Source organism: Gossypium hirsutum, chromosome A12, assembly GCF_007990345.1.
Source record: "Gossypium hirsutum isolate 1008001.06 chromosome A12, Gossypium_hirsutum_v2.1, whole genome shotgun sequence".
Lineage (NCBI taxonomy): Eukaryota > Viridiplantae > Streptophyta > Magnoliopsida > Malvales > Malvaceae > Gossypium > Gossypium hirsutum.
This window is the reverse complement of record NC_053435.1, coordinates 3,560,124-3,624,745: the sequence shown is the minus strand read 5'-3', so window position 1 is coordinate 3,624,745 and position 64,622 is coordinate 3,560,124. Positions and strand designations below refer to the sequence as shown.

Here is a 64,622-nt window from a genome sequence, read left to right as displayed (position 1 = left end):
ATATCTAAAATCTAGCTTTAAAATTTAGAAGAGAAGAAAAAGACCATCAAACCAAAGACACAGAAAAGAGCAACACAAATTTGTCGAAAATGATTTTCAAATTTTGAATTAACATAAAAACCTAGAAAATATTAGCCAAAAGTTATGCAATCAATTTAAGATAAAGAAATCATTTTTTTCCTATTTTCTTTTTTCCCTCAACAGATACAAACCATTGATGATGAAGCATATATTCCTCCCATTCCATGTTGCCGATCAATTTAAGGGTTCATGGGGCAGGGAGGGACGGGGGATTTTTATTTAATATTAATATATTTATATTTCTTTAATATTAATTTTTATATATTTCTTTAAATTTTTTAGAATTAGGATTAAATTGAGACTATTTGTAAATTTTAAGAGTTAATTTTTCAAATTTATGACTAAATTGATAAAATATGTAAAAGTTAAGGGCTAAATTTGTTGTCATACTAAATTTTTTAACTGTCACGTTAGCTTGCCATTTGTGTTTTTAACAGGAGTGACCAAAACGACCAAACTATGTAATGTGGGTACTTAAATTACAATTTTTTTTTTTGATAACTAAAATAAAAGTTTTTGATAGTTAGATGACTATATGTGTAGTTAACCCAAAATATAATTGAGAAAATGGAAGGGCAATATTGGTAACGTAGGGAAAAAAAGGGACATAAATAGAATCTTTGGTTAGAATACAGCATCCGACAAAACCGATGGAGATGCGAGAGACCGGAGTTGGATCCAATCCAAACTGCACGTTTTCAGACATAATTCAAAAATAAATACATAATAATAATAATATGCTAAGGTTCAAAGTTTAAGAAATTTTATTCTGAATTTAATTTTTATTATATTCGAGGTTTTTTTTATTATTCAGATTAATTTTAATTTTAATTTTAATATATTTTATTATTAACATAAATTGATTTTGACAAATAAATAATATTATAAATAATTGATTTATGAGGCTGAAAGAAAGAAAAGAGGGTACAAATGTACCAGATAATGTTGAAATGAAAAGAGTGAAAGGATATTGAGATTCTGAATTCGATGGAAGAGAAATAGAATGTAATGGCTGTAAACGGTTGTCCTTTTAACCCAGCATCTTTCACTGTCTTTCCTTCTTAGAAGACAAGTTGCAACAAACAACTAAAATCCCAAGTTGGGTCCATTCAACACATCCTCTAAAGATTCCTCATCTCTATGTTTCTAACATTTACCCTCCCGTGGTTTTTAATAATTGAATTTAAGTGTAATTAAAATTTTTAATTAAAATATTTATACAACTAATTATAAATTACTATACTTATAGTCGTTTTATTACAATAATAATAGAATTTTAATTTTAAGATATATTATACATTATTTTTACCAAATTTAACTAGATTACTACACTTGGTTAATGATCAATCGATCATAATAATTAGTATATGCTTAATACTAGAGAGAGAATAATTCAACAAATATACAATGTTAAGAGTAATTAGATAAAATTACTTATGATATTTATTTTTATTGTTAATTTTATTGGTAATCATATTGTCGAATGCTTTTTTTTTAAATTATCGTATTATGTACAATGATTTGATTTTAAATTTTGTTACTTGTTTAGAGAATTTTTTTCTCAAGTATTATTGATAATTTTTTATTATAATTAATATCTTTTTTAGAATTTAAAATTATGTATGTGTAATTACATTTTATTAGTCAAATATATTTAGGAAATTACTCTGTAATGTTAAAATATAATATTTTTAATGAATATTTAAGATAAATTTATTATTATTTAAGGTTGTTATTTTTATTTTTATTTTAAAATTATTTATGATTTCAATCAATTTAAAATAATTAATTAAAATAAATTTAAAAAATTACACATTTATTTAAGATGGGATTTAAATTTAGATGATCAAAATTTCCAATAATTCAACCAAATTTTTGGTTTAAGTCGGAAAGAAAACGGATTTCATCTAAGGATAATGTTATAAGGATAGAGGTCAAGATCTAAGAAACTTAAATGTACGGATAAAATATTAAAAAAAACTTAGATCTATTTGATTCGAAAAAATAAAAAAAAATCGAGTTAATAGAATCGAGTTATTTGAATTATTCGAGTCAACTGGAATCTCAAGTTTAAATATAATTGAATTTTACAATTCAAATAATAGATTGGTATAAATATCCTTTTGGTCCCTATCGAGTCTGAAAATAAGCAAATTGGTCTCTCTCTAAATAGAAATTACAAAATAATTCAAAATAATTCTTAAAATTCAAAATATTTATAAATATTTCATATTTTATATTTTTGTAAAAAATTCTAAAAAAATATATAAACAAAGTTAATAAATTAAAAATTTTCTAGAATAATTTGGGACCTAAATAAGTTAATTAATGATTCAAGTTTATCATACTAGAGTATTTTTTATTATTATTTTGCTTGAGAAAAGTTTCCAGATATATATGGTTCCAATTTATGTGCCTTAACATGGTATTAGTTATTATGTAATAAGATTTTAATTTGACATGTTTAAATTTTTACTTCAACTCGAATAATTTCACTAATAAAATAGAACTTATCAACTCGATTAACTTAAAATTTTTCGCTCGATTCGATTGAACGCTTATCCCTAACTAGTGTGGATTATCCTATAGATTTAATTAGAATTTAAGTCTACCATGTGAGGGTTTTGTACAGATTGATTTCAAATGCCAGTCTAATTATGCTATGTATTGATTTCATTCTAGTTATAGTTGTTTGGAGGATTGTAGTTATGGTTTTGTAAAAATATTAGTTAAATATTTTATTAGTTATAATAGTAAACCCAATTATAGTTTAAAAAAAATAATATTTCAATATTCAACTAATTTGAATTGAAGTATAGAAATTTTTGAGATATGAGGTAGATTTAAATTTATTTTAAGAAAAAGTGTGGATATTTATAAAATTTATTTTATTAAAATTAATTAGTGAGGAAATTATTGAGTTATTAAAAACAAGAATCCAATTGATGACACAGTCATCTCCCTCCCATTAGTTATTCAATTGTGATTATTGATCTGAAAGGTAGGATAATCTATGTTGAACAACTCATGGATGCCCTTATTTACCATAACAAAAATTAGATTCTCATTAAAACATCACTTTTTGAAGGAATCATAATCCAACTTCAAATTTGATCTTATTTCTACAATTGTTGGAAAAATTAGATTCCATTAATTACTTTAATTTAATGATAAAGAAATAAAGGATGGGAATTGAGAAAGGAAAAAAAAATTGTGTTTTCATGTTTAGGGGCGAAGCTAGAACAATTTTTTAGGGGCGAATGAAATTTTAACTTTTTATAGTCTATATCTTTATATTTTTTTAAAGGATTAAATCGAATTTTTATTTAGGAGGGTTAAAGAGTAATTTTACCTGTACTAATTTAAAATTTTAAAATTTTTTAAAGGGCCTAAATAATAAATTTTCATTTTAGGGGGGGTCGTGGCCCCTGCAAGCCCCCTAGCTACGCCTCTGTTCATGTTTGTACCTTTTTATGATAAAATATTATAAATTTATTTAGCTTGGGTAATACAGTTTGAACCTATGCCAAACGAATAATAAAATTTTTTAATTATTTTCTCGTTTCAATCGATGTCCTTTTTGCCTCTAATTTTAACTCTAAATTGAGTTAGATAAAATAAATTATTATGTCTACTAGAAATTAAGTCTCTATACTGTTAAAAATTGAAGTTGAGTTAGAAATATTGTTAAATGACTTCTATTAAATTTGAATATGTGTTATCGATTGATATTTAATTTTTAAATCAGATATTTAAATATGAAAATTTTCAAAATTCATTAAATTATTGCTTTATAAATCAGATTAAATTCCTAAAAGACACAAATAAGCCCATACATTAATATAATTAATTTGATGTTCTGAAATATTCTGGTTGATTTGCTCTCACATTAAACCTTAGTTGGATGTAGAAACTATTCTGGACAGATATGATTTGCCAACACTATGGAGACCACTTCTTCAAGTACTCAAACACTGCTCAAAAATGGATTTCTGGTTGGGTTTAGTGGTTTAGGGTTAGGGATAAAATTCTTTCTTTTCTTCTTTTTTTTTTTTCGAATAAAACCCAAAATATACCTTTGGGTGGCTATGAGGACCTTTGAAGGAATAAGGTAGCCTGTTATGGCATCAACCAAAAAAAAATTCTAAATTTTGTAATCCACTAATTAATTTAGATGAGGTCTCAAAGTAAGGGATTCCTCTTTGATATCTGAATCATAAAATAATCCACCAAAGCATCTTACAGGTTTATGCTAAATCATCTTATGCAATTTCGGTCTTGTTTGATAATACATTAAATTAAATTAAATTAACTAAATAATTTTAGAGATTTAATTTTTAATTTTTATGCTAAATCATCTTATGCAAATATATTTAGTTAATCATCATAATTAGTAAGTCTCGCTTTGTATTGAACGTAAGTGGAGCATCCAATTATACTCTTCAATTGTTAGGAAAATTGTGAGAATTAGAATAATTACGCAGATAGTTTTAAACAATTATACTTAAATCTAATTACTTTATAACTTTCTAAACATACTCGTAAATGATTTAAGTTTAAAAAGTTGTTTTTAATTTTAGAACATATATTTTATTTTTAAAATATAATTATATGCTATTTTACAAATCTCATTTAAATAATATGAAAATTTTATTGACAAAAGATTACTTCTCAACTACTAAATAATGAACTAAATTATATAATATTTATTATAAATTATTTATACTAATTTTAACAAAAATACAAAGTATTCGTTAGTAATTATTTATAAGAGAATAACCCAACAAATATCTAAAGTGATCAGATAAAGTTGCATAAGATGTTTGTTTTTCTTATTAATTTATAAGTAACCGTATTGTCAAATACTTTTTTTGATTAACATATTATATATAATAATTTGATTTTAAGTTTTCTTATGCAAATTACATATGCGTGACATGTTTGGTTAATCATTATAATTAGTAAATCTCGCTGTATTGAACGTATATGGAACATCCAAATATATTCTTTAATTGTTAAGGAAATTGTGAGAATTAAAATAATTACGGAGATAATTACAAATAGTTTAAATAAAACTAAAAAATATGTAAATACTTTAGTACTCCATTTATTTAATAAAATCAGCAGCTCGACAATTTCAGAAGGTGACGTGTTGAACACATGAGTTCCAATGTCAAAGTACTTGTCAGACGTGCCAAAACTTCGGCAACCGGGTTACCCCCACAATCTGTTAACTGTCCCAACCGCCCAAGCTCTCGCCGCTCCATTTATAACTCAATTGATATTTTCTTTTATACATATAAATATTAATTTTAATATTAAATTTTTTTTTCTTAGAATACTATATTTTCGAGATTTATTGAATTAGTATTGCTTTTCAATCAAGTCTTAATTTAATTGGCGAAATTTTTTTTATAAAAAACATTTTATTACTTTTAACTAAAATTTTTATTGGTAAAGTTATAAGGTGAAGAAAAGATAATAGAGGTGTTGGAATCTGTGTGGACAAAGAGTAGGGCCTTGAAATTCCATAATGACTGGCCTTTGTTTCTCCCACTGACCAAATTGATTCTCTTGAGACTTCACCTATCCAAAGTTTGGAATTTATTTATAATTATTTTTACAACTTTTAAAACTACACTACTATTATTAGTTAATTTCATAGTTTCCATCTTTCTTGACTGTAATCACTTGTAATATTTCCATTTCCTAGTCGATATGTTAGTTTTACAAAAGCATTCAAGTAATCATATAATATAATAAGATACTAAACTGGGTGGTTCTGATATGCTATGCTGCGTGAATAACATTTTCTTGGTGGCATGTGTAATCTCATATATAGATTTAATTTATATTTCAAATTACAATTTAAAAACTCTTGGAGAATCTAAAACAACAGAAAAAAGCCAAATGTGTGTATATACATATAACTCATTAGAATTTTCACAGATTTGTAAAATAAAAAGTTATTGTAAAGTATAAAGTCATTATTGTTGGTAATGCAAATGGCTAGTGTTTGTAGATATAATCTACATTGGTTAAGTACAAACTATCAAGAGAATTTTTATATAGCTTTATTTTTTACTCTTATTGAGTAATTGGACCATAGGATTCTATTGCTCATGTTTTTTTTTTTTGATAAATGAAGACCCAAAAACATATGATGAAGTCATAAATTCAACATATGCTTGTTCTTGTAGAGATGCTATTAATAATGAGCTTGAATCTATTATGTCTAGTTACACTTGGGAATTTGTACACTTGCCTAAAGACAACCTTCTTGAATGGTGATTTGGATGAGGAGATCTATATGGAGCAACCTTCAGGATTTAAGCAACCTTCAGGATTTAAACAAACTCCAAAATAATGGTATGAGAAATTTCATAAAATTATTCTTAGTTTCAGTTTTACAGTTAATGGTGCAAATGCATGTGTGTATTAAAAAATATTTGGTTCTGATTGTGTCATCATAAATCTTTATGTAGATGACATGTCAATTTTCAGTTCCAATATAAAAGCCATTAATAAAATAAAAAATTTCTTATCTACCAGATTTGAAATGAATGGGTTTGGGAGAGGTAAATGTAATATTAGGAATTAAAGTTACAAAATCAGAAAAGTGATTTTCATTATATAAAGAAAGTGTTAAAAATGTTTAATAGTTTTGATGTAATCCCTATGAGAACTCCTTATGATTCTATCATACAACTGATAAAGAACAGAGGAAATAGTGTTTCTCAATTAGAGTATGCTAAGATTATTAGAAGTCTTATGTTCTTGATGAATTACACTTGGTTGGACATTGCTTATGCAATTAGTAGACTAAGTAGATATACATATCATCCAAGCAATGAGCATTGGAATGCTCTAAATTGTTTGCCTAAATACCTTAAAGGTACTATAAATTAGGAGTTAGAATTTGCCAAGTACCTTGTAGTCCTTGAAGGCTATTGTGATGCAAACTGGGTAACTGATAATGATGAGATAAGCTCTATAATTGGGTATGTCTTTATTTTGGGTGGATCAGCCATTTCGTGGAAGTCTTCTAAACAGACCTGTATTGCTTGCTCCATGATGGAGTCAAACTTAGCCGATAAAGGGGTCGAGTGGCTTAGGAATCTACTTGTAGAGATTCTTTTATGGGAAAAACCAGTACCTTCCATATCTTTATTATGTGATTCGCAAGTTGCAATTTGTGTTGCTAAGAGTCAAGCTTACAATGATAAGAAGAGACATATTCGAATAAGATATGAATTTATGAGACATTTAATACAGAATGGAGTACTTGCTCTGGAGTACATGAGGTTTGAAAGGAACCTAGCTGATCCACTAATCAAATGGTTAAGTTGGAAAATGGTTCTTAATTTGTCAAGGGGATGAGTCTTAAGCCCAGTGGTTGAAGAATTCATGGTGGATACCCAACTTAGTTTCTAAGTTCAGTGTGGTCAAACGAAACCATGGAAAGACTCAATGTGTACATTTTACCTATCCCTATTGCGAATGATGTACATACGTAAGGATGAATTTTTACTCTCAATGAATTCATAGCCCAGAATTTGGATGGTCCTATTGGGATGGGCTTGATGAATTCACCAACTTGAGAGGTTGAGTTTATTATTCTTAATGAGTTCATATCCCAAGAGTTTGGGTGGTCTTATTGAGATAAACTTGATAAATTCACCAAACTTAAATTTGAGAGGATGAGCTTAATGAAAGCTTTTAATGATTTCATAGCCCTAATTCAAGTAGTCTATATTGAGATAGACTTGATGAAATCACCTATATAAGTGTGAAAGACTAGCCACATTCTACGAAAAACCATTTTGGGCAGTTTTTCTAGAGCACTTACCAACATCCTAAGGTACATTGGCTAAAACTTGTTAAGTTATCATGGAATATCAATTAGATTCGAGATTAGTTGTGTGTCATGAGTTAACTCCTATCTTAACAAGTTCAAGATTCGTTCACTTGTTAAAGAGAAGAATCGCTTATTTCACTATTTACTAGTTCAAATCCACAAGATACTAGTGCTTAAGTAACTAATTTCACTATTGCTCTTCTCACGATTTAATTAGAAAAAAAAACTCTACTTTTCCTCGTGTTTTCAAAATCTCCAAATTACTTTGCATTAGTGGGGGATTGTTGGTAATGCAAAGGGTTGATGTTAGTAGGCATATCCCACATTGGTTAAGTACAATATTTCAAAAGAGTTTTTATATAGCTTTACTTCTTGTTTTCATTGTGTAATTGGGGCATAGACCTATAACAACGCTCGTTGCCACCCCCCGCCCATTCCGTCTTCATGTCTTTGACACGTATCGTGTGTTGATTTCCATTTTGCCCTTCCACTTTTAGTATAAATAGAAGGTTGATTTCCTCATGTTTTACACACAGAAAGAAAACACAACACTTTCTGAAAAACTCTTTCCTCCTCTTCCTTTCCAATTTTCTTAAACACTTTGTTGGTTTTTCCCTTAAATCATTTTAGAGAAATTTTTTTCTAAGAGTTCAGGTTTTAAGCGAGATCAGCTATGACCGCTTCAAACTTTATTGGGAATTGATCCTATTGTGATTTTCCTGAGAAGAGCAACAATAATCGAGTTCCATCTTCCTTATTCGGGTGTACGAATATTGAAGCATTGTGCTAACCTTGGAGAACGACATCCACTATAAGATTATACTGATTAGGGCGAATTCGATTCTAAAGTAGTAATTTAACATGGTACAGTAAATTTTTTATTTCTTAATTTGTTATTTATTTTCCAGTCAATCCTAACATATTTTGTTTCACGGTAGCTTATTTTCCAACAGTTGTGATTTATAGCCCATCAATTTGTGGCAACAAGTAAACTTTGATATATATTATAAAAGAATTCAGTAGGTGTAGTTTAGTATTTAAATTTAGACTTTGTAAAACTATAATAATGTGAGATAATATTAAAGTCGCATATAATTATATATATGTAAAATTATGTGTAATTTTAGATTTAGTCATTATTTTCTAATTTGATCATTTAATTTTAATACCTTTTTAATTTTAAAATTTTAGTTATGCCTCAAATGATAATTTTTAAATTCATTAATTAATATGGTGTGGCTTTTCGTGAGTATTATGTAAGAATAGCAGATTGATATTTGAAAATAACAGATTTTAACTTGCCGAGTTTAATGATTACAGTACGGATTAGAAATGAAATTAAAAGCTTTAAAAACGGAGATAAATACCAAAAATATACATGAACTACGGTTTAATGTGCAATTATATACATAAACTCTGATTTGATCCGATTCTTGTAAATTATTAACATAATTATTGATATAACATCATTTTATGTTTATATATTGCATATATAAAATAATCATATCTATGCAATATAAAAATAAATTGATGTATTTATTTCTTTAAATATGTATGATTAAATCAAAATTAAAGTTTCAAGTATACATTTGAACCACAATTAGAGTTTCACGTGTATAATTGCACCAAATTAAAGTTCATGTACGTAATTGCATATTAAATCAAAATTCATATATAGTTTTGAAATTTAGCCCATGTACCGTTATTTTTTAGAAATTTAGTTTTTCTACATTTTAGATTTCAAAATTCAAATCTAGTTGTAAAAGTTCTTAATTTTTTTTTGTTAAACTTATTGATGTTATATTTTGAAAAAAAAAAACTCACTTGGTAGTATGTAACTAAAAAGAGACATAGTAATGAACTTATAATTAACAAAATAATTTTAACAGTGTTAACAGTTGAACTTAATTTTTTACATCTAAAAAGTCAAAGGACTAAATCCCTAAAAATAAAAGTATATAGATTAGATTCCAAATTTTTAAAGAATACACGAACTTATAACATATTTTTAACCAAATTAAATATAGAAATTAAATTTTAGAATAATGAAAGAAATTGATATTTAAAATGGGACTTAAACCACGAAATTAAAGAGATTATGGTTAGTTTTAGACATGATTTTTATATCTATATAATTAATTTGAAGAAAATATAAGATAAATTGATTTTAAAATAAAATTAAATTTGGGATTTGGAATAAAGCTAGAATTAACCTCTTCAAGACTAGATATATAGATATATTGCAAAAAATGAAATAAAAGGCTTAAAAGAGAGAATTAGGAAAAAGGAAAGGTGAGTGAACTCGGAGAAAAGAGTGAGTGAGAGATAGGATATGCGACGACGCGAAAGTGACTTTATAACTCAAAAACCGCAAACAGAATCTTCGCCTTCTTAATTTCCATTTCCCTTTTCTCACCCGACTCCCTCTCCAAGCAACCCAAATTTTGTTTTCCTTCAGTTTCTCTCTCCCCAAACAACAATCACTTCTCTCTCACTCTTCACGTACATCTCATTATTTCGAAATATATAAATAAAGCAATTTAATTAAGAAATAGCTCCCTTTACCCTCTCTCTATATATTCATTCATAGATCTCGCCACTTCCTTTCTCATTTCACCTCCTTTTCTCTCAGCTTCAACAGATACCATAAAGGAATCAGAAGGAAAAATAAACCATAGGAAGCAAAAGGGTAGGCTTGTGAGAGGAAAACCCAGAAGGATAAGAAATGGGTTCGGTTCCCCCAGAACTGAGCTTGGATTTTAGACCCACTTTTGTACCCAAAACGATCAGTACTTTTCTCAAGGAGGTTTCACTAATCGGCAACGTTCCTGATAAGGTTTCAAAACTCGATGCTTTTGTTAAAAGATTGGAAGAAGAAATGAGAAAGATCGATGCTTTTAAACGTGAACTTCCTCTTTGCATGCTCCTTCTCAACGATGGTTCGTTTCTTCAATCCATATAAATCACACCCCTTTTTTCCCCCTTGTTAATGGGTTCTCTTTTGATTTCCCTTTTTTTTTAAAGAAAAAAACCCAGCTCTCGGTTGCGAGTTTCAATTGAAAAACGTTTGTCTTTAGCTTTGTTTTTGGTTTTCTGATCGGTTCTATAACTTGGGTTTTTGTTGTTTTGGGACTCTAATTAATCTATCAAATGTAAATTTGATTTTCTGTTTGATTGCAGCCATTGTAGCTTTAAAAGAGGAGTCAGTGCAATGTATGTCAAGAAATGTTGAACCAGTTTTAGAAGAGTTCATTCCATTGAAGAACAAGAAGGAGAATAATCAAAGTGAAGAAGATGGTGCCTTAATCACCAACAAAAAAGAAAAAGATTCTAACAACAACAACTGCAATAATAATAAGGACAAGAAAAATTGGATGAGTTCTGTTCAGCTTTGGAACACTGATGATGATTATAGTTCCATTAGTCACAAACTAGATTCTAAGGTACCTCAAAGTAAAGAGAAGATTGAACCACATTTAAGCTAAAGAATTGTAGTCTATAATGAAATAACAGTGCTAAAAATTGAATATTATTTGTTTGTTTTGCAACAGAGAAAGGACGGAGATTCATCTCAAGGATGTAAAAACAGGGGAACAGCAACAGCCTTTACGCCATTCAAGATGAATTTGGGTTTTGCAGTGAGGAAAGAAGAGAAAGAGGAGATACCGGTTCATGGATTAACGCTTTTGACTCCTGGAATCAAGAATCTGAAAGAGGAATCATGTTCTACGGGGTCTAGGACAAGTTGTAGCAGAGCAGTTTCTTCTTCTGCCCCCAATGCTCAGTCCACTTTTCGCTCTGTACCACAGCCGCTGTCCCATCACCAGCAGCAGCAGCAACAACAACAACAACAGACTGCTAGGAAGCAAAGGAGGTGCTGGTCACCTGAGTTGCATCGCCGGTTTGTCAATGCCTTGCAGCAATTAGGAGGCTCTCAAGGTGAGCAAATGAGGTTCCATTGGTAATGTACTTAGATTGTGACAATTTGGATTTTGTTGTTCTTAGATCTTCTTTTCCCTGTCTTGAGTTGGATTATATATTGTTCTAGTCATCTTAGATGAGAATTTAGAAGTTTGGTCAATGGGAAGATTATATTTGCTAGAAACAGCACTTGTTTGTAGCGATTTTTGGTTCATTTATCTCTCAGTCTGGTTATATTTTTAGAGGTGGAAAGTATAGATTCAAATCTGGCTAAGTAATATCTGTATGATTCTGTTGGGATCATTGGATTGAAGTGTTCTTTTTCCATGGCAATTCACTCTTTGATAATTTTACTTCAAAGTTTCTGAATCAAAATTCTTAAACTTTTTGCAGTGGCCACTCCAAAGCAGATTAGAGAACTTATGCAAGTAGATGGCTTGACCAATGATGAAGTTAAGAGTCATTTGCAGGTTGGTTCTTAGATTTATATATTTTTTTCTTGGTGGTTTGATCTCATGAAAGGAAAAAAGAGAATGTTTGGTGTCTTAATATTTTCCAGGATTAATGGTTATATGAAGGTTTTTTATGGATGAATATTTGACGGGAGAATTTTCCTGTGACTTTTCCAGAAATACCGACTTCACACGAGAAGACTTCCAGCTTCCACAACCAGTCCCGCGAATCAATCAGTTGTTGTTTTGGGGAGTGGTTTGTGGATGTCCCAGGATCAGTACGGAGAATCCTCGAAGGGGAGCAGTTCCCAGTCTGGCTCTCCTCAAGGACCTCTCCAGCTAGCCACAAACACCGGGGGGACCTCCAATCCGGGAGGTGACAGCATGGAAGATGATGAAGATGCAAAATCTGAAAGCTATAGCTGGAAAAGCCATATTCACAAACCTGGGAAAGATGATGTATAGAGTGTTTATCCACCATGAATTTTGCAGATATAAAGTATACATGGGAGGAGTTGGCGATCATAAAAATTACAATACACTATTACTATATTATACATAAAAGGAGAAGGATGTTGAGAAATGAGAGGCTGTGAAAATTTTGCAGGATTAGCTTTCCTTCAATATCGAATCAAGTTTATTTTTTTTGGTTTTCTTCCGAAACCAGTACAAGAATTCCAATTATATATCATCCATGTTTTCACCATTGGAAGAAATATGAGCACTGCAGTATTCCGATATCATAAAGCTTAGCTTCTCCTTTACTTGCTCTATTACATTGAACCTCTGTTGTGCTAGTGCTTTTGATACTGTTTTGAGGTTTTAGAAGTTTGTTGTCAAAAGTCGCTTTTGTTTTGCAGTATTCTTTTTGTCTGAGAAGGCTTTCCTAATCCTAACTTAAGCCATAGACAATTGATTCATGTGTCTGGTCCTTTTGAAGTTTGTCCTTTTTTTACTCGAGACTTGTTTGAGAGAGTGTTTTCTTAAGGAGAAAGATGAAGGCTTGGTAAATGCCACCACAGGTGGCTTTTCATATTTGATACGAGAGATTGCATCACCAGTCTGGGGTTTTGTTAGGTTGTTTCATATGATCAACCTTTAAAAAAATACATATATATATATAGTAAATCATACTTCTTTTAAATGTATCTATATATTCATATTCATAATATAAATTACTATAAGGATAGACAACATTTGTTAACCTTTATTAATTTGTGTGATTTGGTGAATACAATGAGAAAATGGAAGATCCCAACTTATATTGGGAATAAGATTTTAGGGTTAATATTCCCTTACTTGTGTCTTATGGTTACGTACAAAATATGTTTCAAAATTATTCTAAAATGCACTTTTTTTCTTCTTCTGAAAAGATAAGACAAGTGGTTGGCATATTCTTCCAGATTTTTTGCAAAGTGACCAAAATTCTCAAATTGCAAGACTGTTTGGCAAACACAAGTTTCATGCCGATAAAAACTTGTAGCTATTACTCAATTTCTGCCATAAATATATATATTTACTTGTTGATTAACCTAGCTTTTAATCAATAATTGGGTGCTGACTGCCATAAATTAAAATAACAATTTCTTTTACCCTGTATGGTAATTTATTTTATATAGTTACCAACACGGTAATTTTAACTTATGTTTTGAGAAATTACGTGAAAAACATGTATGATTTGTAAAGGCGTTAAATTATTAATGCATAGTTTGAAGCAGCTGATCATGTAATTATATGGGTGTGGCCCCAAAACATGGTCTTAATTAGTCAAACTGTTCAAAAACACCCAAGGGCCAAGGTGTTTTGTTTATTTACCTAAGCCACTCATATCCCACTATAAAACACAATCACTTGGAATGTTTATCTAAAGGATCAAGACAAAAGAGTCCCTCTCACCCCCAAAATAATAGAGAGAATCTTGTCGACAATGTATAATTAAATGGACCCTACAAAGAGAGCTCCACTATCATATATATAACTTCATATTCAATATTAGAAATGAAAAACCAAAAGAATCTGAGACATTTATCAGGTAATTTATATATGGTATTAATAGGTTTGGTAGGAGAGAATGGAAATGATGGAAGTTAGTCATTAAATTTCCTTTCTAAACAGGGTTAACTAAGGCATTTATATTCATATATTGTTAGGGGATGGATTAATTGATAACATTTAGAAATACAAAATAAGTACTACAATATATTACTTAATTTTTTTTTAGAGAAGAAGACAACGGATTGAATATATGCACATTAAGCTACCTTCAGTCTCACATGGCAAAGCTTAACAAAATTACATGCATGCATTTGTTTTAGGTCCCACAAAGGGAAACTATTCATATCAAAGATTCCTTGAAAGGCCAGCTATAGGTTATGATCCTTGAGAAAGCATAATGATGCAAGTTTTAACTGGAAAGGGAAGTATTTGGTGACAAAAAGCAAACCCCAAGAACACCAGCTTAACAGAATATTACTTTGAATTCTAACCAGCTAGGAAATCGATAGTGTTTTTTTTTTACTGAGTTGTAATCATCATTAACATTATTTACCTTGTCCAGGCTTGAGGAAACAACATTGAGTTCAATTATAATGTAATCTAAAGTGAAATGTTTTATTTTATAAACAAATCTTCGGTGTCCAAGATTTTTTTTTACTTAAAAAAAAGGTATTTCAACACAAAGATTTAAGTGATCAATGATGGTGGTTTACACTACGAGAGGTGTAGAGAGTTGTTATTGAGATGGCAGTTCACATCGTGTTAGATGCGAAGAGCAACATCACCTTAGTTAGGTATCTTGCTTCAAGCCGTTATGCTAATCTAATGTGATAGCTTTGAGAGATTTGTCGCTTGCCATGACTGCTTTGTTGGGGGTGTAAGTGCCATGTGGAGGGGGAAGGGGGGGGGAGGGAAGTGTTGTGGCGCAGGGGTATAACTTGCCTCTCCACCTAGTTGTCGAATAAAGCTTTATAAAGTGGATGGGGATGTGATTAATAGAGGATTTAGGGTTTCCCGAGAGGGATTATTTGGTATGAATTACGTGTGATTAAATTGCTAGGTTGACAACCTTAGGAAGTTACCATAGGCTAGACGAGGACAGGAGATAAGCCGAACAGAGTAAATCGTAATTTATCCTGGTTGAGAAAGTGAGATCGGGAGATAAGTGTCAACCAATCAACCAGTTAATTAGAGGCTGGGAGGTAATAAGTGGTTAATCGATAGCTAATCCACCCTAAAATCTTAATCTGAAGTTAGTTACAAACCCTAAAACGAGTTAATCTTCTTGATTAGTTTATTGATTTAATTTGTTTGTTTATTTTTCTTAATTATTTATTTTTATTTCAATTATCTCTTTTATGGTTTATTATAATTTAGGATTAATTACTACCGCTTAGACTTATTATTGTAAAAAAGTTTTCATAATTTATTCCATATTTCCTTGGGTACAATTCTCGAAATACTTCTAGGTATTTTGTTGTACAAGCTATATTACAATTTGACTCGTGCATTTTTGGGCACCGTCGTTCTCAATTATTATATTTTTGGTGTTATATTTTTACTATAAACAATAACTCGTTTATAGGTGGTTAGGAGTCTAAGGCTTAAAGCCTCACATTCATAAGCAAGTCCATGACCATGAAATATGAAAGTTATGAAAGTCTGCCGGACTTGTTCTTTAAGTTTTCTATCAAAGTGAAATTGTGCCTTGAGACCTGCATCAGTTATATGTGGGACTTCACCATACGAAGTCCGTGACATAGTCCGCATGTATGATTTCGCCATATCTATGAATTAGCATGTATGAGTTTACTATATCTATGAATCCGCTTGTATGAGTTTGCCATATCTATGAATTTGTATGTATAAGTTCACTATATCTATGAATCCACATGTATGAGTCTGCCATATCTATGAATTTTCTACTATGAATTCACATGTATGAATTCTCTACATCTATGAATTTTCTTTTACGAGTTCGCATATAAAAATCTGCATCTAGAAATCCGCACTTAAAAGTCTACAGGATTGTCCACCAAGTTAATCCAAATGAATCTCTCCACTTGATGGGTTTTTTGCTAAGATTATATGCAACAATTCTGTACGAAAAGAATATATACTTCATGATCTTTCACAGGATGAATTCTCATACATTATGTATTGTGCCTCTGTGTTGTTCAAGCCCAAGCATAAGCTGCAAAATATGAATGCACAAGTTTTGTCTAAGCGAAATTTGTGGCGAAATCTTAATTTTGAAACAAAAAGGGAAGTATTCTTCTTATAGAACTCACTAAGTTCTTTATGAACTTACCATGTTTCTCTCCTCTATTTTATGTATTCTAAATTGTTGTTCATAGGAGAAAGGGAACTAAGCCAGAGTCTTCAAAGTCTAGCATGAGCATGTCATCTTTCGTTTTGTAACATGTGTAGATATCGGGGCAACTTGTAGGCTTAAACTCATGTTTTTGTATATAGATAAGAACTCTTTAAACTTAGTTCGAATTGTAATTAGACACAAGGCTAAATTGATAGGTTTTTATAAAAGATTAATATTATCAAAAGTTTGTTTTTTGATTTCACGGCAACACATTATGGAACTGTTGAAGGATTATTAAGTTATTTTGCAAACGCTAATAGTTGAAATCTTGAAGGGCTAGTCGTCTGACCTATCGGTTGGGTGTTACACTTTGGAAGGCCGTATTTGAGGCTTTAAAATGCCTCATTTGATGGGGGTATTATAGCCTTAAGAGGCTATGCTAAGCATGGTATTATGGCCCTTAGAAGGTCATTGAAACTTTGAAAAACTGTTTTGTCGATAATCGTTTAATAATGATTTTGGCCCTTAAGAGACCTTATTTGATGGGGGCATTAAAGCCTTAAGATATTTTTCCAAGTATGGCATTAAGGCTTTCAAAAGGCCTATGTTATAGTCGACATTGAAGCCTTGCCCATTAAGGCATTGGATTATTAAGAGGCTTTATTGAGCCCCAATTACTAATAGTCATTTATTAGTGAGTTGAGGCTTTAAAAGGCCTTATCTAATGGTGCATTAAAGCCTTAAGAAGCTTCTTCGAGTGTGACATTCAGACCCTCAGAAGGCGTACACCAAAAAAGGCATTGGGGCCTTAAGAGGCCTCGTTTGATTGGGGCATTGGAGCCTTAAAAAGTTTTTCCAAACATTAGGGCTCTTGAAAAGCTTATCCTGTAGGCTTTTTAGGGCTTTATAAGGGTTCTTTAAGTGAAAATTGAGGCCCACAAAAGGCCATTAGAATTGAGATTGTCCAGTTTGGTGACTTTTTTAGAAACATTTTAGATTTTTACAAAAAAGACAATATCATTCATATTCTTACTTGCCTAGTTGGTTGTTGAGATTATATGTAATACTTGTTCATATGTTTGACATTCCATGTCTTAGGGATAGGTTAGGTATCCAAAATGCACTATACCTTATTTATCTATTAACCTCGTAGGGCTCTTCCCAATTATAGCAACCATTTTTCCTTATTGTCTTACGAGGATACCAGCTTTTGGATTGTGCATTATTAGATCGACCACTTGGAATTGTTAGTTGTTTACTCTGGCATCGTCGTATTGGGCCATTTGTTGCGACTTAGTAGTAATATTGGAGAAATGATGCCATTGAAATTGGCGAGCCAATTCATCAAAGTTACTAATTGACTGGCTTATATAATATACTGACCTATTTATAATATATTGACCTATATATAAATCTACTGAATCTAATTTGATTAGGATCGATTAAAGATTTTTTAAAATTTTGATTTTTGATTAATTCAATTCAAAATTGAATAATTAATTGATTAACAGAAATTAATAATAATATATTATAAATAGATGAATGCATTAGATGGGCCCAATATATATTATGAGAACATTCTTTTGATTTTTCAACTCAACAACTTTATTTCTTTTTTCATCTTTATTTTGGGATATCACAAATCTCTCAATCTCTTTTTTGAACTTCAGCTTCAACAGTTATCATAAACTAATTCCTTTTCCAACAAATATATCAATTTCTTGATAATGATATACATATATATTAATTAATATTTTAAAAAACTCTAAATTTGAACTATATATTTTTTGTATAAGTAAATAGGTACTTTCCCCCCTTTTTGTTGTCTCTAAAAAAAATGTCAACTTCAAATTAAAATTGTTATTTTACCATTGTAATTTTGAATTTTGAATGCTATGTTGATTAATTTGTTATATCAAATTTATGTTTGTAGCTATCTAGTGAACTAATATTTGTTGAGGATAGTGTTACACCTACTTCAACATATTTTGAAAATTTGACAAGTGAAGCTTCAAGCCAAACAAATGAGAATGGTGAAAAAAGAAAAATCATCTCATTTCACTAAGATTGTCACCGATGGGGGTTTAAGAAAGGCTAAATGTAATTATTATGAAAAAAAATTGTTGTGATGAGGGATGTTCATCAATCGTATTTAGATGAAAGGGGTAAATTTAAACAATTTCTGAGGAGTTATTGTTTGAGAGTTTGCTTAATTACTCATGCATGGACTTCATTGCAAAGAGTCAATTATTTGTGTCTCACTTTTCACTTTATTGATAGTAACTGAAAATTGAATAAAAAGATTTTGAACTTTTTTTTCTCAATTTCTAGTAATAAGGTTGAGGCCATTAGAATGATGATTTAGAAATGCTTGTTGCAAAGTGTCATGTGTCAAGTCAAAATTATCGTGGTGAAAGTGATGACATCATATCTATGTCATAATTACTTTTTAATTAATTTAAATTAATTAAAAGATATATATTAAAAATTTTGTATTATTACTAATTAAAATAAACTAATTAATTGATAATATCAAATGATTATTTTATCTTTAATTAATTAAATTAATAAGAGACAAATAATAAATAAAAAAGTTAAGTTCTTGTAGAATAATCAAATGAAACATTTAAATTCTATTAGAACTCTGTCTTATTCATGTGATTGGCTCCATAAAAAGGGGTCATCCCAAGCTATTCAATGAGAATGGATTGTATGAAACTAGATTCCACATCATCCTTATCGGAAAAGCTGAAAATCAAGAGAAAAAATCTGATTTGTCATTCTTCTATTGGAAAGGCATAGGGATGATTTGGGATCACAGTTTCATACAATCTTTTCTTACTATTCAATATATTCACAAGTTCAAGAAGCCTTTCTCGCCATTCAAAATATTCACAAGTTCAAGAAGCTCAGAAGATCTCTTTAGAATTCTTTAAAGAAGTTGAAGAATTTTAAAAAAATTCTGATGAACACCATAGTCATTTTGAAGAAAAGTTGTCTTTCGATCCAATTCAACCATAGAGAAGATGCCAAAAGTTGTTTATGAAGAAAACAACCTTTCGATCCAAATTAATTAAAGAAAGGATGTCCAAACCCATTTCAAGAACAAGTTAACACAACACTTGAAGCAATCCACATCAATCCAAGATAAAGTCAGACAACCCTTGGATTAAAGTCAAATCGAATAGAAGAATCAAATGATATTTTCTTTATATTCAAGAAGTTTCTAGAGGTTATAACTTTTTTATTCACAATTATCAATAAATTTGATTTTGAATTTTTAAATCAACTTTCTACTTGAAATTTGTGTGTATAGTTACATTTTTAGCACAAGAAACTATTTGGTATACTATCAGTTAAAGTTTTTAAACTTTATAAATAATGTGACAAACTTTTAACCCTATTCATAAAATTTTAAAAAATTATACCATCAAGTATACCCTTTTAAATATATATGTTTTTACTTTTTTCTCCTCCCCATTTCATAATCTAGTATTTAACCTCTTTAACTAATATGGAGGGTCTAAATCTACTTCAACCCCTAATATTATAATATTGGTATGGATTAAAGCCATCTTTGCAGGCTTAAGTTGGGCTGCCCTTTGTTAAGCCCATTTTGCCTTCTCCCTGCCAAATTCGGATTTCTTCTTTTAGGGTTAGCAAAACCTTCATTTTATCACATAACAAAAGTTCTATTTTGCTATTTTTGTACATTAAAGTTTTAATATGCATATTTTATTACTTCCATCTATTGTATATATTATTTATATTTACTATTTATAAAGTTTTTTACTGAATTAATGTCATCATTAATTGAGTTCCCTTCACATTTAAAATAAATTATATTATTTAAGGGTACTTTAACTTTTTTAATTTTATTTTAAAAAATAATAAAAATATACGTATAATAAGATTTGAACCCATGCTAATTAGGTTAGCAACCTTCAATTTATCACTTAAGAATATACATTTAAATTTTATTATCACATTTTACTACTTTCATCAATTGTATATCTATATTATTTATACAGCCTTTACCCATCAGCTTAGTCCCAACTCAGTTAGGAAAATTACTTTAATATCACTTCGCATTTAATTTAAATTATTTGATTTGAGGATACTTTATTACCTCCATTAATTGTATATATTAATAATATTGTTAATTGAGATGGTGTTACAAATTAACTCGACTCCAATTTAGGATTGATGACAACACTGTGATAAATAATTGTATTCGTTTGGCAATCTTCATTCGATGTATTCATGTGTTTTAAATTTTATTTTACTTACAATTTAATCTAATTTTTTATTTTTAATATAGTACATGTTTCATGTATTATTATTAATTAGTTTCAAATCATACATTTGATTATTTATTGTATATCATTTTTAAACACAAATATGTGTTCTAAATGCATATGTGCGTGGTAGAGTTTCTAGTATTATATTAATAATGTTGTTGATTGAGATGGTATCACAAATTAACTCGATACTAATTTCGAATTGATGACAAGACCGTGATAAATTTAGATTAGATTAAAATAATAAATTATGCTTGAAGTTGATCATTTTATCTAATTAAGTCCTATATTTATTAGACATAAAAAAGAAATTAAAATTCTAACTTAAGTAAATCCGTAATCCCTCATTCAGGATTTAATTAAAAAAGTAAAAGAGTTGAAGGAGTAGTTAATAATTTAGGCATATGGCAAATTAAGAAAGGAAAAGAAAAAAGTGGGAGAGAAAAGAAAGAGGGGATGGGGGTGGTGGTGGCAAACTCTAAACCTTGAAAAAACGGTCAAACAACTAAAAGAACGGTAATTTGTAAGAAATCCTCTCTCTATCCGTAAGTGGGCGCCAAACGTGGTGGATTTCATTCCCATATCAAACTTACAGTTACTAAACTTCAGGAGACAATGAGAGACAACACATCAAATCCATGTTTCACACACATTAACCCAAACCAAATAGAAAAGCCTGAGATCAAAAAGTAACAAATAGCAATGGCACAAGCACAAGCTGAAGCCGAGGAAAAACCTGAAGAACCCCAAGAAAAGTTTGAAGCCAAAGGTGCCATGGTAACATCTGTAACAACAAATACCAGCTGTAGCAGTAGTAGTAGTGGTGGTGGTAGCAACAACGGTGTTTCTTTCAAATTCAATGCGCATGCACAGGAGTTCGTGCCCAGATCGCATACCCAAATCCCCATTTCGGGTTATTATTACCCTTGTTTCCACTACCTTGGTGGTGCTGCTGCTGCGGCTGGCTCCTCTGATTGGTTCTTAGTTGGTGATCAAGAACGTGCTGCTTGTTTGATCTCTAATCCTAATATCTCCATACCCCATTGTTCTTCCAAGAATGTGCTCACAGATGATCTCCGCGTCAAGATCATCAAACAGGTCCCATTTCTGATTTCCTTGTCTAATCTTTTGATTCATTAAGTTCAAGCATGATGGGATTTGTGTGTATAAAACAGGTGGAGTACCAGTTAAGTGACATGAGCCTTCTAGCAAATGAATCATTGTCAAAGCAAATAAGTAAAGATCCTGAGGGATATGGTAAACAAATTTCTGGTGCTTGCCAACAGTTTGTTCTTGTTTTCAATGTAAAACAAATTTCCACTAAAATGTAATGGCTATTTTTCTAGTGCCCATATCTTTTATTGCTTCCACAAAGAAAATCAAGTCCCTCGTCAATGCCAACCAGTTGCTGGCTCAAGCACTTCGGTCCTCTACAAAGCTTGTAATTTGTTCAGTCTCATTGTTCTTTTCAGACAGAAAAGCTTGAGTTTCATTGATGTAATAGTCTTTTTCTTTTTATGTGCCTGAAAGGTTGTGAGTGCAGATGGTAAGAAGGTTAGACGTAAACACCCTTTCACTGAAAAGGACAGAGAGGAAGTGCAGGTAAAATATATGGGGGACTTTAGATTTTCTTAAATTACTCAAGTGGATTAACTTATTTTTGCTTGCAGGCTCGTACTGTTATTGTAGAGAATTTGCCTGAAGATCATTCTCATCAGAACCTGGACAAAATTTTTAATGTAGTAGGGAGGTTGTTTCTAATCACATTTCTATTTCAGTTTTGTAGTATGTTGTGTTGCAGCAGATACTAATGGTATGATGATACAGTGTGAAGAATATCCGAATATGTCATCCCCAGGAATCCAATTCTTCCAAATCTAAAACCGATTTTTTTAACCGTAACAAGGTATGAAGTATGAAGATGGGGTTTAAAAGATGGGTTACACAATATTTATCCCTTGTTCATTCCTTTTCTCTTTCCCTTGTCTTTAAGCTACATGCACTTGTGGAGTATGATTCACCTCACATCGCTGAGAAAGCGGTAAGTTATTGCACTGCTAAAATCAACACCTTCTTAGTCCAATGCTATCACCATAATTTATTCTCCTTCTCCAATTTTCAAAAAATATATACTTTATCAAAATCTATTTTTACATTTTGAAAATTAAAAAGAAAAAATACTAGTTGATGTAACAATAAAAATAACATTAAAAAAATTAATTAGAATTTTTTTTCTTAAAAATACCCACTTTAACTCACTATGATTCATAAATTTTTTTATGTTCTTAAGAAAAATTGTCGTTAGCATTTTGATTGAAATAATTAAAAATATTAACTATTTAGATTTACTGATAATATTATAAAAGTAAAGAGACTAAATTATATCTAGAACAAAGTATATAGGTTAAATCTCAAGTTTCAACATAATCTAGGGACCAACATTGAAATTTAACCATTGTCTTGTATAAAAAACAACATAAACCTAAAAAATATACAAAGCCATCTGTAGACTCTTATGTAGCATTTGGTGTTAATTAAATATTTAATAATAAATTTTAAATTTTAAATTATATTGTTAATTGAAAATAAAATTATTTCAAATTTATCTTACATGCATATATAAAATTGTGTATATATAAAACTTATTTGGGAATAAATTAAAAAAACTTGTATATATAATACTTGCGAAGAATTCGTTGAAGTAATAAAGAGAATTAAGTAGGAGGACAAAGGAAGAACGCAATAACTTTTTTTTAAATGTTTTTTAATAGATTAATATCTTAAACCAATATAAAATAAGGTTAATTTTGTCTTAATAATTTTTCTAACTTTCCCATCTACATGAGAAAATAACATTTCTACCTTTTATCATGAAAATCATGTTGTCATGTTTATGGGAAAGTAATTCTTAAGGGAAAGTTAGACTCTAAGGAAAGTAAATAAAATTTGATATACCAAATGTTGGAATCACTTTCCAACTAATTAAATTCTCAAGAAAAGCAACTATTTTCCATCGTACTAAATGTTGCGTTAAGGTATTTAAATGATATAGAATCAAGTAATATTTTGATTAAAAAAGTTAATGGTATTAATAATATTATAAAAATATATGATTAAATTATGTTAAAAAATAAAGTATATAAATTAAGTATCAAATTTAGACATAATAGATGGATCAAAACTAAAATTTAACCATTTTTCGAAAATGTAAAAGAAAAGAAAAGCATGTCACCAAAAGCACCTTACTAGGTATATAGATTTGGAGGATTAGGTTAAGAGCAATTTTAGATAAAGGCTGTCCTTTCCCGAGAAATTGACTAGTTGTCCTGTCCCGTTGCAAATCCTAGTAGTTACTTGTTCATATACTTGAAATAAGATTGTAGTTAGTGTTGCTTATATATATATATATATATTGGTTCAGGTTGAGAAGTTAAATGATGAAGGGAATTGGAGAAAGGGTCTGAGAGTAAGGTTGCTGCTTGGACTCACGGTATACTAAACTACGTTTTCTCAATATTTGTGCTTTTTTACTTTATGATCTTTAAGCATTTATATTGAAACAAAAAAAATGCAGCCCAAATCTGTTTTGAAAACTAGAAAATCAGAATTCGATGGGATACTGGACGAGGATGATTCATTACTTAATGAAACCTCTGACGATTCTTCTCAGCCAAACAATACTACTGAATCAACTGAGAACAATGTAAGCACATTAAAGAATGTTTATTCAACCGTTTAGCATTAGAGAATTGATATTTGGCTGCTATTGGTAGTCTGAGGATACTGCAACGGGATCCAAAAAAGGAAGGGCCAAAGGGCGAGGAAAAGGGCGTGGGCGTGTTCAAAACAACAAGCATGCATTATCTCCTCAATCTAGCAACGCATCCCAGTGTGAAGCATCTGCAAAACAGATTTCTAAGGGCCCCAGAATGCCAGATGGAACCAAGGGTTTCACCATGGGGCGAGGCAAGCCATTGACTTCCTCTGTGAAGTAATGGATGACACATTCTTTCTTCTCTTCTCCAACTATAGTATTTTGAATGGCTCCGTATCTCCTGAAAACAGGACATGATTTAAGTAGCAACGATTTATAGTCTGGTCTATAATATGTTACCAATAGTTCAAGTTGTATGGTTTGGTTTAGTTCTATGTTACTCTGACTCCACGTCATTAGTATTTGGTTCGTGTATGTATCCAACATGTATATGTTTATATTTGGAGGACCATTTATGGGTATATACCATACACGGATACAGAAAATATAGGGTGAGGGTAATGTAGGTTTAGTATTACTTTTTTTAAGCAATCTAGTAGCAGTTTCCTCCAGGCAGTGGAACACCATTTTTCAGTTTTCTGTTTCTAATTTGTTGAATAATTGAAAGATTATATATAATCTGTTTCTCTCTTTTTCTAAGCCTATGTAATGTTAATTACGGCAGTATGATATAATTGCTTGAAATCGAATTTAAATTCTTATGCTTATAACATAATACTCTTGTCAGCAAATCAAAATTAAAATCAAATTTTCATATGATAAATTCAAAGATAGATTCGAGTTTTAATCCTTCACTTCAAATAGTTAAACTTCTCTTTTTAACTCTTCAAAAAAAAAATTCAATTTAAAATTTTTCAATACAAAAGTTTTTTGGCCCTGAGTATCTCTGCACTTTACGTATTCCATCAAACTTCAAGTGTAATTTTAACATTCGTTTCCTATAAAATATATTAGAAATACAAAGGGTTATAGATTTTACCTTTCAAATATAAAGTTATTAAATGTTATTTTTAAAAAAATATGTTATTTTCAAATATAAAGTTGCCAATTAGGGGTAATGTTAGCAAAAGCTAAGGCTCCAGGATATTGATTTATCAATTTCGACTCTCACCTTTTGTAAATTATGTATGTTGTTTTTAGATTATTTTAGATTAATAATTAGATTATTAATCTGATTGCAGTCTTTAGAACTATTCTAGTTTGGTTTTGCATATATTACGATATTAATCTAATTATACTCAGCAAGATTCTAATTATAATTAATTCAAATATGTATTATTTGTAATTATAATTTTACTTGTAAATTTTAAAAAACAAAAATTGTACTCTTTGATCAGTTATTTGAATAATATTTAGGGATAAGATTGTTTTAGTTTTTCAGTTTTTTAACCGAACCAGTGTATTTGGTTGTTCAATTTTGCAAACAAAAATTGAACCGATGGATATAAGAAACCGATTATTATCGTTTCATACTAAATCAATTCGGTTCAAGTTCTAGGTTTCCATATTCTTTTTGGGCTTTAAGCTTTTGGATTTTATTTAGACAAAATGGTCTTTGAATTTGAACTTTTCAACTTTAATTAGATAAAATTATCTTTATTTTACGGTTTTTTAGACACTATTTGACAATTTTAAAATTTTTTAATTATACTTCAAATCTTCATTAATATATTGATCTAAAAAATAATTTGTAAAATCTACAAATTATAAATGTTTATTAAAAATCTAATTAAACCTTGAATTAATCACTCTCAATTTTCATTGAACATAATCATATGTTAAATTATTTGTATTTTACAACCCTTAATGTGCAATTACAGCAAAAAAAAAAAACCCAACTAGGAAAGGTTGATAACTAAAATTTTAGAAGTTTTAACAACAACAACAACAAACAACAAACAACAACAACAGCAACAACAATAATAATAATAAAAGAACACATTGGCTTCTATTATTTAAAAAAACAAATACCCAAAATTTTCTTTTGGGCTCAGAATCGTATAACTAAAAAAAACAATAAACTATAATGGGCATACTTATTGTTTTTTATGCTAAGCCCGTTCGTGAAAACAAACAAGAAATTGATTATTAAACAAAAGAGAAATTAAACAAAAAAGGAAACCTAAAAGATAATTCCCAGTCAAATCAAACAGGCCGACCATTTATTACTTCCATCGTCTTTTCATGTCCATCAGTTGCACCTGTTTAGAGATAACCTTTCCCAAAGATTTCAATGTACTTGTTATCTTTAACTACTCACTTCTCCATCCCAAGACGATTTCAATCCTAATTTTCCCTCCATCTTCCTTCCAGATCTATTGCTCTATGGATCATCATTTTCCCCACCAGGTATGATTCTTCTCTTTTTTCTAAAGCTTTTTTTGCTAGGTTATGGGCTTGAACATTCTCCAATCTACGGATGAACTCGAAAGTAACCTTTTGAACATTGGTTCTTTTAGTCTGTCGATTGGCATTTTTTTAATGACTGTTTTCGAGTCCTCCTTTATTCTTGTTGTTTTTAACCCTATTTCTATTACTAACTTGATAGCATCTAATCTTGCATGGGCTTCTGCTGTAAACAGGGAGGGAATATTTTCATGAAGAACTGTCTTTGAGGCTTTTAAAGCACCCATCTGGTCCCGAACTACTAAACCTGAGGCCGATCTGGAATTTCTCTTGTCGAAGGCTGCATCAAACTGTACTGTAATACCCTCCATCACCCCTGTTTGACCATGAGCTCTTTCGATAATAGAGGTGAGTTTTTTCTCTTGGACCCCTTTCAATTCTGCTATGTATCTACTGATTTTCTGTGCCATATCCCTAACTGAAATGTTTTTCCTTTCATGGACATATTGGTTCCGGGAGTTTCCATATAAACCATGGAGCGCAGCAAAAGATCTGACACTGTTCTTTTGTACTCATTTCGAAAACCCAGGTTAACCATTCCCAGAAAATTTGATTCATATGAATTATAGCCCAAGAGAGGTTGATGCTTTGCCATATTTCACTGATTGCAGGGCATTGTCTAAAGATATGGTTGCTATCTTCTTCTCTGAGACTGCACCGAGAACATCTATCGTTGGCGGTCACTTTCTTATAACTTAGGTTAGCTAATGAAAGGAAATAGTTCCAAGAGATTCGCCATATTGTTATTGTAATTTTTGATGGTAGCTGTAAATCCCATAATTTTCGATGGAAATTTTTAGTTTTGGGTTGTAATAAATAGCTATTAGTATACAAGCTGTTATATTGTAATAGTTTATAGGCACTTCTTACTGAGAAATCCCCTTAAGGTTTTTCTTTCCACACTTGGAAGTCTGCATGGTCTGCTTCTGCCAAAGGGATCTGCAAGATCTTTTGGACTATGTCCAGTTGAAAGGTATTACTGATCAATTTTCGTTTCCAAGTTCTATTTGTACTATTAATTAAATCTGAAACTAATTGTACTTCACCATTTACCTCTCTGTGTTGCCAACCAATTGCTGCACTCCTTGGAATCCAACAATCTGTCCATATGGATATCTCAGTCCTTCGTTCAACTCTCCAGCAAAGACCATCATGAATGAGCCCCTTTGCTGCCCAGATGCTCTTCTAGGTAAATGAAGGTAAAGATCCCAACTGTGCATTTAGAAAGTTTGATTACGGAAAATATTTTACTTTGAGAACTCTGGCTAATAAGGAATTCAGATTTTTAATAAGACGCCATCCCTGCTTGGCTAATAACGCAACATTAAATTGGCAAAAATTCTGAAAACCCAAACCTCTATTTTCTTTTAAAAAACATATGTTTTTCCAAGAACACCAATGAATTCCCTTCTTCCCATGCCCCTTTTGCCACCAAAATTTAGCAATAATACCTTCCATTTCTTCACATAATGATTTTGGTAATAAAAAACAGGCCATTGAGTACGTTAGTATAGCTTGTAAAACAGCTTTAATGAATACCTCTTTTCCACCTTGAGACAGTAATCTGATACTCCAATTGCCGATACGTTGTTTAAGTTTGTCTTTCAAAATTTGAAAAGATTATTTTTTCCTTCTACCAACTAGACTCGGTAGCCCTAAGTACCGTTCCAAGTCATTTGAACTTCGAACTCCTAGCTGATTAACCACTAACTGTCTATCTTCCTCTGGGGTGTTTCTACTAAAAAAAAACAGCTGATTTATCAAAGTTTACACACTGACTTGAACCGTTTCTGTACTCCCGTAAAATCTGCTTGATTGTACAGACTCCCCTTCCTGTTGCCTCTCCAAACAATATGCAATCATCAGCAAATAATAAATGAGACACCTTCGGGCCACTTCTACTAACCTTGACACTTTTTTAGGAATTCTTCTCTAATTTCCAATCTCATTAGGAATGATAGACCTTCTCCACATATCAGGAATAAAAACTGGCTTAATGGATCACCTTGCCTAAGTCGCTTTGTTGGATGAAAAATTTCTCCAATATTACATTAACCATAGCCGAATAAGAAACAGTAAACATGTACTTCATAATAGAATCAATCTATTTTTGAGTGAATCCCATTCGACCCATAATTTCCCTAACAAAAATCTATTCTACTCTATCCTAAGCCTTACTCATATCTAACTTGACTGCCATGTATCTCTTTTTCCCCACTTTCTTTTGCTTTAGCCAGTGCAAAATTTCATAGGCCACCAGTACATTATCAGTTATAAGTTTTCCTTGCACAAAAGCACTTTGTGCCTCATCAATACATTTATCAATAACTCCTCTAAATCTGTTTGCTATAGCCTTTGCTAGTAGTTCATAAAGAACATTGCATAAACTAATCGGTGAAAATGAGTCATATTAGAAGGGTTGGTGATTTTTGGGATAAGCACAATATGTGTTGAGTTTATTAACCTCCATATCTCCATTCAAAAGATGTAGGAAAAAAGAAATGACATCATTCCCAATGATATCCCAACATCTTTGATAAAATAGGGCTGCAAATCCGTCTTCCCCTGATGCCTTTGTAGAACTCATTTTGAACAGAGCCCCTCGAATTTCCTCCATTATATGGCGCTACAAGCTTTCTATTATCTTCATCGAAAATACAATGATTAATGCCTGAAAATAAATGCTCGTTAAATGTAGTCCTCCTTGTTATGAATAAATTCTTAAAATAAGCCCGTGCAATACCCTTCATTTCTTGAACATCTTTTGTTTCCCTTCCACTTTCATTTTGTAACTTGTTAATTTGATTTCTCCTCCGTCTTTGTGTTGCATGGCTATGAAAAAAAGCTTGCATGGCTATGAAAAAAAGCTGTGTTCCTATCGCCATATTTCAACCAGTTCAATCGAGCCCTCTGTTTCCAGTAGTATTCATCCTTTTTGTTCTCAAAGTTAAGCTGAATTTTTGTGTCAATCATCTCAGCCAAATTCATATCATCCCTTTCAACTTCTACTAATTTTGATAGTTTTGTTGTTAATACCCATTTCTCCATTTTCCATGCTTTCGTATTGCCCAACCCATCTTTTCAATCATTTTCTCAAGAAATCTAACTTTTGCAATAAATCTCCTGTTGTCGGTCCTCATAAATATTTGACGTCTTTATGAAAATAGTCTTCTAATGTCCACCAAGCTTTGAATTTAAAATTATCTCCTTTTCGCCTATTCTTTTCTTTATTCGTGACAACCAAGAGATGACAATGATCAAAAAAAGAATGAACCAGGTGTTGAACTTTTATGTTAGGAAACATTAGCATCCATTTCACATTGGCCACCCCTTATCAAGTCGTTCTTGTATATTTGTTTCAGGTAAATTTCCTCTCTCTCATGTAAACCACCTGCCAGGAAACCTTACATCATTTAATTGACATTCCTCTAATGCTTTTCGAAACAATTCCATTCTTCTTTCATCTTTAGGCAGACCACCCTTTTTTTCGAACCCATATATAATTTCATTAAAGTCTTCGCATACAGACCAGGGAATATCTTCAACTTGATAAAGATTATTCAGAACAGCCCAAGAGTTTTCTCTATCTTGAGCATATAGGGTTCCATAGAAACCCGTAAATCGTCACTTGTCCTTAATTTATGTATCTTCCACAATCACATTAATATGACTTTTGGAAAAACTTTGAAGGTTTACATCAATATCGTTTCTCCATCCCAAACACAATCCTCCTCTAGTACCTTCTGAACTAACTTTAATACCATTTACAAAACCATAGCTCTTTCCAACTCTGTCCATCTATTTTTTGCAAAGTTTAGTCTCCATAAAGAAGACTTTTAGGGATTAAATATCTTCAGTGAGTGCTGAAGTCTCCGTATTGTCCGTGGTCTACCCAGACATTCCAACTTAAGATTTTCATTGCACTCGGTCGGCTTGCCTTCTGGCAACTACCGATGATAGGTAATTTTGTTCCCACATTCTCTTATTTCTGGACAGTATCTTACTAATTTCATCATCTTTTGAAAAATCATTGATTTCTCCTCTAGATCTTTTCTTCCCCTCTTCACTTATTAATGTTGTGTCCTCCAAATCATGGTCCATAAAATTATGAATCTGATTTGTCAGTATAGTTTTCAGCCATTGACTAGAACTTGATGATCCCCCTTTTAAGTTGAAGCTAAGAATTGGATCCACTATCTTCATGCATCTCTTTTTATTTTCCATTGTCCATTTCTCACTCTTGCTTTCTCTATTATTTTCACCAATTCCACCCATTATTCCATCCTCATCCTCCTGTAACCATATGCTAGTCATAACTAAAGCTCTTCGAGACTGAGCTCGTAAGGATGAATCTCATCCCATTTCAGCTTCTTCTACTCTGAGTGTCATCTTTGCTTCACAAAAGCAGTTGCCATGGCCCAATCTTTTACAGAAAAAATAAAATAATGATAACCATTCATATTTAAAATTAACATACGACTGTCTCTCATAGAACGAAATCTGTTTCTTTCTTTTTAAAGGGTACCTTACATCAATTTAAACTCTAATCCTCATGAAATTCCTATTTTCCTTACCCAAGTTTGACCCATCATATTCCAAAAAAAGCCCCTAAAAAATTCCCCCTTTGCACCACTAAACTTTCAGAAAATAAACCAATAGGTACATAATATATCAGTACCCAAAACGGAGTCATAAATAAAGGTACTTGTAGTGGATCCTCTCCCCAATTCAATTTATAAAGAAGCAGCAAAAGATTATTAATGGTCCAAGGAGAACCCTTGATAACTCTTTCTAGATCCATTTTATGAAAAAAATTGGAACAAATACCTTTTCTTTCCCAGATCTCGGATCTGAACGCCCCGAACCGGATGCCACAGATTCACCATAGTACTCTTCATTGCTGGAAAGTGAATAATACTAACAGTCAAAAAATAGTCCACAAGTTGAAAAATCTCCCCCGTTCTTTCTCTGTTAAGATCTGGTTGTATTTGAATAACTTTATCTTCTTCTTCATTAATTGAAAGTTGAGCCAGTTCGTTTTTCGTCATTGCAGAAGTAAATCTCACACTATGCTTTCTTACTTTAGAATGCAGAAGACTGATATACAAGATGCGCTGACTATATAAATCACAAAAAGCCAAGCGAAACAACAGAAAACCGGAAACTTCTTGCCAGAGGCGGCAGACAGAAATGTGCCAGAGGCGGCAAACTAAAGCACAATTTCACCTTAAACTCTCATGATTTTTTGTGGTTTTCTATTCTTAGAAGTTTTAGCAACAATAATAAATAAGTAATGAATTCGTGACTGACACTGAAAATTAGATTTAGGGTTTTTTTATATATAATTATAGAATATGTAAAAGTATAATAAAAATTATATGAGAAATTATTTGGTACATTGTCGGTAGAGATTGTTGGAAAAAATCCAGTTTAAAAATGGTTTTCTATTACAACAGAAATTTAAAATTTTGAAAAATGAGTCGGTTTGTAATATTTATAGCAATAAACTTTTCCTGAAAAGTACTTGTGTTTCGAGCGAGATGGATCCTAGACATTCTTGGCTTTCAATCGAACGACCTTCTTCACTATTCTCGTATCACGAATCGTTACGAGTATGGGCTCAAGCGATCATGGATCAAACATAGAACCAAAAACAATTTCTTAGTTTCAGTAGGAAAGTAATTCTTTGTCAATAGAAATTGGTAGAACTATTATTCACAGAAAATATAATTTATACTTAAAAAATAAATTTTACTATTTTCAGGAAAAAATAACAATATCTCAAAAGTTGTGTGTTTTTAACTCTACCGGTGTCATCTATTTATAAGGAGAGATAGGAGAATTCTAGTTAAATTAGTAGAGCACAAATAATACTTATTTGATTGAAAAACTAGTCTCCTAGTTTAACTAAGAGAAGGGGGCAACACACCTTAGTTAAATATACTATGGTTACTACCCTTTGTATGTATTATGAGGGAATTTTGGACATCTCCTGTATTGAGGTTAATTATATGTGCTTCTTAGATTTTTAACCTAACATTTTATTGTTTAATCTAATTCAATACATGTTTTTCTGTTTTCCAAAATAAATAGTATTTATTAAATTATTTTTTTAATTAAATAATGTTCTCAATCCAATTCTAATTCTGTTAAAGTTATGACAACTTTACCATAAGAGAATTTATGAAAAATATATTTAATTTCCATATCCAGCGGATTCAGAATGACCAATTAGTTTAATTCTATTTTCGAACTTCAATTATTTGATTTAAATAATAATTCAAAAAACTTAAATTAATTCTCAAGTCATTTTCATACTTATGAGAAAACACATTCATTTCCGAATGTGATTCATTTCTCCAAATTTATCATTTCCATTCATTATTGTTAATTTGATTATATATGCAATTCATTTATAGTTTCAGCGAGCTAGTACAGGGATCGACTGGAAATATATAATTAAGGCTCAAATGGTTTATAATTAAGTTTCAACTTTTTGTATATTAATTATAAACTCATTTAGTTATAAACTCATTTAGTCATGAACTCATTTCACTATAATATTGTGACTAAGGTCTCTCTAATTACATACCATTACGAAAGCTACTCGAACAATGCTCATCCAATTACCTTGTCATAAGTGTGTTACCCTTACTAGGATATTTAATGTCCACGATACCAACTAAAAATCTGACTAAGTCAAGTGCACCTATCAATTAATAGTATAGCTACGGTGAGTAAATATATCGTTCTCATGAAGACTAAAATTACTAGTAATTACTGTCTTTATATTATTTAACCTATAAATTTGAATGATCGATTGAAAACTAAAATTAACTAAATTAATTAACTACGAACGCGATAAAGAAAAAATCAGGAAAATAATTTATTAACAACCAAGAAGCAAAACAATACCTAGGAAAGAATTCACCTAGATTTCATGTATCTTTATTAATCTAAATAATCCAATTTCTTCACTTAGTATCTTGATCTATAAAAATCCCTAAATTATGCTAATATCTTTATTTAAGACTAAGAGCAACTGGCTCTAGGTTGATTAATTGAAATTTCTTTCTAATTAAAACCTCTATTATCGCATTAGCTCGATCTATGGATTTCCCTATTATATTTGACTCTAATCCGATAGATTTATGTAGTCCCAGTTCTAGGATTGCATGCAACTCCAGTAAATTACGCTAGATTTATTCTTAAACAGAGCATATTCGTCCTCTGATTTAAGCACATCAAACATTGATCAATAGTCTAGAAATATTAAACCAAGAATTAAACACACACAATTGAGAACAAGATCTAAGTCTTTATTGTGTAAAATAAAAATCAAAAGACATAATTCATTATAGGGTTTATCTCCCTAGGTATTTAGAAAATTAGTTCATACTTGCAAATAAAAACATCTCAAAGATAGTATAGCCACAAGAAACAAAAAAACTCATAATAATCTCCAAAGAAATCAAAAGGGAATCTTCAATCTTTATGGAAATCTGCTTCAAAATCCGCTTCAATGGTGTTTTTTAAGTTGTTTTTTTGAATATTCTATGACGGCTCCCTCTTATCTTCTTATTTTTGTCATATATAGGTCCCAGAATGCCCAAAAAACCCTAAGAATCGCATTTTTTTCACTATTCGGAGTGCAATTTGCGAAATCGACATGGCTTGCCACATGGCCATGTGGCAGTTTGTGTGGCTTACACAGCCCTGTGTCTAGGCCGTGTAAAATGGTCTAACTCGTGTGGCTCTTGTAACTTGCTTCGATTTTTTGGTTTTCGCTTGTTTTTCACTCATTTTGCTCCCAAAAGCTCTCCTAAGTATAAAAACATGAATTTAAAGGATTAAGAGCATAAAATTCACCATTAACATAGAATAATCACCCAAAAACACTTTAAGAATAAGACTAAAACATGTTATTTTTAGCACCTATCAGTATCCTTAATCTCTTTGGGATAAATTCATTCTCCCAATATGATCTTATTTTATCTCATGGTAATTATTACATCTTCATGAAAAGTCAACTACTATCAAATAGTAATTAAGTCATTTATCACAAAGTCAAATAATTCGTGACCACGTTTAATTTTCATGTATCATGTAATGCTAATGAGGGGATATTATTTATCCATTTCTTGGGCTATGAATTTCACTATTGTGAGTAATTCTACATATTGCAAAAGTCGTACTAGTTTTCGGTTCCTTATCTATTTGAACTCAAGCTTTTACTTGCATCAAAGTATACGAAGCACACATACATAGTCCATCATCCACTCAGGATGAAGGAATAACACACTATGAATGTCACAAGTGAATAAATCCATTAATGGATCCATGATCCATTCTACTTGATTCTTATCCAATGTATTGTTAATCCGGTCAGTCGCATCTATATCTCTATCTTTTGGAGCCATCTGCTCCGATACTCAAAACAAAGCATCTCCCCAATTGGATTTAATAAACGACATATTAACCTTTCAATCGACTTGCTCATTTTCGGTTAGACTAAGTATATGTTTAAGTTCATCTATTAATATAAGTTGTCTTTCAATTAATAATGTGATTGATTGATATTATCTAATTGAAACCAAACTAAATTATAAAAAAACACAAATCTAATGGAATTGTCGGTTCCACTCTTGTCAGTTTCATGAGGTTTTTTCTTATCCCTAATAATGTTCATATATAGTACCATACCAGTAATAATGAAATAGTATTAAATTTCCTCAAAATCGTAACAGCAAACCCTTCCAAAAAGGGAAATCAACTTTGAGTTGCCAAGATGATGCTAATTCATAATGGGAACCCTTCGCCATACTTTCTCTTCTTCACAAATCCAATAACTAACGTCGGCCAAATTTAAATTAATTCTAATATATAAAATTGCCAACCACATGGCATTTATGATTGACTTGCATACCATTAACTTAAAATGAGCAGACATATAAGGATGACTTGGATGGACAATGGCCAAAATTTGTTTTTCTAATTTAATCTAAAACAAAGAAAAAGATATTACATGAAGCTAGTTGTGTCAAGGTAGTTGCCGACTAAGTTATCGTCATGCTCATCAAACAAACGGTGGATTGAAGGATTCATTGGATGAGGACCAAATGGGATGAACATTAAGGGAAGGATGGGACCAATTTCGCCATTAAGAATTAAGGGGAAAATAAGCCCACCATTTGATTTGAAGTCTCTTAAATTGCAGGAATGGGCTACAATTTCTGACTGTAACCTATTCCTAGGTTAAGGGGGAAGTGATACAGAATTAAGGTGGGAACGGGGCCATTGGCGGCCGAGATGGTGTATAGATTTAGGAATGATTAGATTCGAAGTTAAAATTACTATTTGTTACACATTTGGAGTAGATATAGATAATTTTTTTCGGATATCTATAACTACGCAATATCTAATCTAAAATCTATTGTTTACAAAAAATGTTTTCAATAAAATTTGAGCTTAAAATTTCTTACATATAAAATCATGCTTTAATTATCAATACTTACCTTAAACATTAATTATATTTTACACAAATTAATTAGCGCGGTGTAAAATTAAAATAAAATATTTTTTAAAAGTAAATCTAATAATCAATAAAAAAATTAAATATAATACTTTTATAAGAAAAAGATATATTCTTTAACATATTATTCTCTTATATTTCAATTAGTTTATCTTAAATCATATTTTTTTGCATCCATAAACCTAATCAAATAATAAGATTGGGATCATCAGAATCTTTATATTTGTGTTTATCCCCTTTATTTTTGATCAACTAAATTAATTAAATTAATTAAAAAATTTAATTAATATTTATATAATTAAAATAAATATTATAATTAAAATTAATTTATTTTATAATGTGAGATATAATTATATTTAGTACATATTATATTACAAAATATAGTATATATACGTGTTTAACTACATATAGTATATCAATTGTTTCACATAAGTAAATTACAAATGTATGATAATTATACGATTATGATATTATAGTGTACTTTCTGTCAAGTGAACAATCATCGTCATCAGAAACACAAATCCGGGATGGTCAATTTTTTATGTGAGATGGTGTGTTAAGCAATGCTCAAGGGCGGTTAAGATGGACGGGAGGGGAAATTTGCATTTGCATTATGTAGACACTCAATTTTGCCTGGGCCCAGAAATAAGTCCAAAAACAAAAATAATAAACCAAAAAAAAAAACGAAGTCTAAGTTCAGTCCAGAATTACAAATATAATTTGGCCCGATCGGAATGGCCCATTACTTGAAAAGATTTAAGGTCCATCTACAAGCTTGACTCATATGGAAATATAATCTTCAATGATATGCAATCTTAGATATGATACAACCTTAGATATGATTGCAATCTTAGAACATATGATTTTGTAATCTTAGAGATTTAATTTGTAGATACCTTTTAATCTTAACCGTTGATGTAATTGATCTGTACCATTGGATTTGAGGAGGTTCAACTATAAATAGAGGTCTCTCCCTTCATTGTAAACACACTGGAGTTTTGGGAAATAATAAAAATTTTTGAAAGCTTTTGCTCAAATTTCTCTCCCTCTTACGTTCTTATTTTCTACGGTTTGTTCTTATTTTATTCTTTGTTCATCTTCGTTTTTCAACCCTTTTTATTTTGATTTAATCCATGTTTCTCGAATTTTTTTTATATATTTTAATTTTTTTTAATTTTAGTATCATATCAAACTCTTTCATTTTTTAATAATTTTTTTAGTATTACTCTTAGTAAATTAATTTTTAAATTTTACTCAAATCATTATTTTTAAAAAAATATATTTCATTTCATTGTCATATTTTATCCAAAAGCTTTTCTAAAATGAGGCAATGTTTTTTGTATTTGGGAATTCGGGAAATAGTGCCCTAACATGCTGGGTTGCGATTTCTCGTTTGTCTAAATGTCTAAAGTATCCTTCTAAATAGATTTGTAAATCACGAGATGATTTCAGTTACGAGAGTTTAAGAATATCGTGTCCTATCATGCTGGATGTGATGTTTGTATTCTTCGGAGCTAAGGAATCTAAATTTTTTCAACTTAAATAATTCCGGTTTTAAAAAAGGGATCTTATTTTTAAATCTTTTCAAATTTTTGACATTAAGACAGAAAACTATTCAATTTGGTACCAATTTTGGGCATTGCGAGGGTGCTAATCCTTCCTCGTACGTAACCGACTCCCGAACCTGTTTTCTTAATTTTCGTAGACCAAAACGTTTTATAAGGTGATCCAATCACACCTAAAAAGGTTGGTGGCGACTCCCGTTTTTGTTTTTCAAAAGTCAATCCCCAGTTTTCAAACATCCCTTTAAAAAATGGTTTCGACAGCTTGGCGACTCCGCTGGAGACTTAAGAGAGTCACGCCAAGAAATTGAGTATTTTCTGTCTTAATATCGGAAGTTTGGAAAATTTAAAATTGGATCCTTTTTACATGTGTTTGCTGCATTTGTTTGTTACCTTATTGTTGTACATTGCATTTGCATGACCCTTGTGGTCACACCCTTAAGTGGGAGTGAGAAGCTACGCTTTCGTAAGGTTTTCACCTTCGCATGAGCTAGTAGATTGCTTCCGGGATACTGTACCTATGTCTTCGTGAGATTTTCATCTCCGTATGGCCATAGGGAAATGTGTCCCCCTGAACTGAACTTGGTCTATATGAGCTTATAATGGGTGAAGACCAAAGAATCTGCTGGTTCAGGTACCCTGGCTTTAGAGCTAAAACTCATATAGTGAACTTTAAAGAGTTTAGGAAAGATATTGATAGCCTTTAGTAAGCTACCCTTGTAAGTACTTGTTTATCATTTTTTTTTATGATATTGACCTATTTTTATTTTGCTGTCATTACATGTCATTTGGCATTTAAAGGTGTCGATTCACGGCTCGATTTCTAGATTAGAAAGTTTTGTAATGAAGAATGAATACCTTGATAGAGTGGAGGACAATGCTTCTGTCTATACCTGGTCAGAGAAAACCCAGTTAGAGAAAGGAGATAGTGTCACTGAGGGATATACGTCAGAGTTATGGGACTTCACCCGTATTAATTCGACGCATAATGAGTTTCAGGAGCTGAGAAACATTTGGGCCCAATGGGATGGTGAGGCTAAACATCTTTTCTATCAGAATTATGGAGACCTTCCCTATTTGCTAGACGTCAAAGTAGATAGGCATTTGTTTCGAGCTATGGTACAGCTCTGGAACCCTGCTTATAGTTGCTTTACATTTGGTGATGTTGATCTTACACCTACTTTGGAGGAGTATACGACTTTACAGCGTTGCCCGAGGATTCAGGGTCACAAGGCTTATGTTAAGCCTGCTAGTCTTCCAACTTTTGCAAAGAAGTTGGTGATGATTACTGGGATGAGTGAGTAGTGGGCTGTAGCTCGTAGACAGCAAAAGAGTGATAGTAAGTGCGTTCCATGGGCCGTTTTGAGGGATTTGATATCGATACGTCCAGACGTAAAGAAAAGGGTTGACGTCCTGACTTTGAGTATTTACGGCATGGTGATTTTCCCAAAGGCGTTGGGGCACATAGATGAGGCAGTTGCGAATTTTTTCGATCGCGTTGGTAAGCAGAATACACTAGTACCAGCAATCCTAGCTGAGACATTTAAATCTTTGAGTGCATGTCGGAGAGCCGACGAAGGTAGATTCATTGGATGTGTACAGTTGCTGTTGGTTTAGTTCCACAGTCATTTTTGGAAGCTTGATAAAGTTCCTTGCTGAGTGTTCTTTAAGGGTTATTCTTCCTTAAAAGAAACAGTAGACATGCAGAGGAGAGATGACATTTCAGAGGAGAGGTGGATAGACATTCTTCAGAATCTTCGAGAGGAAGATGTTATGTGGAAGGCTCCTTGGTTGGTTCCTAGTGAAGTCCTTTATCGCTGTGGCAGTTTTGATTGAGTCTCTTTGCCAGGGATTTGGGGAGTTGTTGGATATGCACCATTGCTTGTTCTAAGGCAATATAGAGCGAGGCAGTTCATACCGGTTACACAGGGTCTAGCTCAAAGTGATTTCTCTTATAAAGGAGATCACTATAAAAAAAGATGCGAGAGATTTTTGAGGCTTGGAAGAAGCCTTTCTGTATGAAGATCTTGACTGAAGGCTCAACGTCAATCCTTGAGTATAAAGGGTGGTTTAGTAGGAGAGTCAACGATAATATCCCTAGGCCAATTTTGGGAGTGGCTCGATCATTAGAGGAGAGCTTACGAGTAATTCTATCAGAGTTAGAGGTTATGAAGCAAGAGTTTGAGAGAAAGAATTCAGAGATTGAAAAGAGGATTGAGAAGCTCGAAGAGGAAAAAATATGCTTAAGTCTCGACGTCGATATTCAAAAGATGAAAGTTGAGAAGGTGAAAAAGGAAAAGAGAAAGATCGAGGAAGATCGAGATGATTTAAAGACGCACTACAAAAAGGCCCAGGTAACGTTGAAAAGGGTCGGATTAGGGAGATCTCCAGAGCGGTGGCAGCAAGAGATTTAGGAAGAAAGAGCCAAAGCTGAGTATTGGGTGAAGAATTTCCAAGAGATGCAGTCGCATAATCAGGCCCTAGAGAAGGAAAATCAAGGATTAAAAACTAAGGTGGCTGAACTTGGACGATCTCTTCATCATCACCGAAGTCGTAACCTTGCAATCGAGTTAAAGGTAAGCTTGAATAAGATCGAGGAAATGAAGCACGATATTGGAAGGTTGGAAGCAGCACTACAGGGCTGTGAGCTACGGATTGGGCAGCTCGAGGCAAAAGAAAAACAGTGGAAGGGAAAACTTCACCATCTTCAGGATCAAGTTGGAAATAAGGATTATCTCATGGGAGAAGCCTTAGTTCAGATTCGAGAGGTTGCTGAACACTTGTAGGATTTGGCAGTACAAGCTAGAACGCTAAGTATAATGTCTGAGTTATCGTCATACAGAGGACGAGAGTTAACATTGTTATTAGATAGGGTTAAGACTCTAGGCCTACGGGCGAAAGCGTATTTGTAATCTATTTTATGAAAAGATTTTTGTTCCTTAAATAACGTTTTTTAAAATGAAATTGAATCAGAATCGACATCTTTTTGCATTCATGCATTTGCATTTCATAGCGTCTCATTATATCATATGCATTCAAGTTTATAGAAAGACCTTAATTAGTTAAAATTAATAGGGAGAAAGAGAGCAATACACGACAAAGGATCGGAGCAAGGAAACCTTGAGGGCTTTTTCCCTTACGAACCGGGAAGCTCTCTGAACAATTGGACCGTGGAGAAACTTCCTGTAGTCTTTAGGAATTTTTCAGAGTAATTCTCGAAACATTCTTGTTACTCTAGAGCCTAGGAGTAATAGGATTTCATTTGTGAAATGGGCTTACAATCATCTATTATTTTTTAATAAAGCATAACTTTTATCAATTTGAACGAGTATTGTTTCATTTTTATCAAGCAATATTCCGTTAAATTTTGGCAATTCTTATTCTTTCATTCATAGCACATAAATAATCATTCTTAAATTCATTCATTCTTTGTATATTCTTTGTACTTCACAGATCCCTAGATATCAATGACATGAGCATTGATATTACAAATCCTAATTTCTCTCGTAAGCAAGACATGTGTTTAGAGGAATCACAGAATTATGAAGATGTCCAGGATTGTGATGTGTCTCTAGATCTTTTGAGGATAGTGAAACAGGAAGAGAAACAAATCATGCCACATAAGAAAGAGGCAGTAGAGAATATAGCCCTAGAGGAAGGGAAAGAGGTGAAAATTGGCACGCATATTGCTGATGATATAAGACAAGGACTGATTGAGTTGTTACGTGAGTTCAATGATATCTTCGCATGGTCCTATCAAGATATGCCAGGGTTAAATACTGATATTGTGATGCATCGTCTTCCAATAAGACAAGATTGTAAACCAGTTCAACAGAAGTTGCGAAGAATGAGACCATATATCGTATTAAAAATAAAGGATAAAGTCAAGAAACAGTTCGATGCAGGATTCTTACAAGAGGTGAAGTATTCTGAATGGGTAGCTAACTTTGTACCAGTTTCTAAGAAGGATGGGAAGGTACGAATGTGTGTTGATTACAGGGATCTGAACAAAGCTAGCTCAAAAGATAATTTCCCTCTGCCTCATATAGACACTTTGGTAGACAACACAGCGGGATATTCGTTGTTCTCCTTCATGGATGGTTTTTCAGGGTACAATCAGATAAAGATGCATCCTGAAGACATGGACAAAACCACCTTCATAACCTTGTGGGGGACTTTCTGTTACAAGGTAATGCCCTTTGGGCTAAAGAATGCAGGGGCAACATACCAAAGGGCTGTGGTGACCTTATTTCACGATATGATGCACAAGGAAATTAAGGTGTATGTTGATGATATGATTGCCAAATCTCGAACAAAGGAGGAACATATTGAGGTTTTAAAGAAACTATTCTTAATATTAAGGAAGTTTCAGTTAAAACTTAATCCGGTAAAATACACTTTCGGAGCTAGGCCGGGGAAGTTACTAGGTTTTGTGGTCAGTGAAAAAGGAATAGAAATTGATTCAGACAAAGTTAGAGCCATACAAGATTTGCCTTCACCGCGTACTCAGAAAGAAGTATGGGGTTTTCTTGGAAGGTTGAATTATATTGCTCGGTTTATTTCACAATTAACTGAGAAATGTGACCCTATATTTCGCCTCCTTAGAAAACACAACCAAGGTACTTGGGATGAGGAATGCCAGAGTGCTTTCGATAAGGTTAAACAATACTTGTTAAATGCTCCTGTGTTATCTCCGCTTAATCCAGGTAGACCATTAATTCTATACTTATCAGCGTTTAGCAATTCTATGGGACGTGTGCTTGGTCAACATGACGAGTCAGGAAGAAAGTAGAAGGCGATATACTACCTCAGTAAGAAATTCACAGAGTGAGAGATGAACTATTCGCCAATTGAGAAATTGTGCGGTGCTTTAATCTGGACGACTCGAAGGTTGAGGCAGTATATGTTGTATCATACTACTTGGCTTATTTCAAAACTTGATCCTCTGAAGTATATGATGGAGTCAATAGCTTTGAATGGAAGAATGGCGAGGTGGCAAATTCTGCTTTCAAAATTTGACATAGTTTATGTGAGCCAGAAGGCTATAAAAGGAAGTGCGATAGCGGAATTTTTGGCTAGTAGAGTTCTAGAAAACTATGAGTTGTTGAATTTTGATTTCCCAAATGAGGAGTTGATGTGTGTAGCAGCTACAGAGGATTATCCTTGGAAGTTGAGCTTTGATGGGGCATCCAATGCAGTGGGAAATGGAATTGGGGCAGTCTTGGTATCCCCAAATAGTGATTATTATCCATTCACGTGCAAGTTAGATTTTGATTGCACAAATAATATAGTCGAGTATGAAGCGTGCATTATGGGACTCCGAGCGACTATAGAGCGAAGAATAAGAACCTTGGAAGTTTATAGAGACTCTGCGTTGGTAATTTACCAGCTTAAAGGTGAATGAGAGATAAGGGATCCTAAATTGATCAATTATCGAAAGGTAGTTTTAGGGTTACTTGAGGAGTTTGATGACATCACTTTCAATTATATCCAACGAGACGAAAACCAGATGGCAGATGCTCTAGCAACCTTGGCTTCAATGATTAAAGTGAATAAAGAGGAGGAGATGAAACCCATTCAGATGAGTATCTTCGAGGCTCCAGCTCACTGTTGTAACATTGAGGAAGAAGAAAAGGATGATAACCCTTGGTATCAGGATATATTGCGATATGTGAGAGATTGTAAATACCCAGAACAGGCAACTGAAAATGATAAGCGAACTTTAAGGAGATTAGCTTACGACTACGTCTTGGATGGGGACATCTTGTACAAAAGAAGAAAGGACCAAGTACTGTTGAGATGTGTTGACGCCGTGGAAGCTAAGTTAATCTTGGAAGAAGTTCATGAGGGTGTTTGTAAGACGCACGCTAATGGTTTCACGATGGCTAGACAAATCATGAGGTTTGGATATTATTAGTCTACTTTGAAAGGGGATTGTATCAACTACGCCAAAAAATGCCATAAATGTCAGATTTATAGAGATAAGATTCATGTACCACCTTCACCTCTACACGTTATGACTTTTCCATGGCCTTTTTCTATGTGGGGCATGGATGTTATTGGGCCAATATCACCAAAAGCTTCAAATGGATATAGCTTTATTTTTGTGGTCATTGATTACTTCATGAAGTGGGTAGAGGCTGCTTCTTATGCGAATGTTACTAAGTCGGCTGTAAGTTATTTCTTGAAGAAAGAGATTATTTGTCAGTATGGGATGCCTAAAAGGATTATATCAGACAATGCACTGAACTTGAACAACAAAATGATAGCAGAAGTTTGCAGTCAGTTCAGGATTAAGCATCATAACTCTTCGCCGTATTGCCCAAAGATGAATGGGGCAGTAGAAGCTGCTAACAAAAACATCAAGAAGATAGTGGAGAAAATGACTGAAACCTACAGGGACTGGCATGAAAAGTTACCATTTGCACTCTTAGCTTACCGAACGTCTGTCAGAACCTCTACTGGGGCAATTCCTTTCTCGTTGGTTTATGGGATGGAAACAGTGTTACCCATTGAAGTGGAAATATCGTCTCTTCGAGTCTTGTCAGAGATAAAGTTGAATGAAGCTGAGTAGATACAATCGCAATATGATCAGTTGAACTTGATTGAGGAAAAGAGGCTAAAGGCCATTCGTCATGGTCAGATGTATCAGAAGCGAATGATGCGAGCTTACAACAAGAAAGTGCGACCAAGAGAATTCTACGAGGGGGATCTTGTGCTGAAAAAGATCCTCCCTATTCAGAAGGACTTTAGAGGAAAATGGATGCCAAATTGGGAAGGGCCGTATGTCGTGAAGAATGCCTTCTCTGGGGGTGCATTGATCTTAACAGAAATGGATGGAAAGAGTTTGCCCAATCCAGTGAATTCAGACTCAGTCAAAAAGTACTTTGTCTAAAGGAGAGAAGAATTCAGGGTGAAAACCCACAAAGGGCGCATTGAGTTTTCGAAAAAAAAATAGAGAGGCCAAGGTGAAAACCCGCAAAGGGCGCCTTGTGACCAAAGGGATTTTGAGTTGAAAACCCGAAAGGGCAGCTTAAATTTTGAAGAGCACACGGTAATCTTGCTATATCTGATTCAACGAAGAGTGAAGCGCGTTGCATATCGGGGCATCAACAAAGTACTTTGGATCTTTTAAACACATGTTGAATTCAAGAAAGTCTTCATGGAGCTGGCATATAAGCACTCAAGCGGCGATATCTAAGGCATCTAACTTTTGACTTGTTTGCTATATTTAGATTCTTTTTCTTCTCAAAGATAGGCTTTCAGATTAATTTCCTTTGCATTTTTGACAAATTTATTCAAATCTAATTATTCTCAAGATTAAATTCATCTTACATTATTCTTAAAGTATGTTGCATTAAAATAATGATAGATGAACTAAATAATTTTCACAAATGAAGTTTTGCTCATTACTCTAGAAATTTCTAGATAATACAAGAAACTAAAATAGAAGAATTGTTCGAAGAATTGTTCGAAGAATTCACGTAAGTGAGGTTTGAATGAACTCGAGGAAATTCTTTCTTTAGTCCAAAATGATGATTGGACAAATCAAACGATTCGATCCTAAGAGAGGATAATCTTACAGACATTTTTGGTGGGTCATAGCATTTGAAGAATGGTACAAACCCACAGGCTAAGTAGGAATGATTAAGGATAAACTTTGACGAAAGAATGAGTGGTGACGTCTGGAATAGGGGTCATATTCATAAACATTTTGCATTATAATAGGTTTAATTAGGAGCATTTGACTCACTTCGATCATAGCATCCTAATCATTAGGCATGAACTCATACACATTATATAGGTTATGTCCTTCAAGGGACAATGAAGATTGATGCGCCTTAACCCCCTAAGCAGTAGGGTAACAGGCTAAAGCATAGCAGATTTGGCTTTCACGTGTTTACGCTGAAGTAGATCTAAGATGATTTAACATCTCTGTATTGTCAGAGAACAAATCAAAGAAATAGATTTGGCATCTCCATATTCGACGGAGAGCAGATCGAAGACATAGTAGATCTAACCTTCGAATGTCTTCACATCGAAGTAGATCCAAGATGATTTGCCATCCTTGCGTTGACAAGAAGCAAATCGAAGACATAACAGATTTGGCTTTCACGTGTTTACACTGAAGCAGATCTAAGATGATTTGGCATCTCTGTACTGTCAGAGAACAAATCGAAGAAACAGATTTGGCATCTCCATATTCGACGGAGAGCAGATCGAAGACATAGCAGATCTGACCTTCATTGAAACAGATCCAAGATGATTTGGCATCTCTGTATTAGACGGGGAACAGATCGAAGACACAGTAGATCTGACCTTCATTGAAGCAGATCCAAGATGATTTGGCATCTCTGTATTAGACGGGAAGCAGATCGAAGACATAACAGATTGGACCTTCATTGAAGCAGATCCAAGATGATTTGGTATCTCTGTATTAGACGGGGAGCAGATCAAAGACATAGCAGATCTAACCTTCATGTGTTTACATCGAAGTAGATCCAAGATGACAGATTTGGCATCTCTGTATTAGACGGGGAGCAAATCGGAGATAATAGATTTGGCATATCTGTATTAGACGGTGAGTAGATTGAAGAAGCAGATTTGGCGTCTCTGTATTAGACGGGGAGCAGATCGAAGATAACAGATTTGGTGTCTCTGTATTAGACGGGGAGCAGATCAAAGATAGCAGATATCACCTTCCTGAGTTGCAGTGAAGCAGATTGAAGCCGTCAAGAGGCCATTTAAAGAAGATCAAGGATCAAGAACTCAAGACTCGGCGAGCCCGGGCAAAATTGGTCCTTTTATAGTCTTTGCTATATTCCTGTTACACAACAATGAGCAAAGAGGGGCAGCTGTAGACACTCTCGGGAAAATACATAGACGCCCTTAGACTGGAACTCTGCTCTGCTCTGCTCTGCTTCAGCTTCAGCTTCAGTTGCTGCCATTGCCATTGCCATTGCCTATCTTTTTTCCTCTGATCCTCTCTGTTCACAAAGTCTCAAATATCTTCTCACATTTTGACCGTAGAAAAAATAATGCACTTTTTGTTTGCATTTTCTTTTTCAAAATAAAATTAATGCGTCCAAAAACAAAAATAATAAACCCCCCAAAAAAACGATGTCCAAGTTCAGTCTAGAATTACAAATATAATTTGCCCCGATCGGAATGGCCCATTACTTGAAAAGATTTAAGGTCCATCTACAAGCTTGACTCATATGGAAATATAATCTTCAATGATATGCAATATTAGATATGATACAATCTTAGATATGATTGCAATCTTAGAAGATATGATTTTGTAATATTAGAGATTTAATTTGTAGATACCTTTTAATCTTAACCGTTGATGTAATTGATCTGTACCGTTGGATTTGAAGAAGTTCAACTATAAATAGAGGCCTCTCCCTTCATTGTAAACACACTGGAGTTTTGGGAAACAATAAAAATTTTTGAGAGCTTTCACTCAAATTTCTCTCCCTCTTACGTTCTTATTTTCTACGGTTTGTTCTTATTTTATTCTTTGTTCATCTTCGTTTTTCAATCCTTTTTATTTTGATTTAATCCATGTTTCCCGGATTTTTTTATATATTTTAATTTTTTTTAATTTTAGTATCATATCAAACTCTTTCATTTTTTAATAATTTTTTTTAGTATTACTCTTATTAAATTAATTTTTAAATTTTACTCAAATCATTATTTAAAAAAAACATATTTCATTTAATTGTCATATTTTATCCAAAAGTTTTTCTAAAATGAGGCAATATTTTTCGTATTTAGGAATTCGGGAAATAGTGCCCTAACATGCTGGGTTGCGATTTCTCGTTTGTCTAAATGCCTAAAGTATCCTTCTAAATAGATTTTGTAAATCACGAGATGATTTTAGTTACGAGAGTTTAAGAATATCGTGTCCTATCATGCTGGATGTGATGTTTGTATTCTTTCGGAGCTAAGGAATCTCGATTTTTTCAACTTAAATAATTCTGATTTTAAAAAAGGAATCCTATTTTTAAATCCTTTCAAATTTTTTACATTAAGACAGAAAACTATTCAATTTGGTACCAATTTTGGGCGTTGCGAGGGTGTTAATCCTTCCTCGTACGTAACCGACTCCCGAACCTATTTTCTTAATTTTCGTAGACCAAAACGTTTTATAAGGTGATCCAATCACACCTAAAAAGGTTGGTGGCGACTACCGTTTTCGTTTTTCAAAAGTCGATCCTCATTTTTCAAACAACCCTTTAAAAAATGGTTTCGACACATTACATCATAAATATATTCTGCATATACATTGATTTAATATTTGTTCCTTATATTATGCTTAAATTATTATTTACGCTATAAATTAAATACTTTACTGTTTGTATGATTATATATAATGGTTTAAGATTAGTCTCACGTTGAGCTGTTGTAAGCTCATTCCCCCTTTTTCTTACCTCTCAGGTAGCACAGAAAATTAAAACTCAGAATGGCATAGGAGAGGCTCAAACTAGTAACTCATTTTCCGTTATCGTTATAGTAAAAGATTTTATTAAAGCTATCTTTAATTATTTAATTTTGGGATTGAAATTATTAAGTATTTTTTTGCTTTTATAATGGAGGTTTGAAATTGTTTAACTTATTTATTTTAAAGCATGATATCTGGTAAAAAAATTTTATATTTGCATGCTTTTCGATTTAGAAAATCATTACTTTTAAATATTTTATGTTGCTTTATAAATACTTAAATGTTTTGATAAAAACTCTTTAAAATCTAATTTTTTTTCAAAATTACACCTCAACAATATTGTAATTGAATTGATAAGTAAAGCTGATTTAAATTAATGAATGTTTTTCCTAAAAACAAAAAGAAAATGATTTTCACATAAATCAACTCAAGTAAAAAGAATGTTCTTACAAGATCACCTCGATGATTGAATGTAACGCTTTTGATCTTGTCGAAAGTCCCAAGTTAGGTCAAGGGTGATACAAAAATTTTTTAATTGGAGTGATTTTAATCTCAAAATTATAACACTTTATGAGATATTGTATTTATATAAAATAATTATCTAAAATTATATTGAAAACGAATTATATATAAATCTTACGTATTTTTTCATTTTAACTGAAATTTTTTAATTAAAATTTTCGTTGAACTTTATGGTTTCCCACATTGGTATGTTCTTCCCTAGTAAATATTTCCGTGTTTCATAAAAGCATGATATTGATATTCATAATATATACCATTTTGGGTAAGTAATATCATGGCTACTTTGACAATATGATATAAATGGGAATTTCTCATTTCGAAGTCAATATAAGCTGTTCTGATTGTGACTTGTAGAGAAGAAGACAAAGGCTAAATGCCAAATCTATATATAGTGTCCCGACAGGTGACTGAGTATATGTCCTAAGCAACTTAAACTCTTTCTAAGAACATGATGGCAGTACTGTTTGTATATCTTGGATTTATGGTTTTTGGAATAATTTTTCTTTGTTTTCTCTATCGTTTCATAGACAACAATGGCCTCCCTCGAAACTGGCCACTTGTTGGGATGATTCCCATGTTACTTCTCAACATCCATCGCCCTCACGACAAAGTTGCCCAAATCCTCAGACGAAGCAATGGCACCTTCTTTTATACAGGACTTTGGTTTACTAATACTAGCTTCTTAGCCACCTCGGATCCTGAGAATGTGCGTTATATATTGAGCTCCAACAGTTCTGTTTATTTGAAAGGTCCTGAATGGCTGAAGCAGTTTGATATCTTCGGCGAAGCACTTTTCAATTCCGACGGTGAGGCATGGAAACGTCACCGCAGAGTTTTCCATGCTTTCTTGAATCACCCTCAGTTCCGGCAATCACTTTCAAAGGTTCTCCATCAACGTATAGAGGAAGCGCTTGTTAAAGTTCTTGAATATGTTTCTGGACGAGAGATGGTGGTGAACTTGCAAGATTTGTTGGTAAGGCATGCGTTTGACATTGGTTGCATAACGGGCGTGGGCTTCAACCCTGGGCTGCTCTCCATTGAATTCCCTGAGAATCGATTCCACAAAGCCATGAGTGATACTTTGGAGGCAGCTTTTTACAGATATGTAATGCCTGACAGTCTTTGGAAGTTGCAGAGTTGGCTTCAGATTGGGAAAGAGAAGAAACGGAGTGATGCTTGGAAGGCTTTCGATGATCTTTTAACACAATTTATATCGACCCAACGCCACAAATCCAAGAAATCAGTGGCATCCTCAGGCTCAAATGAAGAGAATGATTTCAATTTCTTGAACTGTTACCTGACAGGACATGAGATAACAGGCCCAACACCAAAACACAGTCTTATAAGAGACAACCTTGTACATTTTTGTTTGCCAGTGATGATACTTACAGTTTAACTCTCACTTGGTTCTTCTATCTCATCTCCAAGGCACCCATGGTTGAAAACAAGATCAGAGATGAAATAAAGAGACACTTATCAATGAAACAAGTAGAGGGGGGCTTGCAAATACCATCCAACTACGACGAGTTGAGTAAACTAACATATCTTCATGCAGCGTTGTGCGAAACCCTAAGACTACATCCACCGATTCCGTTCGAATTCCGAACATGTACAAAGCAGGACTTTCTTCCGAGCGGTCATCGGGTCCATCCAAACACCCGAATCATAATTGGAATACATGCAATGGGAAGGATGGAAAGCTTATGGGGAGAAGATTGCTATGAGTTCAAGCCAGAAAGATGGATTAGTGAAGATGGGAAGATTAAACGAGAGTCGCCAACTAAATTTAGCGCATTCCTTGCGGGGCCAAGGATTTGTCCAGGGAAAGAGGTGTCGTTTCTGTTGATGAAGGCTACCGCAACAGCCATCATTCATAACTACAACTTTCATGTGGTGGAAGGGCAGAATATTGGTCCCAAAAACAGTGCGTTTTATCAGATGAAGAAGGGGTTAATGGTTAGGGTTAAGAAGAGATGGAGTTGAGAAATTTGGCTTTACGTTTGAACAAGTAATTAAGAAGTTACCGTATATATTATATAAAGAAGAATACTTATAATTACAAGTGATTTCCTTCGTGTGTCTCAGATTCCATCCATGGAATCAGACAATTGTCAGTTAAATGTATCTATGTCTTAAGTGTAATGGATTACTGTTCGTTTAATAGTGGAAAGAGAAAAGCTTATGTAAAAATTAAAAGGTAATCCAACTGTTTCGGAATTGATTGATAGTTAATAGTTGATTGCAATAACTGATTTGATGAATTAATTTTATTAACTGTTTATTTGAAAGTATTTAGTAAAATTTAATTGATATGTGTAAAATGATAAATAAGGATATGACACGTTTTATTGTTAAGTATTTATTTGTTTATAATACTTTAGCATTTATTGGGTAAAATTATTTAAATAAAACACTATTACCAAAGAATTAAAAATATCCATTATAAAAATTAATTAGTGAATATTTTTAAAAATTTAAATAAACAAATTTCTTAAGTTCCTTATTAGAAAATATTAACCTTGTGAAAATTGATAAATATTAATAGTGTATCAGTATAATTGTAAACTATATTCTTAATGATAACTATGTCATGTTCTTAGAATGTAAATTAGTAATAATTATGCCATACTCTAAATAAATTTGACAAGTAGCATATTTCAATTAATATAAAGTTGTATAAGCAATTATTTTACACAAGTAAATTGAAAATAAATTAAGAGTACATAAATATTCAAGGATGAATGGACTCGATTGAAAATTTCTCATGGCAATGTTGATTTTTGTAGATACATGGTGGATTTTTTTTTTGAGATTTAATATGGACTTTGGAGGTGAAAGTGAAAATGAGAGAATGGAGGCTACTGATATCTTGACACCCTTATTAGATTTGAGAACATGTGGCAAAGGGAGTAACTTTTGAACAAGTATGGTTAGATATGTCATTCCACATATCTCATTCTCAATCAACTATTGAAAAAAGTTGTCTATCCCAGCGTTTTTGTTTTGGAGGTATTAATTAGCTCAACAAGCTCTTGAAAGCTCCATTCATCGAACACTACAATTAAAGGTTTTGACCACCCAATTCTCCATTTGTGCCCAAATCAGTTAAAAAAGGCCAAAAACTCTATTTACCAAACACCCAATATGTAAAAGTTATTAGATTATACTCGCTTATTACATGGGTAAAAATAATTATGTAATAAATTTGTTGAAGTAAGATATGTTGAATGAAGCTGAGTGCTCATTGTAGGCTACCGTTGAGGCAACTTATTACTTGTCTTATTTGGTTTGGTAATTTAATGAAGAAAATATTTGGACTTATCAATTTGCTGTTATTTTGAAGATATTATGATCCATCTATGGAAACCAATCTTTGGCTTTTGAAAAATAAATTGAATACAAGTGAATCAATTTAACCCTTAGAATATGGAGAATTGATGAAGATTGAGTTGCCGATTTGGAGATCATATCTTTGATTGATTGTGATTTGATTATTAATGATGTATTAACTATTTTAAGGAGTTAATTAGTGTTCACTTAGATTCTATGTCAGCAAGCTAAAAATTATATATTCTTTGAGGCTTGTCTAGGTTTTGTACGAGAGTTTATTGAGTGCATTCTAATATGTTCATTGAGGAACTGTTTTTGTGATAGAGTGCAAACTAAATTGTAAATATTGTTGAGTGTTGATTGGTCAAGATCTTAAAGGGAGGATTTGGAAGTGAGTTTTCTGGTCTTTAGGTACAAATGTGAGATCTCTATACTTGGAGAGTAATAGAGTGTGAATTACTTGTTGTTTTGTGGATTAAAAATAGTCATTAAGCTAGGCTCCGTAGGCAAACCTTATGTTTAAGTTATTAGGTATATTTAAATTCTTGCGAAATTATTATGTTTAATTTGTTTGGATTGTTATTTAACTACTTTTGTTAATTTACTTTTATTTATTGTTAATTATAGATAAATTTTAATTAATTTTTATTTTATATTGTTCTGCGGATTCAAATATCCAACATATGATTGAAAATGTTAAATTCAAATTATTTTTACAAATTCAAATTATGTTTGGATTGATATTTAATTTGGATTCAAATTTGAATAATAATTAGCGAATTGAAATAATCCAAAAATTGGCGATATTCCACATGCTTCCATTTCTATGTATAGTTAATAATTGTTAAGTAATTTTAATTATTTCTATTCATTTTCTACTTTTTTCTCTATAATAAAGTGTTAAAAATATTTTAATGAGATTTAATTATGTGGTTAAGGTTTGTATATAAATTTATGTGAAGGAGAATTTTTTTATATTAAACAATATCATATTTCTTATTTATTTAGTTTTGATTTTTTTAAATACTAATTAAGGTAGAGATAATATAATTTTTTGGTCTCTGAATTTGGAAACTATGTTTATTTTGGTATCTGTTTTTTTTTTGTTCACTTTGATAATTAAATTTGGCAACTAGATTCATTTTGGTCTTTGAACTTGGATTTCATCAAGATTTAATGATGTAACCAATGTTATTGCAACATGATTGGATTGGTTGGTTGGACTGAAAACCAACCAATATACTGGTCTAAACAAAAATGTTGAATCAATTGAATTGAAAATTGCTCCAAAAAGATCAAAATTGAAATTTGGAACAAAAGCTAGTAATTAAACAGGTTGAATATGTTTAATAATTTTTTATTTTTTATAAATTTTTCATTATTTTTTTAATTATTGTTGGTTTTGTAGTTAAACTACAAAGTGTCATGTCATCAAACTTTTATATTTTTTAAGTTTAGGAATCAAAATTGATTTAATTGTCAAATTCAGATACCAAAACAGACAAATATATATATATATATATAAGTATCAAAATGGACTTAATTGCCATGTTTAGAATAAAAAATTATATTAAGGATGTGAAGTGGTTTTAATCCTCAAATTAAAACACTTCATAAGATTATTGTATTTATATCAAATAATTATCATAAAAAATATATTAAATATAATTCTTATTTTTTTTCCATTTTAACTGAAATTTTTTAATATCAATTTTCGTTCAACTTTCTTGTTTCCCATATTGTTACGTTCTTCCCTAGTAAATATTTTCGTAAAAGCATGATATTGATATTCATAATATATACCATTTTGGGTAATTACTATCATGGCTACTTTGACAATATGATATAAATGGGAATCTCTCATTTCAAAGACAATATAAGCTGTTCTGATTGTGACTTGTAGAGAAGAAGACGAAGGCTAAACGCTAAATCTATATATATAGTGTCCCGATTGGTGACTGAGTATATGTCCTAAGCAACTTAAACTCTTTCTGAGAACATGATGGCAGTACTGTTTGTATATCTTGGATTTATGGTTTTTGGAATCATTTTTCATTGTTTTCTCTATCGTTTCATAGACAACAATCGCCTCCTTCGAAACTGGCCATTTGTAGGGATGATTCCCACGTTACTTCTCAACATCCATCGCCCTCATGACAAAGTTGCCCAAATCCTCTGACGAAGCAATGGCACCTTCTTTTATAGAGGACTTTGGTTCACTAACACCAGCTTCTTAGCCACCTCGGATCCTGAGAATGTACATTATATATTGAGCTCCAACAGTTCTGTTAATTTGAAAGGTCCTGAATGGCTGAAACAGTTTGATATCTTCGGTGAAGCCCTTTCAAGTCCGATGGGGAGGCATGGAAACGTCACGGAAAAGCTTTCCTTGCTTTCTTCAATCACCCACAAATCCGGCAATCACTTTCAAAGGTTCTCCATCAACGAATAGAGAAAGCGCTTGTTGAAGTGCTTGAATATGTTTGTCGACGAGAGATGGTGGTGAACTTGCAAGATTTGTTTGCAAGGCATGCGTTCGACATCGGTTGTATAATGGGCATGGGCTTTAACCCTGGCGTACTTTCCATCGAATTCCCAGAAAATCGATTCCACAAAGCCACGAATGCTGCTATGGAAGCAGCTTTTTACAGATATGTGATGCCTGACAGTCTCTGGAAGTTGCAAAGTTGGCTTCAGATCGGGAAAGAGAAGAAACGAAGTGATGCTTGGAAGGCTTTCGATGATCTTTTAACACAATATATATCGATTCAACGCCACAAATCCAACAAAACAATGGCATTATCAAATGAAGACAATGATTTCAGTCTCTTGAACTGTTACCTGACAGGTCATGAGATAACAGGCCCGACAGGCCGACACCGAAGGATAGTCTCATGAGAGAGAACATTATACAATTTCTGTTTGGAAGGTACTTACAGCTTAACAAGAGAAGAAATGAAGAGACACTTATCAATGAAACAAGTGGAGGGGGGCTTGCAAATACCATCCAACTATGACGAGTTGAGTAAGCTAACATATCTTCATGCAGCGCTTTGTGAAACCCTAAGGCTATATCCACCGGTTCCTTTTGAATTCAGATAATGTACAAAGCCGGACTTTCTTCCGACTGGTCATGGGTGGACCGGAGCACCCGAGTCTTAATAGGAATACATATGCAATGGGAAGGATGGAAAGCTTATGGGGAGAAGATTGCTATGAACTCAAGCCAGAACGGTGGATCAGTGAAGAAGGAAAGATTAAAAGAGAGTCTCCAAGCAAATTTTGCGCATTCCTTGCAGGACCAAGAATTTGTCCAGGGAAAGAGGTGTTGTTTCTGGTGATGAAAGCGACCGCCGCTACGATCATGCATAACTATAATGTTGATGTACTTGAAGGCCAAAATATTAGCCCCAATAACAGTGTGCTTTGTCAGATGAAGAAGGGGTTAATTGTTAGTGTTAAGAAGAGACGGAGTTAAGGAATTTGCAGAATCAAAGCGATAATTAAGAAACCTCGTTTGGCCTGATGGTCAAGTTCCTCTTATAATTCAAAAATAAAAATAAAAATTTGTAATCAAGAAGTGTTACCATATATATACTTATATAATCATATAGTCTAACGTGGGGTAATGTTTTTATCAATTAAAAATTGCACTGGATTGAGTTAAAAGTTAATTTAAATATTTAATTATGTTTTTATATTTTAGACAATTAAAGTTTATATTATTATTTATTTGTGTTTGTTGTTTTGCCTTATTTTTTTTAGATATTTTCCTGTATTTTAATTTTTATGAATTTCTTTTAATTTTTTTCATGATAAGTAGAAGATTTTGATATATTAAAAGCAAATAAAGAATCAAAAGTATTAGTAAGCTGCAAGTCAAGAGACGGAGTGGTGTCTCCATTTTTACCGCAGACTGTGCCTTTCAATCAGCTGCCTCCTACTAGACCATATTAAATATAGAAAAGGATTCAAACAAATGATTCCCCCACCAAAGTTAATGATATTATTGATGCGCTACCCATTTTGTTGACTTGTGTACGTCCTATTAATTTTAGGCTGACTTTAGTTGATGTTTTTACCAATTGAATGATGCAAAGTTAGTTTAAATATTTAATTATGTTATGTTTTATAAAGGTAAATTATTTGCGTTGAGAAATTTTTATGTTTCAAGGTTGGTCATGGAGTAAAGAAGAAATTATCAAGCGATCACTTAGTTGGTCCAAGTATTATTTACATCTTCCAAAGATTAATTCTAATACAACGCATGTGTTGGGCGGCAAGTATAATTAGATAGATTGTTGGTTGCAGTTAAAAACTGATGGGTTGATTAAAGCAGATTCAGGATTAACTGCTGTTGGCGAGTCTTGAGGAATGATTGAGAGGAGTGAATTTTGGGCTTCAATTGTAGGTTGGGTTTTAGGTATTCTTGATAGCAAACTGATAGTTTAGAATTCATTGAAGCTATCGAAGATTTCTAATTCGAAATTAGTTAAAATGATTCTAACATTATTTAAAAAGCATATGTCATTAGGGTCTACATTACATTTCAAGAGAAAATAACAAAAAAGTTAATCATATAGTTAAGATGACTCTCAATAAAAATAAAATTTTAAATTTGTTTGTAGAATATCCTTGTAATTTAGATTAATTGATAAAAAAAATCTAAATTTTAATTTTGTAATATTTTATGTTAGGATTTTTTTTTCTTTTCCAACAAAAGTGCCTTTAAGGCACCGACCCTTGTTAGATGGGGATGTAAGGAAATATTTAGTATGTTTTCTTTTCCCAATTAACCTATCTCAACATTCATTGGTTAACGAAATATTGTTCACAATTTCAATATAAATTTTATAATTTCTCATTTTCAATAATCTCTTTCTTCATTTTTTTTTCTTCCTACGTAAATCCAAGTCTTTATCATGGGATTTATAAAATTATTTTTTTCTATATAATAGTTTTGAAAAAAAAACATTTTTCTAAAGAAAATAACTACAAATATTAACATTTTTAAAATGATGCTTTATTTTTTAAATTTTAAAAATTTCTTATATAAAAAATGTAATTTTCAATGAAAGTAATTAAAATAAAATAAAAATATAATTTAATCTTAAATTATTATAAAAACATTTTATTAATATTAAAATAAATATTAACAAAACTTTAAATTTAATAATAAAAAATAAAAATAAATTGGTCTACATTGATTCTACGAATATTGATTACATTGACTGTTGCTCTAATTACTCGACATTGTTAGACTATAATTTTTTTTATTAATTTTTATTTTAATATTATATACTTTATTTGTTACTATAGTTTTGGTATGTCTATAAGATATATATAATATATATAATATTACATGATTTTGGTATATATATTTGGTATGCAAAATGTTAAGATAAATATTGTTTGTTAAGTTAATTGTAAGTCAATTACTAGCAGTTAATTTGGTTAGTTCTGATATTATTGTTGCTAGCAAAAGTATTCCTTGTTGTATAAATACCCTAGCTCAAGTATTCTTAGGTATGAAAGACTGAATGAAAATGAAACTTTAAGCATTTTGTTTCTATCTTTGTTGTATTGTTTAACATGGTATCCAAAGTCTCTCTCCTTACGGATTTTTTAGGACTTGTGGAGCATTGATGGCTATTCCTATTGCACCAGCAATGGTTTCTGATTCAGTTTTTGATAGTCGCTTCTTTTCCACCAAGAAGATTAATATTCTTCTTGATGACTCCAATTATTTGCTATGGTGTCAACATGTGCTTCTTGCAATAAAAACTTACAAGCTGCAACATTTTCTTGATCCTCAAACTGTTGTTCCTCCATCGATGATCTCTAATGAAAATGGTGTGCTTCAAGAAAATCTTGCTTTTTTGTTGTACGAGCAACAGGACAGTGCGCTTGCATCTCGGCTTCTTTCTTCTGTTAGCTAAAGTGTGTTGCCTCAACTTATTAGCATGGATTCCAGTGCACATATATGGAATACACTTGCTACTATATATGGTAGTAAGTCCACATCTAGGTTAATGTTTTATAGACGTGCTCTCCATTCTCAGCGCAAGGGAGATTTGTTAATGAAGGATTTCTTGATGAAGGTTAAAGGCTATAGTGATAGTCTTGCTAGTTGTGGTGAGATCATTAGTGAGCATGAGCATGTTATTTCCATTCACAATGGTCTATCTCCCGAGTATGAATCAATTGTAACTGTCATAACAATAAGTCAACTACCTTCTAGTGTTCAGAATTTACTACTATGATTCTTGATGCTGAAGCATGAATACAATATGCTGTAGCTGAGATTCCTAGTTCAGCGAACATAGTTACTCATCAACAGACTACTTCAGTAGTAGATACTAATTCAACTCCTACTTATCATCTTGCTTCAAATTCCTCACGTGGTTGAGGACGTGGTCGCATGTCTGGATCTCGCATTCAATGCTAGCTTTGTGGAAAAATAGGGCATCTTGTTGATTATTGCTATTATAGGTTTGATGCTACTTACAAGAGTAGTGGTTATCAACCTTCACAAGCAAATTTGTGTATGTTTGGTAATGGATCATCAATGCCATCATGGGTGCCTTCATTTAGTTTACCAATGTCTTCTCCTAAAATGGCTCCATATGGAAATTGGGTTTCTCACCTTCTCCAACTCCTACAAGTGCATGGTTCAACCTATTTTATCTAACATCGCAACCTAGAAGTGCTTTAACAACTACTTCTGTCTTAAGTCCCAATCCTCAAGCTTATGTTGCTATGCCTAATACTATTGGAGATAATACTTAGTATTCAGAATTTGGTGCCACACATCATCTCACTCACTCTACTTTAATAATGGAACAAAGCACTCCATATAATAGCCCAGCTAAAGTGTTTGTGGGCAATAGATTTTTTCCTTACCTATTCTTTATACTGGTCAGACATCTTTACTTACTCGTTCTCGTTTGTTGTATATGAGGTCTCTTTCATTTGTACCTAGTATTATTAAAAAACCTGATCTTTGTGTCTAAATTTGCAAAGGATAATCAAGTGATGTTTGGGTTTTTTCCTACTAGATGTCAAATGCGTGATTTTCTGACTCGAGATATACTTCTTCAATGATTGGTTTGTGATGGTCCCTACAAGTTGCATTTAAATGCTCCTATCAAATTTACTGTACCTGCTGCTTGAACACAGTGTCTTGCTGCTGTCAAATCCGTTCCTTTAGCTGTATGGCTGCTAGACTAGGGCATACATGTTTAACTACACTTAAGAAAGTTTTGACTCATTGTAATTGTGACGGCCCTAATTTGACCCAAGTCGGAAAGTGGTTTCGGGACCACAAAACCAAGTCACAAAAAATTATTTAAATGCTCTTTTCTATGTTTATTATATGTGAAGTTTCATGTATGAAAGTACCGTGTTTAATTTTGTCATTTGAATGTGGAATTATTAAAAAGGACTTATGTGAGAAACTTGAAAATGTGATAGGTTAATTTGTAGTGGCCAAATATTGTATGGTTTAAAATATGGGGACTTGCATGTCGAATACCCATTCCTTAAGTTGGTGGACGGCAAGGTTAGTGGATGATTGACATTTTATGTCTTTTATATTAATTAATTAAATGTTTAATGGATTAATAATATGAAATATGAATTTTTATTAAAAGAAAAGGGTGATAAAAACAAAGTTGGTTCATCTTTTTCTTCTTCCATTGCCGTACCTAAAGAAAGAAAAGAAGAAATTGGAGTTAAGGCATTCGGTCACCTTTAAGTTGATTAAGGTATGTTTAATGCTCTTTCATTGAAAATCTTTGTATATTTGGAGTGGTCATCAAGTATAAAAGCTAGCTCATGGTAAAATTTTTGTAAATTGATGAATATGACATTCGGTCATGGATGTTTGTATTTCTTTGATGTTGTTTTTGATGCTTTTGTGTATTGAGGGTTGATAATAGATGAGTTGAGCTTGGTAAAATTGAATAATTGTGGCTTAATTGTTTAATGGCAATTGGCTATTATGGTGAAATGCAAAGTTAATATTTAGTTGCTAGTATTTATATGCGTGTTAGCCGAATTTGAACTTGAATAATGATTTGAGCAAATGTTGAGTATTAAAATGTTAGAAAAAGAATATTTGTCGTTTGAGTGATTTGAGAAAAGGATGTTTGAATGTCTAAAGGTTCGGATTTATGCATTAATGATATGATTTTGAATCATGTAAGCTTAATGGAATGTGAGTTATGTTTATGCATAAGTGAAATTGTATATTCGGCCAACCTAGGTTTCTATGATATTGAAAATGGAAATTAATCATGTTAAGTGACGAATGGTAGTTGACTAAGGATTAATATGTATCTTACATATACATGTTAGGATGATGATTGTTAGGTGGGAAATAAGTATAGTTATGAGGTATAAATATGTTAAGATGAATGAATTATGCATTTGGTCTTAAGGGTGTGTACAAATGAAATGTTAAATTGTTTGTATTTTAAGGCCGAATGTGTTTAAGGTTAAAGGATGAATTAATTAATTGTATTTGGGATGAATAGACATAAAAAAAATGTCAAATGTAATATTTGGTCAAGGAATGGTTCAAATTGATGAAAATAGAAAGGTCAAAGATGACCTATAATGTATATGACTTTTGTTTACTATGATCTATATGTGTGAAAGTCGAATATATATATTATATTTTTGAAGTAATGATTGAATAGTCGAATAATGACTAGTTTAAAATTGTTGAATTTAAGCTCAAGAGCATAGAGGGGCAAATTCGAATAAGGGGAAAGCTAAAGTAGTTGAATAGCCGACCCGTAGTTGTTCAGAAATACTCGAGGTAAGTTTTAAGTATTTAAACATAAGTTATTTGTGAATGAATCATGATATGTCACGGGAATTTAGCCATACCTTTAGTATATATACATATATATACATGCATAAAGCCGAATGGTATGCATGAAAGTGAAATAAGGAAATTGTTATGATTATATTGCCGTAAGTTATATTCATGAGATGGAAGATATGTAATGGTAAATTAAGAAGCAATAGTGTGATAGTTATTAAGTGATTATATGTGAATGAAGTCTAAGTGGACTAATGTGATTAACTTGTGTGAAATGCATAAATATAAGAGGTGCATATGTTATGATTTTGTGAAATTTATATTCGAATTATTATTCGGGCCTATGGCTCAGCAAGCTTTTAGCTGGTGAAATTGTTTCGGCCATGAGCCTAGCTGACATAATGCCGGTGAATGAGTTTCGGGCTTAATGTCTAGTAGGCCTCGTGCCAGTGATAAGTTCAGGTTTATACCTAGCAGGCTAATTGCCGGTGAAATAATAAAAGTTTATGAATATGAGATTTATGCTATACGGCATCTAGATTCGTTCGATAGATTAAATTGTCCAGGTACGTATAAACTGTTTATGCATATGAGGATAATGTGAATTAAATTACGAAGTGAAACGAGAAGTATATGAAATGTGGTTGTGTATATTTATATTCGGCCATTTTGAATTTAGTACATGAAAGTATATGTTATATATGTGATTATGATCATTGAAATTATATGTGAATGCAGTGCTCTGAATTAACTCTATAAAGTTGAATCAAAGAATTACTTCGAGTCATTTAGATGGTGTGATTATGTAATTCGAACTTTGAAGAAATGATAAGTCAATGAAATGGATTTAATGTGGCTATGAATATTCGGCTAATTAATGTTGCATTTTGAATATGTTACATGTGAATAATGTGTATAAATAAGTTTTGCTATTTAAAATACTTAAGACTTACTAAGCTTAATTGCTTACTGTGAATGTTTTTGTGTTTGTCCTATTTTATAGATCTTGTTTGAAAGCTATGAGCTCGGGGATTCAAGTCTAAAGTCATCCACACTATTGTCACTGATTTGGTACTTTTTGATAGTTATATTTTGAAAGATGGCATGTATAGGCTTAGCTCTCTTTTGAAACAAGTTATATTTTGAATTTGTAAATATTCTAGCTATGCGAAAATGGCTTGCTTAATTCCTAAACATGAGTATATGGTTCAATGGAGTTATATGTCGATTATTTTGAAATTTATTAGTTATTTTGATTTGGTTAAAATTCGTTCATGGTTGAAAGATCAAAGAAACTATATTTTATGCATGATTGATTATGAATGGCTAGTCTGATCTGTCTTCTGATAGGTAATACCTTGTGAATCTATTCCGGTGACGGATGAGGGTCTCAGGGTGTTACAGTAATGTACCTGTGTGTGATAATAAAAATTTGGTTGATTGTGTTGCTTGTCATCTGGGCAAAGAACATAAATTGCTTTTTCTATTTTAAATCCAAATACACTGCTCCTCTTCAAATAATGGCTGTAGATGTTTGGGGGCTAGCTTCAGTATGTTCTAATGGTTTCTCTTATTATGTTGTTTTTACATATGCTTATACCAGATACACATAGCTTTATTTTTTGAAGAAAGAGTCAGATGTTGCTACAATTTTTTCTTAATTTCACCAGCAAGCTGAAAGAATACTTGAGGTTAAATTAAAATTGCTTTAGGTGGATGGATAGGGTGAGTTTCAAGTATCAAAATGGTATCTTTCAAAAAGAGGTATCTCAAAGGCTCAAGTGTCCTTACACCTCTGAGAAAAATGGTATTGTTGAGCGAAAACACAGACAAGTTATAGAATTTGGTCTCTCCATGCAGGCTTATACGTGTATACCATTGATTTACTTGTATGAAGCTTTCAGTAATGCACTTTACCTAATAAACAAGTTACCCTCTCTATCTCTTGGCAATATCTCTCCTTATGAATTTTTTTTGTGTTAAACCTAATTATCTGCCACTTAGAGTGCTTGGTTTTTTTTTATGTTTTCCTAACATTAGGCCTTCTAACGCTAACAAACTTCAATTTCGATCAGCTTCATGTACATTCTTAGGTTATTCTCCTCAACACAAAGGTTACAGGTGCTGAGATCCTTCAAGTAGGGTGTTTGTGTCTCATTATGTCACTTTTCATGGAAGTATTTTTCCATTTAAAAATAATCTACATACCCCCAAGTTGTCCAGTAGTCCCTCAACTGTACTATCTAATTCTAAATTAATTATATTTCCATCCTCCTTAGTTGCAAATCAAGGGTCACCTCACGAGTCCATAAATTTATCTCTATCATCTAATACACTAATGAATTCAACTTTTATATCAGCTAATCCTAGTGTATCAACATCTTCACCTTCTAATAATATGTTAGTCGTTTCCTATCTACCAACTCAATGTCCAACTCAAGGTCAGCCATCTTAGGCCACTAATAATCATCCTATAGTTACTTATAGCAAAGTAGGAACCTTTAAACCAAAAGCATATGTCACCAGGGTAACTAGTTCATTTGATATTGTACCTACTTATGGTTTATCTGCTATTGTACCTACTAATATCCATGAGGCAATGAGCTCATCTTGCTAGTAAGATGCGGTGAAAAGTGAGTTACAAGCTATTCTAAAAAATAATACTTGGAGCCTTTGCTTTCTCCCACCTTCTAGGAGATCAATTGGTTGTAAGTGGTTGTTTAGAGTGGAGAAGAAGCCTGGTGGATTTATGGATAGGTATAAAGCAAGACTAGTAACTAAGGGGTTTTCTCAATATCCTAGTTCTAATTTTTGTAATACTTTTAGCTCTGTGGTTTGAGTTGTAACAATATGGACTATTCCGGCAATTATTGTTATTAATGGATGGGTGTTAAAGCAAGTTGATGTGAATAATGCTTTCCTTAATGACACATTGTTTGAGGAAATTTATATGGATCAACCACTAGGTTTTGAGATCCATGGAGCCAATGGAGAACAACTTGTGTGTAAATTGAACAAGGGACTGTATGGTTTAAAACAAGCCCCTCGAGCCTAGATTCATACCTTGAGGCAACATTTGCTGGAGTACCTTGGTTTTCAAGCTTCTAAAGCTGATCCATCATTGTTTTTTTGAATAATTGATGCTTCAACATTTTTCTAATGGTATATGTAGATGATATAGTTGTGACAGGTAGCTCATCTGAAGAAATCAAAAAGGTCATTAAGTAGCTTCACAACAAGTTCTCTCTTAAAGACATATGTGAACTTCACTTTTTTCTAGGTATAAAGGTTCA

At 32.1% G+C, this 64,622-nt stretch overlaps 2 protein-coding genes, 1 long non-coding RNA gene and 2 pseudogenes across 4 annotated transcripts; all 5 read left to right on the top strand.

Moving 5' to 3' along the window:
• Positions 1-10,328: 10,328 nt before the first annotated feature.
• On the top strand, positions 10,329-13,052 carry LOC107931827 (transcription factor HHO6). Its single transcript, XM_016863785.2, has 5 exons — positions 10,329-10,878; positions 11,120-11,382; positions 11,491-11,878; positions 12,254-12,330; positions 12,490-13,052. Exons 1-5 carry the CDS (start codon positions 10,665-10,667, stop codon positions 12,775-12,777), a joined length of 1,230 nt encoding a protein of 409 aa, XP_016719274.1. The 5' UTR covers positions 10,329-10,664; the 3' UTR covers positions 12,778-13,052.
• An 8,474-nt stretch (positions 13,053-21,526) lies between these two features.
• LOC107931836 (la-related protein 6C) lies at positions 21,527-25,335 on the top strand. The gene is made up of 10 exons (XM_016863795.2): positions 21,527-22,023; positions 22,101-22,182; positions 22,272-22,366; positions 22,456-22,527; positions 22,596-22,675; positions 22,753-22,831; positions 22,919-22,966; positions 24,347-24,415; positions 24,500-24,628; positions 24,699-25,335. The coding sequence occupies exons 1-10, from the start codon at positions 21,628-21,630 to the stop codon at positions 24,918-24,920; spliced, it is 1,272 nt and encodes a 423-aa protein (XP_016719284.2). The 5' UTR covers positions 21,527-21,627; the 3' UTR covers positions 24,921-25,335.
• A 1,428-nt stretch (positions 25,336-26,763) lies between these two features.
• On the top strand, positions 26,764-32,411 carry LOC107931846 (uncharacterized). 2 transcript variants are annotated; one of them, XR_001693310.2, is made up of 5 exons: positions 26,764-27,049; positions 27,283-27,454; positions 27,566-28,079; positions 28,228-28,305; positions 32,193-32,411. It is a non-coding gene; the product is annotated as an uncharacterized lncRNA (long non-coding RNA). The 2 variants fall into 2 exon arrangements; XR_001693311.2 differs by having other exon boundaries at positions 26,812-27,049; positions 32,160-32,411.
• Positions 32,412-49,599: 17,188 nt separating this feature from the next.
• LOC107931856 (alkane hydroxylase MAH1-like) lies at positions 49,600-51,401 on the top strand (annotated as a pseudogene).
• Positions 51,402-54,396: 2,995 nt separating this feature from the next.
• Positions 54,397-56,122, top strand: LOC107939496 (alkane hydroxylase MAH1-like; annotated as a pseudogene).
• Positions 56,123-64,622: the final 8,500 nt, after the last annotated feature.

Coding starts and splice junctions, on each gene's coding strand:
- LOC107931836 (XM_016863795.2), top strand. CDS start 21,628: ATGGCACAAGCACAAGCTGAAGCCGAGGAAAAACCTGAAGAACCCCAA. Junction 22,024..22,100: donor GCGTCAAGATCATCAAACAG/GTCCCATTTCTG, acceptor TGTATAAAACAG/GTGGAGTACCAGTTAAGTGA. Junction 22,367..22,455: donor TTCGGTCCTCTACAAAGCTT/GTAATTTGTTCA, acceptor TGTGCCTGAAAG/GTTGTGAGTGCAGATGGTAA.
- LOC107931827 (XM_016863785.2), top strand. CDS start 10,665: ATGGGTTCGGTTCCCCCAGAACTGAGCTTGGATTTTAGACCCACTTTT. Junction 11,383..11,490: donor GTCACAAACTAGATTCTAAG/GTACCTCAAAGT, acceptor GTTTTGCAACAG/AGAAAGGACGGAGATTCATC. Junction 11,879..12,253: donor GCAATTAGGAGGCTCTCAAG/GTGAGCAAATGA, acceptor AACTTTTTGCAG/TGGCCACTCCAAAGCAGATT.